This window comes from Triticum urartu, chromosome 3, assembly GCF_003073215.2.
Source record: "Triticum urartu cultivar G1812 chromosome 3, Tu2.1, whole genome shotgun sequence".
Taxonomy (NCBI): domain Eukaryota; kingdom Viridiplantae; phylum Streptophyta; class Magnoliopsida; order Poales; family Poaceae; genus Triticum; species Triticum urartu.
The window spans coordinates 20,132,168-20,185,684 of NC_053024.1; the positions used below are offsets into that span (position 1 = coordinate 20,132,168).

The window sequence follows — 53,517 nt, forward strand, 5'->3', positions numbered from 1 at the left end:
CTCTAGTCACCATCACCAAGTTAGTAGAACTTCGTGATGAACTATGATATTTAAGGGATAACGGAAACGATTCCCAAGCTGTTCGTAATGCGGAAATTGACAAAGGTAGAAATCGAGAAAAACATCAAGTGTTGATGGTAGACAAGACCACTAGTTTCAAGAAAAGGGCAGAGGGAAGAAGGGGAACTTCAAGAAGAACAGCAAGCAAGCTGTTGCTCAAGTGAAGAAGCCCAAGTCTGGTCCTAAGCCTGAGACTAAGTGTTTCTACTGCAAAGGGACTGGTCACTGGAAGCGGAACTACCCCAAGTGATTGGCAGATAAGAAGGATGGCAAAGTGAACATAAGTATATTTGATATACATGTTATTGATGTGTACTTTACTAGTGTTTATAGCAACCCCTTAGTATTTGATACTGGTTCAGTTGCTAAGAGTAGTAACTCGAAACAGGAGTTGCAGAATAAACAAAGACTAGTTAAGGGTGAAGTGACGATGTGTGTTGGAAGTAGTTCCAAGATTGATATGATCATCATCACACACTCCCCTATACTTTCAGGATTAGTGTTGAACCTAAATAAGTGTTATTTGGTTTTTTTGCGTTGAGCATGAATATGATTTGATCATGTTTATTGCAATACGGTTATTCATTAAAATCAGAGAATAATCGTTGTTCTGTTTACATGAATAAAACCTTCGATGGTCATACACCCAATGAAGCAAGTTCATTGGATCTCGATCATAGTGATACACATATTCATAATATTGAAACCAAAAGATGCAAAGTTAATAATGATAGCGCAACTTATTTGTGGCACTGCCGTTTAGGTCATATTGGAGTAAAGTGCATGAAGAAACTCCATGCTGATGGGCTTTTGGAATCACTTGATTATGAATCACTTGATGCTTGCGAACCATGCCTTATGGGCAAGATGACTAAAACGCCGTTCTCCGGAACAATGAAGCAAGCAACAGATTTGTTGGAAATCATACATACTGATGTATGTGGTCCGATGAATATTAAGGCTTGCACCAGGTATCATTATTTTCTGACCTTCACAGATGATTTGAGCAGATATGGGTATATCTACTTGATGAAACATAAGTCTGAAACATTTGAAAAGTTCAAAGAATTTCAGAGTGAAGTGGAAAATCATCGTGACAAGAAAATAAGGTTTCTACGATCTGATCGCGGAGACAAATATTTGAGTTACGAGTTTGGTCTTCAATTAAAACAATGTGAAATAGTTTCACAAATTCATGCCACCTGGAACACCACAGCATAATGGTGTGTCCGAACGTCATAACCGTACTTTATTGGGTATAGTACAATCTATGATGTTTCTTACCGATTTACCACTATCATTTTGGGGTCATGCATTAGAGACAGCTGCATTCACGTTAAATAGGGCACCATCAAAATCCGTTGAGACGATGCCTTATGAACTATGGTTTGGCAAGAAACCAAAGTTGTCGTTTCTGAAAGTTTGGGGCTGCGATGCTTATGTGAAAAAGCTTCAACCTGGTAAGCTCGAACCCAAATCAGAGAAATGTGTCTTCGTAGGATATCCAAAGGAGACTATTGGATACACCTTCTATCACAGATCCGAAGGCAAGACTTTTGTTGCTAAGTTCGGAAACTTTATGGAGAAGGAGTTTCTCTCGAAAGAAGTGAGTGGGAGGAAAGTAGAACTTGACGAGGTAACTGTACCTGCTCCCTTATTGGAAAGTAGTGCATCACAGAAAATTGTTTCTGTGACACCTACACCAATTAGTGAGGAAGCTAATGATAATGATCATGAAACTTCAGAACAAGATACTACTGAACCTCGTAGATCAACCAGAGTAAGATCCGCGCCAGAGTGGTACGGTAATCCAGTACTGGAAGTCATGCTACTAGATCATGATGAACCTACAAACTATGAAGAAGCGATGGTAAGCCCAGATTACGCAAAATGGCTTGAAGCCATGAAATCTGAGATGGGATCCATGTATGAGAACAAAGTGTGGACTTTGGTTGACTTGCCCAATGATCGGCAAGCAATTGAGAATAAATGGATCTTCAAGAACAAGACTGATGCCGACGGTAATATTACTGTCTACAAAGCTCGACTTGTCGCAAAAGGGTTTCGGCAAGTTCAAGGGATTGACTACGATGAGACCTTCTCACCCGTAGCGATGCTTAAGTCTGTCCGAATCATGTTAGCAATTGCCGCATTTTATGAAATCTGGCAAATGGATAAAGAAAACTGCATTCCTTAATGGATTTATTAAAGAAGAGTTGTATATGATGCAACCAGAAGGTTTTATCAATCCTAAAGGTGCTAACAAAATATGCAAGCTCCAGCGATCCATCTATGGACTGGTATAAGCATCTCGGAGTTGGAATATACGCTTTGATAAGTTGATCAAAGCATATAGTTTTATACAGACTTGCGGTAAAGCCTGTATTTGCTAGAAAGTGAGTGGGAGCACTACAACATTTCTGATAAGTATATGTGAATGACATATTGTTGATCGGAAATAATGTAGAATTACTCTGCAAAGCATAAAGGAGTGTTTGAAAGGAGTTTTTCAAAGAAAGACCTCGGTGAAGCTGCTTACATATTGAGTATCAAGATCTATAGAGATAGATCAAGACGCTTGATAAGTTTTTTCAATGAGTACATACCTTGACAAGATTTTGAAGTAGTTCAAAATGGAACAGTCAAAGAAAGAGTTCTTGCCTGTGTTACAAGGTGTGAAATTGAGTAAGACTCAAAACCTGATCACGGCAGAAGATAGAAAGAGAATGAAAGTCATTCCCTATGCCTTGGCCATAGGTTCTATAAAGTATGCCATGCTATGTACCAGATCTATTGTATACCCTAAACTGTGTTAAGCAAGGGAGTACGATAGTGATCTAAGAGTAGATCACTGGACAGCGGTCAAAATTATCCTTAGTGGAATAAGGAAATATTTCTCAATTATGGAGGTGACAAAAAGGTTCGTCGTAAAAAGTTACGTCGATGCAAGTTTTGACACAGATCTGGATGACTCAAAGTCTCGATCTAGATACATATTGAAAGTGGGAGCAATAAGCTAGAGTAGCTCCATGCAGAGCATTGTTGACATAGAAATTCGCAAAATACTTACGGATCTGAATGTGACAGACCCGTTGACTAAAATTATCTCACAAGCAAAACATAATCACACCTTGGTACTCTTTGGGTGTTAATCACATAGCGATGTGAACTGGATTACTGACTCTAGTAAACCCTTTGGGTGTTGATCACATATCGATGTGAACTATGGGTGTTAATCACATGGTGATGTGAACTATTGCTGTTAAATCACATGGCGACGTGAACTAGATTATTGACTCTAGTGCAAGTGGGAGACTGAAGGAAATATGCCCTAGAGGCAATAATAAAGTTATTATTTATTTCCTTATATCATGATAAAAGTTTATTATTCATGCTAGAATTGTATTAACTGGAAACATAATACATGTGTGATTACATAGACAAACAGAGTGTCACTAGTATGCCTCTACTTGACTAGCTCGTTAACCAAAGATGGTTATGTTTCCTAACCATGGACAAAGAGTTGTCATTTGATTAACGGGATCACATCATTAGTTGAATGATCTGATTGACATGACCCATTCCATTAGCTTAGCACCCGATCGTTTAGTATGTTGCTATTGCTTTCTTCATGACTTATACATGTTCCTATGACTATGAGATTATGCAACTCCCGTTTGCCAGAGGAACACTTTGTGTGCTACCAAACGTCACAACGTAACTGGGTGATTATAAAGGAGCTCTACAGGTGTCTCCAAAGGTACATGTTGGGTTGGCGTATTTCGAGATTAGGATTTGTCACTCCGATTGTCGGAGAGGTATCTCTGGGCCCTCTCGGTAATGCACATCACTTAAGCCTTGCAAGCATTGCAACTAATGAGTTAGTTGCGGGATGATGTATTACAGAACGAGTAAAGAGACTTGCCGGTAACGAGATTGAACTAGGTATAGGATACCGACGATCGAATCTCGGGCAAGTAACATACCGATCACAAAGGGAACAACGTAAGTTGTTATGCGGTCTGACCGATAAAAGATCTTCGTAGAATATGTAGGAACCAATATGGGCATCCAGGTCCCGCTATTGGTTATTGACCGAAGACGTGTCTCGGTCATGTCTACATTGTTCTCGAACCCGTAGGGTCCGCACGCTTAAGGTTTCGATGACAGTTATATTATGAGTTTATGCGTTTTGATGTACCGAAGGTTGTTCGGAGTCCCGGATGTGATCACGGACATGACGAGGAGTCTTGAAATGGTCGAGAGATAAAGATTGATATATTGGAAGCCTATGTTTGGATATCGGAAGTGTTCCGGGTGAAATCGGGATTTTACCGGATTACCGGGAGGTTGCCGGAACCCCCCCCCCGGGAGGTATATGGGCCTTAGTGGGCCTTAGTGGAAGAGAGGAGAGGTGGCCAGAGATGGGCCGCGCGCTCCTCCCCCCCCCCTTGGTCCGAATAGGACAAGGAGAGGGGGCCGGCCCCCCTTCCTCCTCTCTCTCCTCCCTTTCCCCCTCCGTGAATCTATTCCAACTAGGAAAGGGGGGAGTCCTACTCCCGGAGGGAGTAGGACATCCTCCTGGCGCGCCTCCCTCGCCGGCCGCCCCCCCTTTGAGCCTTTATATACGGAGGCAAGGGGCACCCCTAGAGACATAAGTTGATCCACGTGATCATATTCTTAGCCGTGTGCGGTGCCCCCTTCCACCATAGTCCTCGATAATATTGTAGCGGTGCCTAGGCGAAGCCCTGCGACAGTAGTACATCAAGATCGTCACCACGCCGTCGTGCTGATGGAACTCTTCCCCGACACTTTGCTGGATCGGAGTCCGGGGATCGTCATCAGCTGAACGTGTGCTAGAACTCGGAGGTGCCGTAGTTTCGGTGCTTGATCGGTCGAGCCGTGAAGACGTACGACTACATCAACCAAATTAACGCTTCTGTTGTCAATCTACAATGGTACGTAGATCACACTCTCCCCTCTCGTTGCTATGCATCACCATGATCTTGCGTGTGCGTAGGAAATTTTTTGAAATTACTACGTTCCCCAACACTTTGGGTGTGCCAAACGTCACAACGTAACTGGGTGGCTATAAAGGTACACTACAGGTATCTCCGAAAGTGTCTGTTGGGTTGGCACGAATCGAGACTGGGATTTGTCACTCCGTGTAAACGGAGAGGTATCTCTGGGCCCACTCGGCAGGACATCATCATAATGTGCACAATGTGATCAAGGAGTTGATCACGGGATGATGTGTTACAGAACGAGTAAAGAGACTTGCCGGTAACGAGATTGAACAAGGTATCGGGATACCGACGATCGAATCTCGGGCAAGTATCGTACCTCTAGACAAAGGGAATTGTATACGGGATTGATTAAGTCCTTGACATCGTGGTTCATCCGATGAGATCATCGTGGAGCATGTGGGAGCCAACATGGGTATCCAGATCCCGCTGTTGGTTATTGACCGGAGAGGTGTCTCGGTCATGTCTGCATGTTTCCCGAACCCGTAGGGTCTACACACTTAAGGTTCGATGATGCTAGGGTTATAGGGAAAGTATGTACGCGGTTACCGAATGTTGTTCGGAGTCCCGGATGAGATCCCGGACGTCACGAGGAGTTCCGGAATGGTCCGGAGGTAAAGATTTATATATGGGAAGTCATGTTTTGGTCGCCGAAAAAGTTTCGGGTTTATCGGTAATGTACCGGGACCACCGGGAGGGTCCCGGTGGTCCACCAAGTGGGGCCACCAGCCCCGGAGGGCTGCATGGGCCAAGTGTGGGAGGGGACCAGCCCCAGGTGGGCTGGTGCGCCCCCCCCCACCAAGGCCCAAGGCGCAATGGAGAGTGGAAGGGGGCAAACCCTAGGCTCAGATGGGCCTAAGGCCCACCTAGTGGTGCGCCCCCCTCTCTCCCCCCTTGGCCGCCCCCCTAGATGGGATCTAGGGCTGGCCGCCACCCCTAGGGGTGGAAACCTAGATGGGGGCGCAGCCCCTCCCCTCCCCCTATATATACTTGAGGTTTTGGGCTGCCATAGACACGATTCAATCTCCTTCTTGGCGCAGCCCTACCCCTCTCCCTCCTCGTCTCTTGCGGTGCTTGGCGAAGCCCTGCTGGAGTACCACGCTCCTCCCCCACCACCACGCCGTCGTGCTGCTACTAGATGGAGTCTTCCCCAACCTGTCCTTCTCCCCTTGCTGGAATCAAGGTGTAGGAGACGTCACCGGGCTGTACGTGTGTTGAACACGGAGGTGCCGTCCGTTCGGCACTAGGATCATCGGTGATTTGGATCACGACGAGTACGACTCCATCAACCCCGTTCACTTGAACGCTTCCGCTTAGCGATCTACAAGGGTATGTAGATGCACTCTCCTTCCCGTCGTTGCTAGATTACTCCATAGATTGATCTTGGTGATGCGTAGAAAATTTTGAATTTCTGCTACGTTCCCCCAACAGGAGTTTCTTCATGTGCTTTACACCAATATGACCTAAACGGCAGTACCACATATAAATTGCACTATCATTATTAACTTTGCATCTTTTGGCTTCAATATTATGAATATGTGTATCACTACGATCGAGATTCAATAAACCAGTCACCTTGGGTGTATGACCTCAGAAGGTTTTATTCATGTAAACAGAATAACAATTATTCTTTGACTTAAATGAATAACTGTATTGCAGTAAACATGATCCAATCATATTATGCTCAACGCAAACACCAAATAACATTTATTTTAGGTTCAACACTAATCCCGAAGGTAAAGGGAGTGTGCGATGGTGATCTTATCAACCTTGGAATCACTTCCAACTCACATCATCACATCGCCCTTAACTAGTCTCTGTTTATTTTGCAACTCTCGTTTCGAGTTACTACTCTTAGCAACTGTACCAGTATCAAATATTGAGGGGTTGCTATAAACACTAGTAAAGTACACATCAATAACATGTATATCAAATATACTTTTGTTCACTTTGCCATCCTTCTTATCCGCCAAGTATCTAGGGCAGTTCCACTTCCAGTGACCATTTCCTTTGTAGTAGAAGCACTCAGTTCCAAGCTTGGGTCTAGCTTTGGGCTTCTTCATGGGAGCAGCAACTTGCTTGCTATTCTTCTTTGAAGTTCCTCTTTCTTTCCCTTTGCCCTTTTGTTGAAACTAGTGGTCTTGTTGACCATCAACACTTGATGCTATTTCTTGATTTCTACCTTCGCCGATTTTAGCATCGCGAAGAGCTTGGAAATTACTTTCGTCATCCCTTGCATATTATAGTTCATCACTAAGTTCTAGTAACTTTGGTGATAGTGACTGGAGAACTTTGTCAATTACTTTCTTATCTGGAAGATTAACTCCCACTTGATTCAAGAAATTGTAGTCCCCAGACAATATGAGCACATGCTCACTGGTTGAGCTATTCTCCTCCATCTTGCAGGCAAAGTAATGTTAGAGGTCTCCTACCTCTCGACACGGGCATGAGTATGAAATACCAATTTCCACTCTTAGAACATCTTATATGTTCTGTGGCGTTCAAAACGTTTTTGAAGTCCCGGTTCTAAGCAGTAAAGCATGTTGCACTAAACTATCAAGTAGTCATCATACCGAGCTTTGCCAAACGTTCATAACGTGTGCATCTGCTCCTGCAATAGGTCTGTCACCTAGCGGTGCATCAAGGACGTAATACTTCTGTGCAGAAATGAGGATAATCCTCAGATCACGGAGCTAGTCTGCATCATTGCTACTAACATCTTTCAACATAGTTTTCTCTAGGAACATATCATAAATAAAACGGGGAAGCTATACACGAGCAATTGATCTACAACATAGATATGCAAATACTATCAGGACTAAGTTCATGATAAATTTAAGTTCAAATAATCCTATTACTTAAGAACTCCCACTTAGATAGACATCTCTCTAATCATCTAAGTGATCACGTGATCCATATCAACTAAACCATGTCCGATCACCATGTGAGATTGAGTAGTTTTCAATGGTGAACATCACTATGTTGATCATATCTACTATATGATTCACGCTCGAACTTTCGGTCTCAGTGTTCCGAGGTGTCGGTGGGAAACGACACCTATGGGGTCACTGGGATCCCTTCTACGGTTGGCGGGTGCGGGGTTGTGCAAAGAGCGGGTCTGGCGGTCAGCACACAAATCGTTTACCCAGGTTCGGGCCGCGGAGACGCGTAAAACCCTAGTCCTGCTTTGATGTATATTTGGGTGTTCTTGTGTTCTTGAACTAGCTGCGGTGGCTCTCTAGTCCAAAAGATCTGAATCCCCTCCAGTACGCCTCGGGCCTCCTTTTATAGACAAAAAGGGGTCGCCACAGTGGCACACAGGAGGTGGAAAGGTGTACAGGGGCTGAGTCTATCTCCTGGCATCATCGGACGAACGCATTTAATGCGCTGCCGACGTACCCCTCTTGCTTTATTGGGGACGGCAAAGAAGCTCGTCCCAGCTGTCGTCGCCTCACCTGGCTCCGACGCGTGTCCAAGCTGACGAGGCGTTGTAGCGCCACGTTGGCTGGCTGCTGGGTGGCGCGGTGGTGGAGCCTTCACGAAGATCTGCATGCCACCACGCAGGTGCTTGCTGAGTTGGTGTAGAGGCCACGCGCTGCCACGCAGATGCCTGCCCAGCTGGTCGAGCTGGAAGCTGTATGGGAGCGGCGGTGGAGTCTTGGCAGACGCGGGCCTGGCTGCGGCCCCACATGCGTCCTCGGCAAGGGTCTTGCCGAGGGCCCGGCAAGGGTCTTGCTGCGGCACTGCAGTCGTCCCCGGCAAGGATCTTGTCGGGGTCTCGTGGATTTCCTTGGCAAGGATCTCGCCAAGGATCGTCGTCTTCTGGTTCCCATCTGATCTTGTGTATCTATGATCTCTACAAAGATCTGCATACCACCACGGAGGTGCCTCCCGAGCCTTGGTTCCAATATGGTTGATGGTGTTGGAACCCCTTGGGCTCAAGGGTGGCGCGCTCTGCTGGCGTCAAGCAAGTTGCCTTGGCAAGGATCTTGCCGAGGTTGCGGAAGCCACCCCGGCAAGGGTCTTGCTGGGGGAGTCCACCTCGCCCTCTTGCTCTCTTTGCGCCTCTGGTCTTGGCGTTGCTTTGGTCGTTTTGTGCTCCGGCTTCCCTCCTCTGCCCTGCTTAGTGTGGCCATGGGCGCGGCCCTGACTGCCCATGCACAAGTAAAGGGGTGCAAAAGGAGAGCCCCTACTTTTGTACACCGACACGAGGCCATATCTGCATATATGCTAGGCTCGTCAAGTTTAACCCGAGTATTTTGCATGTGCAAAACTGGCTTGCACCCATTGTATGTGAACGTAGAGCTTATCACATCCGATCATCACATGGTGTCTCAGCACGAAGAACTGTCGCAACGGTGCATACTTAGGGAGAACACGTGTACCTTGAAGTTTAGTGAGAGATCATCTTATAATGCTATCGCCGAACTAAGCAAAATAAGATGCATAAAGGATAAACATCACATGCAATCAAATATAAGTGATATGATATGGCCATCATCATCCTGTGCATTTGATCTCCATCTCCAAAGCACCGTCATGATCACCATCGTCACCGGCTTGACACATTGATCTCCATCGAAGCATCGTTGTCGTCTCGCCAACTATTGCTTCTACGACTATCGCTGCCGCTTAGTGATAAAGTAAAGCAGTTACATGGCGATTGCATTTCATACAATAAAGCGACAACCATATGGCTCCTGCCAGTTGCCGATAACTCTATTACAAAACATGATCATCTCATACAATAAAATTTAGCATCTTGTCTTGACCATATCACATCACAACATGCCCTGCAAAAACAAGTTAGACGTCCTCTACTTTGTTGTTGCAAGTTTTACGTGGCTGCTACGGGCTGAGCAAGAACCATTCGTACCTACGCATCAAAAACCACAATGCGGTATAGTGATTGCTTTTTGATCTTCAGAAAGAACCATGTTCATTGAATCTGATTCAACTAAAGTTGGAGAAACTGACACCCACCAGCCATCTGTGTGCGAAGCACGTCGGTAGAACCAGTCTCGTGTAAGCGTACGCGTAATGTCGGTCTGAGTCGCTTCATCCAACAATACCGTTGAATCAAGAATCAACTAGTGACGGCAAGCAATATGTATATACCCACGCCCACAACTCCTTTGTGTTCTACTCGTACATATAACATCTACGCATTGACCTGGATCGGATGCCACTGTTGGGGATCGGATCCAGCAAGACGGGCGGAGTAGTAGATGAGTTCCAGCAGCAGGATGGCGTGGTGACGGTGTTGGTGAACAACAATCTCCGCAGGGCTTCGCCTAAGCACTACAAAACTTATGACGGAGGATAAACTAGAGGGGACGGGGTTGCCGGCACACGGCTTGGTGTTTCTTGATGTGTCTTGGGTGCTAGCCCTACCCCTCTATTTATATGTTGAGCCTTGGGGTCGAAACTTGGAGTAAAAGCCTACACAAAGTCGGTTTCACCCGAAAGGCAAGAGTCCTTCTCGGACTCCAGGACCAGACGCCAGGGATCCCGGCGTCTGGACCCATACGCCAGGGACCCTGGCATCTGGCCCCTGGACTCCGCAAAACTTCCTTTTGCTCTTTCCAAAAACCTTGTGGGCTTTCCCCTTTGGTCCAAATAAAGTGTTCTCATACCCAAACATTTCGGGAAGCATCCGGAACCCCTTCCGGTGAATTCCGGAACCCTTCCGGAGACCAAACACTATTATTGCATATATCAATCTTTATCTCCAGACCATTCCGGAGTTCCTCGTCATGTTCGTGATCTCATCCGGGACTCCGAACAACATTCGGTCACCAACATACATAATTCATATAGTACTATATCATCAACGAACGTTAAGCGTGCTGACCCTACGGGTTCGAGAACTATGTAGACATGACCGAGACACCCCTCTGGCCAATAACCAATAGCGGAACCTAGATGCCCATATTGGCTCCTACATATTCTACGAAGATCTTTATCGGTCGAACCGCATAACAACATATGTTGTTCCCTTTGTCATCGGTATGTTATTTGCCCAAGATTCGATCGTCGGTATCTCAATATCTAGTTCAATCTCGTTACCGGCAAGTCTCTTTACTTGTTTCGTAATGCTACATCCCGCAACTAACTCATTAGTCACATTGCTTTCAAGGCTCATAGTGATGTGCATTACCGAGAGGGCCCAGAGATACCTCTCCGACAATCGGAGTGACAAATCCTAATCTTGATTCATGCCAACTCAACAAACACCATCGGAGACACCTGTAGAGCACCTTTATAATTAGTTAATCACCCAGTTACGTTGTGACGTTTGGTAGCACACAAAGTGTTCCTCCGGTATTCGGGAGTTGCATGATCTCATAGTCATAGGAACATGTATAGTTATGGAGAAAGCAACAGCAACAAACTAAACGACCATCGTGCTAAACTAGCGGATGTGTCAAGTCAATCACATCATTCTCTAATGATGTGATCCCATTAATCAAATGACAATTCATGTCTATGGTTAGGAAACATAACCATCATTGATTCAACGAGCTAGTCAAGTAGAGGCAAACTAGTGACACTCTGTTTGTCTATGTATTCACACATGTACTAAGTTTCCGGTTAATACAATTCTAGCATGAATAATAAACATTTATCATGATATAAGGAAACATAAATAACAACTTTATTATTGCCTCTAGGGCATATTTCCTTCACCATGTACGTTCATATTGCAAATATGCTGGCACGGCAACACAATATGGGCATTGGATAGACGAAAAATGCTCATGTTGCAAATATGCGGGCACTAGCTAACACATTATGAACATTGGATAGAAGAAAATTGATGAACGAATCAGACAACATATTGAAGCTAGGGGTTGTGGTTAGGCAAAGGATGATTTTTTTTTTGGAAATGGAGGAGGACCCCCGGCCTTAGGCAAAGGATGATGTGCAGTGCTCCTCTAGATCGAGTCAACTTAAGGAAAAAAGCTAAGTTCCGGTACATCACAATGGACGCACCAATAATTTGAACCAGTTTCCAATTACTGGACCATATAATGTTTTCAATGCCAAGATTTTTTGATATTTCGAAAATGTTGACACGGGCACCTTAAAATAAAACTCTAACAGACATTGAAAGTGCGATAGATAACATGTCTATATTTTGCAGGTACACATGGCCAGGCCAGGCATATCTTTAGAGGTACTTACCGGTGAAGGAAAATGCCATCACCATTGATCCGGCTGCATCTCTACCTTGGCATTTCTAGGCTTCTTGCAATGCCAACCTGGCCTTTAAAGTAAGGGTGCCCTCAAAGACAGCCCCACAAAGCTTAACAAAAACATAAACTGTGCAGGGCACACCCCGATTCCCAGTTTGGAAGAGATGATAGGATTCATTTGGAACCATGTTTCCCAAATGTTCAGATAATAAAACAACAAATGTTGGATGTACATTTATACGGAAACAACGAGGGGGTGAAGTTTTATCATGTTTTCTGAACCCAAGAGAAGATTTGAATACAATTTGAGTTCATTGTTCAGCTTTCTTGAACGGTTTCCTTGTCCATCAAGGCTGTGATCAACCACGGCAAGATTTTGCCTAGTGCAAGTTTGAAACCCATGGAGCAAGAGTATTCCTTGCTACTATCGGTGGGGCACTGCACGCACACACCCAAGACGAGTATTCCTTGCTACTATCAGCGTTGAATATGTAGAAAACGATGGGAAGCGTTCTACCCTCTCATGAGAGGGCCGCGTGGTATTTATTGATAGAGATGGGGCATATCTCATGATCGCATACATGTCTTGGAGTACAAGGGATTAGGAGATAGAGATGAAGTAGTTTAAGTAGATACTAATCTATCTCTAGTCTAACCAGAACTCCAGCTAACCATATATGTGTGCCTAGGGCAGGGCCACATGAGATATATTTCAACACACCCCCTTAATCACAACTTGACCAAGTTGAGATTACGCCTGAATTTCTCAAAGCTTTGTGTGGGCAATGCCTTGGTGAAGCCATCTGCAATCTGATCTCCAGAATGAATAAAACGGACATCCAACTGTTTGTTAGCAACTCGTTCTCTTACAAAGTGGAAGTCTATCTCAATATGCTTTGTTCTGGCATGAAAAACTGGATTGGCAGAGAGATAAGTAGCACCAAGATTATCACACCATAAACAAGGAGCTTGCACCTGTATTACCCCAAGTTCCTTCAGCATTGACTGAAGCCAGATAATTTCTGCAGTAGCATTTGCCAGAGCCTTATATTCAGCCTCTGTACTAGACCTAGAGACAATTGCTTGTTTCTTAGCACACCATGATATCAGGTTGGGACCAAAGAATATGGCAAAGCCACCTGTGGACCTCCTGTCATCTATACTTCCAGCCCAGTCACCGTCAGTGAATGCACTGACAAGAGTGGACTGAGACCTGCTGAATGTTAGTCCAACATTAACTGTATATTTTACATATCTCAGGATACATTTAGCAGCAGTCCAATGCAAGGTGGTAGGTGCATGTAGAAACTAACAGACTTTGTTCACAGCAAAGCATAAATCTGGTCTAGTAAGGGTGAGGTATTGGAGTGCACCAATCATGCTTCTGTACTGAGTGCTATCTTCCAAACTTAGAGGCTCACCTTCATACAGGGATAACTTTTCTGAGCTAGATAATGGAGTTGGTGAAGGCTTGCAGTTCTGCATCTCAACTCTTTTCAAAAGATCAGTTGCATACTTTTCTTGAGATAAGACTATACCATCTTTGTTTTTCATGACTTCAATGCCCAAGAAGAAATTCAGGTCTCCTAGGTCCTTCAAAGCAAATTCTGAGCCAAGGTCCTTTAGGAGTGTTGTCACTGCTTCATCAGATGAGCTAGTAACAATGATATCATCAACATATATGAGCATGTACATTGTTATATTGGATTTATTGAAAATAAACAATGAAGTGTCAGACTTGCAAGGAACAAAACCAATCCTTTGCAATTTCATGCTCAGACGAGAATACCAGGCTCTTGGGGCCTGCTTCAGGCCATACATAGCCTTATCTGCACACATGGAAAGGTGCATCCTTGTTTTCAAACCCAGGTGGTTGTCTCATGTAAACCTCCTCTTCCAGAACGCCGTGCAAAAACGCATTCTGTACGTCCAATTGCCTTAGGCTCCATCTCCTAGATACTCCAACAGACAAAACCAATCTAATAGTAGCAGCTTTAACAACTGGGCTAAAAGTATTCTCATAGTCAATACCATACCTCTGTTTAAAACCCTTTGCTACTAACCTAGCCTTATAGCGATCAATAGATCCATCTGCCTTCTTTTTATTTTATAAACCCATTTGCAATCTATCAAATTTTTACCTTGACCACGTGGAACGAGATGCCAAGTCTTGTTTTTCTTCAAAGCCATGTATTCCTCCTCCATGGCCTTGTGCCACTTAGCATCCCCCAATGCCTCTTCAACAGACTGTGGTTCTCCTGTAGAACAAGCTAATCTAAACTTCAAAATTCTTTTGTAATTCATAGGCTGCAATTTTCCTGTTTGTAACCGTGTGCCCACACGTGTGGAACGAGGTGGCACAGCTGATAGTGTAGGCGTCCCGTCCACAGAAGATCCCGCCACAGGATCTCCATGCAGCGACTGGGTAGACGCGCCTGCGCAGTTTGACGAGGCAGGCGAAGGCGAAGACGCGGCAGTATCTGTCGCGGGCCCCACGTCCCTTGCGGGAGACAGCCGGTGCGTGGCCGCCTGCGGGCCAGCACCAGGCGGCTGGTTGGGTGCCTGCTGGACCATCCCACGGCCCGAGCCGCAGGTGGCTGGCGTGGCTTGGGCCACACCCACCCTGCAGGGCGTGTCGGATCCCGAGGGCGAGCCCACCTCGGTCTGCCGCCGTTGCAGCGTATCTGCATGGGATCTGCCGCCTGTGGATCCCGAGGCTGCCGACGCAGGAGAATCGACCTCGTGTTCTGCGCGGCTGGCATCTTCTGCCACATGAAATAAGGGTCTGTTTTGGACAATTTCAACACCATTTTCTTCCGAATAAATTCCTGTGTCATCTGCACCATCATCATGAGACTAAAAAAGGTTATGAGGGTTAGTCACATGATTATCAGAATTGTTTTCATCACCCCCTTGATCTAAGCCAGAAAGATGACTAGGGAGAAGAAGGATTTCCTTTCGCAATAGAGCGCCGGCATTAGGGTGTAGATGTTTGAAGGGAAAAACGGTCTCATCGAACACAACATCACGAGAAATATATACCCGGCCTATGGACACATCAAGACACTTGACACCCTTGTGTTGGGGACTGTAACCAATGAACACGCATTGCTTGGAGCGAAAGGAAAGTTTGCGGGCATTGTATGGTCGAAGATTAGGCCAACATGCGCAGCCAAACACTCGTAAGGAGGCATAGTTAGGTTTGACGTGCAATAGTTTTTCCGTAGGAGTTTGGTAGTTGATGACACGGCTAGGTAGAAGATTAATGAGATAGGTGGCTGTGAGGAATGCTTCATCCCAAAACTTGAGTGGCATAGACGCATTTGCGAGAAGTGAGAGGCCAACCTCAACGATGTGCCGGTGTTTGCGTTCGGCGGAGCCATTTTGTTGGTGTGCGTGCGGGCAAGAGACGTGATGGGAAATTCCCAATTTTTGGAAGAATGAGTTGAGTTTCTCATACTCACCACCCCAGTCCGATTGGACTGAAATAATCTTTCGGTCAAACTTACGTTCAACGAGTGCTTGAAAATTTTGAAAAACTTGAAACACATCGGATTTATTTTTGATAAGACAGATCCAAGTAAACTTATTATAATCATCAATAAAGCTTACATAGTATTTGTGTCTACCAACAGAGATGGGTGCTTGCCCCCATACATCAGAGAAAATGATCTCTAATGGTTGAGATAAAACACTTGTTGACACGGGGTAAGGCAATTGATGACTTTTTGCTCTCTGACAAGAATCACACATTGTTTCTAAGCTATACTCACCAACAAAAGGGAGTTTATTTTTCCTAAGCACTCGTTGAACAATAGTAAAGGACGGATGACCTAATCGATCGTGCCACCTTGCCGAAGATAGCTTTGTGACACCAAGAACTTGTTTATTTGACGACCTAAAGCGAGGAATCAACGGATAGAGACCACCAATGCATCTACCTTTGTAGAGCACCCTCCTCGTTGCCTGATCCTTTATCAAAAAGAAAAAGGGGTGAAACTCAAGGAATACATGATTGTCTAAGGCAATACGATGTACGGAAAGAAGATTTTTGTTTGCATGAGGAGAGTAAAGGATCTTGCGTAGATGAATAGAACGACTAGGGGTTTTGAATTCTGAATAACCAATGTGATCTATCCTCATACCCGAACCATTCGCACCATGGATTTGTTCCTGTCCACGGAACTTCTCCCGCACCGTGAGCTTCTCCAGGTCGCCGGTGAGATGATCGGTTGCCCCACTATCGACGTACCAATTTGTATCGATGCCGTATTGAGCAGCAGCTGCAACCTTTTCTTCTAGTGCATCATCATCAAAACGGTACCAACAGTCCTTGGCACTGTGCCCGAACTTACCACAAATCTGGCATTGGATTGGGTCGTTGTTCCTGGCGTTGTTGCCAGGTGCAGGGCCGCCTGGACCTCCGGGACCTCCTGGGCCTCCTTGGCCGGGACGGGAACCCTTGTTGTTGGAGTAGAAAGGGCGCCCGTTGCCTTGCCGTTTCTTGTAGCCGCCACCGCCGTTGTTCCGCTTCTTGTACCCGCCGCCGTTTTGCTTCTGTGGCGGAGGAGGAGGGCCACCACGACGAGCAGCAAGGTTGGCAGAAGACTTGAAGCCACCGGTGCCTCCAACCCCACCTGTGAAGAGCTCGACGCGCTGGTCGAAGTTGCAGACCGCCGAGTAGAGGAAGTCGACGGTGACCGGCTCGGTGCGGGCGTCCAGAGCCGAGACTACAAAGTTGTAGTCAAGGTCTAGCCCCGCAATGATGAAGGAGAGGAGTTCGTCCTCTTCCAGTGGCCTCCCAGCAGCGGCGAGTTCGTCCGCCAGTGATCGCATCCGGCCAAAGTAGACCGAAGCATATTGCGTTCCCTTCTGAGCATTGGCTAAAGCTATGCGGATGTTATTGATGCGGGAACGAGATTGTGAGGCAAACATATTACCCAGGGAAGTCCACATCGCGTGCGCCGTCTTGATGGAGACGACAGAGACGAGCACATCTCTCGTCAGGTTGCTGAGGATGTGCCCGAGAACCTGCTGGTCCTGCCGAACCCATGCTTCATATGCCAGGTTGGGGATGTCCTGCTCCTTGCCATCCTTGTCGTTGGCAGTGATCAGCTTCTCCGGTGCAGGGATGGAGCCGTCGAGGTAGCCATATAGGCCAGCGCCAAGGAAGTGGGGAAGGATCTGAGCCCTCCAGAGGAGATAGTTCTCCCTGGTTAACTTCTCCGGAACCTGAGGACCGAGGCTGGAGAGGGTAGAGATGGAGGAGGAGGACGCCATGGATTTGTTTTGGTGTAGATCGGTTTGTCTCAGAACGAAGGGGAAGAGGTCGCTCTGAATACCATGTAGAAAACGATGGGAAGCATTCTACCCTCTCGTGAGAGGGCCGCGTGGTATTTATTGATAGAGATGGGGCATATCCCATGATCGCATACATGTCTTGGAGTACAAGGGATTAGGAGATAGAGATGAAGTAGTTTAAGTAGATACTAATTTATCTCTAGTCTAACCAGAACTCCAACTAACCATATATGTGCGCCTAGGACAGGGCCACATGAGATATATTTCAACATAATAGTGCCAAACAGTAATGTCACTGTTCAGGGCTGAATTTATCTTTTTTAAAGCTCACATCTCGTAATGTGTTTCAACTTAAAATTTTGCGTGGCAATAAAACATCACCCTCTTAACATCCCGTATTTTTTCAGATTTTTTCGATACTTTTAAATATGGTTTCCATGATACTTTAAAATATGGCAATAAAACATCACCCTCTTAACTTAAAAAGACTTATATTTGTGAACGGATGGAGTATAGCAGAAAGAACTGCATGCAGGGTGGAGCACTACACTCATGACTACATACATGACAATCTCATGATCTAGGCATGTGGCTCGTATATATGTAGTCCATAAAAAAGTGGCTTCCTTCCACAATTAACAAATAGTACTAAGGCAACAAGTACATGGAAGCTTATGTAGTGTTGCACTTGGTGGATTTACTTAGCTACCTGCAATTTCTATAAGATGTTGGAGTGAAACAAAAAAGGCCATGTGTGTTCCTATGTGAGCAGTGCGATCGAGTACTCTGTAGCCAGGAATTGGTCAGGAAAATGATGAAGTGTAATTCCTATTGGACCAGCTGATAGAGAGCCCTCTGGATCGGAATCCTAGTGCACACGGCGCTAGGATCGTAAATCCTACATAGTGTCATACATGCAGGCGACGAATGTCCGGCCCCCTAGCGTGCTATAAAAGTGCAGCACCGGTATATCAATCTGGCAGCTCGTTGACAAACTCCTCCAGCTTCCCCACGTCCAGCTTCACCTTTGGCAAGGATGAAAGCCATCGCTACCACCACAAGCAACATTCCGCCAAGAACGGCAGGAATATGTAGCTGGGAAGGCTATTTATTGGCTTCTGTTCTCCCTTAGAACATGGAAAAAGCATGGAAATGATTTTTGGTTTTAATTTTTGAAACATGGAAAAAGCAGTAACTTAATCCTTTCGGGCTCTTTATTTGTACCTATTCAGTGCGAAATAATGGATGCATCTGTGGGTGAGACGTGACCTAGATTAGCTAACAGTAAATATCTTGAACCACAAATCGTGTTATCGGAATGGTTGAGGATTAGCTAGCTATTCGCGTCTAGCACAAAAAGCTTCCTTTCATTCTTCGTAACGGAGTTCCACTCTAATCAAAAGGTTATCTTGAAGCAACAATGTGCATATGCAAGTGATGCACTACAAGAAAATGTAGTATTAGCGACCACACCTATTGTTACCAAGCATTTTGGTGCCTATAGATATACTAATTGCAACCAGTTTAGTACAAACTCGGTTACTATAGTCAGCTGTCACGAATGGATACTATTCAATCATGTGAGTACTTATAGCAACCAGGGAGGAAATTGAAAAAAAGCCAATCGGCTCCGCTCCAGGGCATCCATCCATCCCCACGCTCGAAGAAAACAGAGGTGAGGCAGAGCTCTTTCCTGGCGGCGGCCGACGGCAAGGCGACTCGCCCCAAATCCCCAAATCAAATCGTCCCTGGCGGCGGCCGACGGCCACGGCGGGTCCTTGCGGAGGGGGCGGCAGAAGGCGGAGGGCCCGTTCCTTCCGGCGGAGGGGGCGGCGGAAGGCGGAGGGCGCGTTCCTTGCGGCAGCGGCGGCCGTGTCCCTTCCGGCGGTGGTGGCAGCGCGGCTGCGTGGGGGAGGGGACGCAGGAGCGGCCGTGATAGCAGACAGGCGCCCGCCGCGTGGTCAACGTACCTAGGCTGCTGCAACAGGCGCCTAGGGTTCCTTCTTCCCCAACCAGCTCTGAAGGAGACGCCCAAGCTCGCGAGATCTCGCTCTCACAGGCTTCAACCCGTAAGAATGATCTCCCCTTTGTCCTTGCCTCCTTCCCAGTGTCTCTCCATTAATTTGCTTGGAGTACTTGATGGCTAAATCATGCACTTCAAGTGTTTGTGGAAATGTGGAAGTAAAATATACATGTAGCATTTACTTTGTAATTTGAAAACTGGCTTGGCCTATGATGTAGAGTTCGGTTTTGTGATTTGAATATAATGTTTATAGCATTAGGACTTATAGTATAATGTTTTCCAAGGATATACTGTTCTATGAAGGCTGTCTTTGTATAATGTTGTAGTAGAATGTTTGAAGACTGTCCTTGTATACAATTCTAGTACAACATTATACAGTTCCTTGGACTGTTGCTGCTGTGATATTATATTCTAGTACAACATTATACAGTTCCTTGTATATTGTAGGTAATGTGGTTATGTTGTTATATTTTACATTTCTAGTACTATTTTGGTTCACTTGTAGAGTGCTTGTGCAGGAAAAGATAGAGTATGGATAAGAGTTGGATGAGGTTGCCTGATAGGTTTTCAAGCGATTACGTTTCAGGGGTGAATGCATTCATTGATTTTGCTTGTCAACATAACAACGGCAATGATAAGATGCGTTGCCCTTGTGAAACTTGTATGAATATAAGTCAGCAGAGTGTTAGTCAAGTTCGAACCCATTTGTTATTGTATGGTATACAAACTTCGTACACAAAATGGGTATTCCATGGAGAACAAGTTAGCAATGATGAAGACCAAGTTGATGAGTCACTTGAAGATGAGGAAGATGTTGATGATTTTGATGGATTTGATATGGTCCAAGATCTGCTAGGAGATATCCATAGAGCCACGGTTGGGGTTGACGAGCAAGATAACCATAATCCTGCTGGAGGTAGCATTCCGGAGCCCAATGAGTCATCAACCAGATTTGACGGCTTGCTCAGAAGTGCACAACGTGAGCTGTACCCGGGCTGCAAAGGTCACTCGGTGCTATCCTTTGTTTTAAAGCTGGTACACCTCAAAGATCTTAACCATTGGAGCAACAAATCTTTTGACATGTTACTCAAGCTTCAGAAGGAGGCTTTGCCAGCCGGTAACTCGCTTCCAGCCACGTACTACGAAGCAAAGAAGATGCTGAGAGATCTAGGGCTAGGTTATGAAAGTATTGATGCTTGCAAAAATGATTGTGTTCTATTCTGGAAGGAGCATGAGGACAAGGACGAGTGCCCAGTTTGCAAGGAATCGAGGTGGAAGACACAAAAGGGCAAGGGGAAGCGAGTACCTCAGAAAGTGTTGCGCTACTTTCCCTTAATCCCTAGATTACAACGGCTGTTCATGAACAAGGAAATAGCTTCAGATTTGCGTTATCATAGGGATAAGAGAGTTGTCGAACCAAATGTGTTGAGGGGTCCTCCGGATGGTGATGCTTGGAAACATATGGATAAGAAATATCCCTGGTTGGATGAAGACCCTCGCCATTTGCGGCTCGGGGTTGGCACCGATGGTTTCAATCCATTTGGAATTATGAGTAGCTCATATAGTGTGTGGCCTGTCATTGTAGTTGTGTATAACTTGCCTCCATGGAGAAGCATGAAAGAGCCCTTCCTGCTCATGACATTATTGATCCCTGGGAAGAAGTCACCAGGAAGGGACATTGATGTGTATTTGAGGCCACTGGTAGAAGAACTAAAGCAATTATTTAATCCAGGAGTTGTTACTTTCGACGCTGTTGAAGGAGGTACTTTCAATATGCGTGCAGTATTGCTATGGACTATTCACGACCTTCCAGCACTAGCTTCAGTATTTGGGTATTCTACAATGGGCTACAAGGCATGCCCTGTTTGCCTAGATGGAACCTATTCGCAACCACTTCGAAGCAAAATTGGTTTCTTAGGTCATAGGAGGTACTTGCCTATTCGCCATAGGTGGCGCAAAAGTAAGGCCTTCAATGGTAAGAATGAGAAAGCATTGCCACCAAAACAACTATCTGGGAAAGGCATTTTTGAATTGCTGCAGAAGTTAGATCATCTCCAGGGCTTCAAATACGGAAAACATCCTGGAAATAAGAAAAGGAAGGCATCTTCAAAGGACATGCCAGGGAAAAATTTCACAAAGATGAGCATCTTGTTTGAGCTACCATATTGGAAGGATCTGAAATTGCCACACAATCTTGATGTCATGCACATTGAAAAGAACATTTGTGAGAGCTTATTTGGGACTTTATTAAACATAGATGGCAAGTCCAAGGACACACTTAAGGCCCACAAGGACTTAAAAGACATGAATATCAGAGCAGATCTACACTTGAATGATACGGGAAGTAGCATAGAAAAGCATCATGCATGGTACACATTAACCAGAGATGAGAAACTTGAGTTTCTGCAATTCCTAGAATCTATTTGCTTCCCAGATGGATTTGCTGCAAATATATCAAAAGGTATAAGTAAAGATGGGAAAATAACTGGGCTGAAGACACACGACTACCATATTCTTCTTCAGAGAATACTCCCAATTGGAATGCGAGGATTTCTGCACAAAGATATCTGTGATGCACTTCTGCAGCTTGGTAGTTTTTTCCGCCAATTATGCTCCAAGACATTGAAGCTGGATATCTTGGATAAGTTGGAACAACAAATAGTAATTGTATTGTGCAAACTAGAAATGATTCTCCCACCTACATTCTTTGATATTAGCGTGCACTTAGCAGTGCATCTACCACAGCAAGCAAGGCTTGGAGGTCCTGTACAATACAGATGGATGTTCTTCATTGAAAGGTAGCATGTTCTTCATCACATTAGTCCTTCCACCCTTCTACAGTTCTATTAGTGTGTAGAAATGTGTTGTAATAAGAAAATTTGGGCTGCAGGTTCCTTGGTACTTTGAAAGGCATGGTGAGCAATAGGGCACACCCAGAGGGTTCAATTGCTGAAGCTTATGTTATGAAGGAGTGCTCAACATTCTGCTCCATGTATCTACATGGAATTGAGACAAGGTTCAATAGACAAGAGCGGAATTTTGATGGGGAGAGACAACCACTTGATCGTTTCTCAGTATTCTCAACTAGTTTCCGTGCTTTTGGCCATAGGGATGACCTTATGTTAACACAAGATCAGTATGATTCTCTGTCTTGGTATGTGCTAAATAATTGTGAGGAACTACAAGAATACCTATAGTAAGTATACATGTTATAAACTTTAAGTTATAATTATACATCCTCAACTAGTTAGAAACTCATCCCTCGACATTTCTTTCTAGTGAGCATGAGGATGCCCTACTGGCTGAAGGTGCGGATAATATTGAAAATAGGCAACGTGAACAGTTTGGTTCATGGCTGCGCCAAAGAGTAAGTCCATGCTATTACTTGAGTTAACTTGCAATGGCTTCGCCAATCATGCTACACCAATCCAGGCAATGGCTTCCATGAGTTAACTTGCATTACTTGTGGAATTTAGGTGATCAATCTGCGCAACCAAGGAGCATCCCTAGTGTCTGACTGTTTGTATGCATTGGCAATTGGACCGCATAAGAGAGTACACAAATTCTCAGGATGCATTGTTGGTGGTGTTAGATTCTTGACAAAGGAGCGTGAAGATGGTCGTAAAAGTCAGAATAGTGGTGTGTGCACAGAGGGCCAACATAAGGGGCAAAATATCACATATTATGGTATTCTTAAAAATATATATGTCCTGGATTACCCCAATGATCGACATGTTGCTTTATTTGAGTGTGAATGGTATGATTTAGAGAGTAACAAGCCTGTGAGGATCGATGACGACTTTGTTAGTGTTAATATAGGAAGCAAGTGGTACCAAGATGACTCCTTTGTACTGGCTAGTCAAGTGAGCCAAGTCTTCTATGTACGTGATACAAAATTGAAGGGAGATTGGCTAGTTGTGCAGAAGGCTCCGCATCGCCATCTTTTCGATCCAGAGGTTTGGAATCAAGTCAATGAAGATGATGCTAGCGAAGATATTGCATTTCAAGAGGAGGAAGCTACCAATGTTTCCATCGATGAAACTTTTGAAGGCAATGTCTCATGTCGACATGATGTTGCACCAGAAATTGTTACTGATCCAAAAGATTTGGCATCTTTGAAGGAGAGCCATGTCTCTCAGGATAATTTTGAAGAGGAACCAGAGTAGTAGAATAATATGTGTTGTATCGGGTTACATGTCTCCTATTTCAGGTTATGTTAGACTACATGTGTCCCGTTTCAGGTTATATTAGAATAATGGTGTCATGTTTCAGTGTATATCAGACTATATGTATCCTGTTTCAGGTTATTTCGGATTACTATTGATACTTATGATTTATTTCTGTTGCCACAACATATCTAATTACTATGTAACTCGTGGTTTGTTTCTGTTGACGTAGCAAATCTGATTTCCCTATCTTTCTAATATAAACAATCTGGGTATTGTTCCATTCTTTTAATTCTATGGCAGATGGGACCTGGACGAACAGTTCGCCCACCAAGGAATGCCCCACAATCTCAAGGTCAACATTCTGGGAGTACCTCAGCATCAAAATCCAGGAAGGTGCGTGGGATAAATAAGGGAAAGGGCTTGGAGCGTTTGATCAAAAGGGCAGGTCATCCACTAAACTTGACCATCTCCGAAGAGAGAAGACCTATTGGAGAAAATAATGAACTACTTTCCAGAGAGATTGGACTTCTTACACGGTACCATGCACCTATCCAACGTGTCGGGTGGCATAGTCTTACTGAGGATGATAAGGAGCCGTTGTATGAACTTCTAAAGGTATGTAAGATTATCAAACTTTCGAACTTAGAATATGTGTAGTTTTAACTTTGAGTTCTTTCTTCGTAGCTTAAGTTCAATCTTGATTTCACCCAAGATCATATCAAAGGCTGTGTGGATCTGCTATTCTCTTCAAGCTACAAAAGTTTCCGTCACAAGTGTTATGAACATTATGTAAAATCTGGTGATGATGCTAGAAGCAATCCATATCCTCCCCTTATTGATAATAGAGTTGGAGACTGGATTTGGCTCTGTGATCATTTTGAAACAGAAGAATTTAAGGTATGGTAGTCTTTGAATGGATGTCAACAGTTTTGCATCTATCTTTATCACTCAACCATTCGTTATTTGTTTACAAAATACTACCATATGCAGAAACGGTCCACAATTGGGAAGGCTAACCGCTCAAACCTACCTTATGTTCACAAGAAGGGAACAAAGTCATTTGTAGCGGTTCAACATGAATTAGTAAGTCACTATTACTTATCTTTATCTTGTGTCACAATTGTGGTGAAAGCAGAATATCGAAACTTGTAGCTATCTTATATTCATGTCTTTTGACTTTGAATCTTGTATTATCAGAATTGTGGCGATATCAGACTATACAAGGAGTGTTACTCTAGTGATAAGAAGGGATGGGCATCAGAAGATGCCAGGAATAAACATGTAAGTACCATGTAACAAATTAATTCCTGTTGAGAGAGATTAAGCAATGAGAATACTTAGATACAAATGAGAACTAGAGAGCAAGAAATGGGAGAAATGACCACTAAAACAGAGAAAAATAATAGCTAGAGCTTTAACCGTGCTTGAAACTGTTTCACCATGTGCATGACATAGGTACAAACTTTGAAGTGCCCTGTTTTCTCATGACCTGTAGTAGATGATGCACTATTATTAGGGAGATGTGCATGAAATCTCCCTGACTCAGCAAAGTAAAATACTTAGTATTTCTGTTTAACTTATGCTGGTCACATTTTCTAAAACTCAAACCATAAAGAAATTCAAAAAGGTCATTCAACTCAAACCATAAAGAAGTTCCAGGTGTAAATATTTCTGTCAGCTGAGCTATGCCTTTCTTTGCATAATTTTCTGCAAACAGCATACTGAAAAAATTAATGGAACTGTTTCCTAATTCTACGAACATGAAAACAATTAAATGAGCAATAGTAGGGTAGAAATACTTGCCTGTTTAATCCTTGAGTAGATATATATTGTTAGATACTCCAAACATATGTACGTCAGTTTAGAGTTTCATTCATATACGTGTTTGAGTTTTAGGCCGTTTGGTCCTAGAAGTACCAGTGCGTATGAGTCGTGGAGTCTTTGTAATCAGCTATATAAAGGAGAAAAGCTACAGGGAAGCCGTGGCGGAGGGGGAAAAAGATCAATCTGGCGTGTGTGCATGTCGCAAATTTCGAGCTAGTTTTAGCTGTAGGCCATCGTGTGTTTTGCTTCTAAACAAATTAGCTTCCGGACGTATTTCGGTCGCTTCGTCCTCGTTGTTCCCGGGCGTGCTGCATCGTCAAGATCGAAGCTGCGCCAACAGATATAACATCTTCCCGTAAAAAATAAATAGATATAACATCTTTCACATCCCCTGGACTGCAATATTTTGTGTCAGAAAGAAAGAGATCAGGATGCCAGATAGGTGACAACATATTACAACAATAGAATCTACTGGTATTATGATAATACTGGGATGGATTGTAAATCACCAGAGAGAAAAAGAGGCACTTATCGTGCAACCCAAGAGGTAACTCATCTAAAAACATGTTGCCCATCCAAAACCGGTGCCTGATTCTCCTCCACAGGCTGTTGGGCTTGATGGCCGGACCGGGAATATATGATTTCAATTGCCTGGCAGAGAAGGAACATGATCAAGGTGCTCTGATTTAGGTATTATAGGTTCAAAGTTGTTAGTGTTGCATTATACTAATAGTGAATTTGGGTACTTTTAAATACATCATTATGTTGCTGCAATTAAGAATGTAAATGCCTTTCATTTCTTGTATTATTAATGCAGGAAGAAATGTTGCAGAAGCAAAAGGAACCCATAGAGGAGGGTGAAGTACCTTTAACAGAGCAACAGATTTGCGAGCATGTGCTTGGTAAGGCATATGGTTACATCAGAGGTCGGGGTCATGGACCAAAACCAAATAGAAGGGCTTACTCAAGCGCATCAAGCTCAACTCAGCATGTAGTGGAAGAATTGGCCTCTACAAAGGAGATTGTTGCTACACAACAAACTCAAATTGAGGCTCAACAATCTCAACTTGAAGCTCAACAGAAGAAGATCGATTGGCTACAAAGTGTCGTGTCTAACTTGGTTGGCATTTCACCTCCTATGGACGGCACTACTGCAACAGGGCTAGGTTTCACAACTGAGCGGCCAATGCCATCTGACGGAATAGGTATGCAACACATCAATCTCAACTATTTTTGTCATTTTTATTCACTGAAAATATATGTAGCATATTGCTTTTGTTAAAGCATTCCAATTTCTGACACAGGTTCGCTGATGTCTAACACTGTACAAAGGATGTCAAGTTTTCCAAGATCATTTGCAAGGTAATGTTATTTTTCCCATGCTCTGGTACTTTAGATGATGCCTCCTACACCTGCAGCTTGCTTAGATATAACAGTGTACTTGGTATCAAGATCTTCTAATCACGATAGTTCTTGCTAATAATTCTGTAACGGAAAATGAAGATACTCATCATGAATATATGGACTTACAAATTCCAATGTATAGCTAGTAATACATGTATACATTTTCAACAGTCATTTGAGGCCAGGATATAGACCTACTCCAACTTCTTCTTCTGATGGAAATGGTATGGTCAGTTTGCCTCTGCTTCAAACAATCAAAATACTATGTGATTTGGCAAATTTCTTCATGATCTTAATCTTGATGGTCCAAATTTGTGAATCACAGGCTCTCTGGTGTCGGATGGAGGGTCTAGGTATTCATGATCAGTGCTACCTTCATTTTATGTTGGTTAGTTGCCTTTGTCTACCATCCTTTTCATTTTTCTACTGACATACAGAAAGCAATTATAGATTTGGTGGAAAACCAGTAGCTAACGGCAAGTTGATGATTTTTGAGGATCCTTTATAGATTTCTTGTGTTCTCGGTCGTGGCTGATTGTAGATTTTTGTGGTGAAACTTTGGCTGCTGACATGATGGTATTGTGGTTTAGAGACACCACGCCATTATGTCTAGCGTTAAAATGGATACTTTCTTTTTGCGGGTAGAAACAAACAGATTCTACCCAAGTGATCAGTGTATGTGTTAACCTTTAGATTGACTGGATTAAGACTTGAGTCCAGTAGGAAAGTGAAACAAATACGAGTAGATAACAGAAAATATCTAACGAATGATCTTCAGTGGTGCCATCTCTGACGATTTGGCTGATATTTTTAGGGTTGTGCCACTAGATGAAACTTTGGCTGCAGAAATGGTGGCGTTGTAACCTGAAGAAAATAGCTACATATTTCTATGCCTGTTATCATCCACAAATGAGCTTTCATAACTGAGACTGATAGTAGAATTAAAAGTAGGTAGGTGACGCACTTTCCTGTGTATGTGTGTAGTTTTTCTTCCTGTCGATGTTGTTGAGCTTCTGAGCTATGGCAAAGCTGATCAAGTGACTGGCAATTTGGTTTCTCCAGCTTAGTTTGTTGGCATGCTTGCAGTCTTTCTGATGTTTCTCATGTCTGATGTTGTTAATGAGATAACATGTGCTCTGGCCACCATTATATAGGAGATGACCTTGGAGGAGCAGCGGAAAGCAATACTCGAGCTAAAGACCGATAAGAGAAAACTATTGCCTCTGCATTTCTTGCACATCTAGTAGACTATGTTGGATCTAAAGAAAATTCAGTGTACAAATGCTAAATGTAATGTTTGGATCATATTGGGGTTTACTGATTGGATCATATGTTCAGATCAGTACTAAAGATGGTACTGTACTTTGCAAATGCTAGAGTGGTATTTCCTACTTGCGAAACAAAATTCAGATTAGCATGTAATGTTTGGATCTTAAGTGTACAAATGTTGATTATGAACTTCTTATTGTCAAATGTCTAAAATTCTGAGATTTCTTGCATACTGTTAATGTCAGCGTGTGACAATATATTGTACCTATGATATAGTTGCTTTCTCATGCCTATAGTTACCAAGGTTTACAATCTTTTGATTACAAAAGATGTCTAGTCTCCAACATGTAGCTGGTCTCTACATTCTTTTAGTCACCAAGCCTTGGCTGGTCACTTGATATCTCTAGCCACTAACCATGTACATGGTGGCTGTACATTTTTAGCAACCAAGTCGTCCATGGTCTCTAGATATCATTAGTCACCAAGTCTCCCTTGGTCGCTAGATGCCATTAGTCACCAGATTTGGTTGGTAGCTATTGGTATGACATTTAGTGACCAGGGTTCTCAATGTTGGTCGCCACTGCGAAGCGACCAAGTAGTGTTGGTACCAGTAGACCACCAGCGACCAATTTTGTACTTTTAGCAACCGATCACCTTGGTGGCTAAAACTCATATCTCTAGTAGTGATGATTCAGGTTTTATCAACTAAAACAGAACCTCGGTAAATAAAACATTAGGGACATTATGGTACTAGCAATTATCGTGAAGATATATACTGATCTAAAATGCATTTTTTTTCAACCATGCAGGAGAATTGCATGTGATCAGCATAGAATTGTTATGCTATCCGTGTCAAGATGAAAGAAACAATTATTGTGTCATGCACTACACTAGCAGGTCCTGATGTCATAGTGCACTACACTACGCCATATGACCACTGGATAGAAGAAGAATGCACGGCGAATTCCAAGCTAGGGGGTGGTCAGGCAAATAACAATGTGCAGTGCCCTTTCTTTAGTTTTCATTCAAAGATCAATTGGTCGGAAAACCTCTGTATTGGACCATATATAGTTCCCAGTATCAAGAAGATGGGACGCATTGATGTTAAATTGTTAATGGATATATCACGATGGGATGCATCAGAAACCTGAACCGGTTGTTATATATGTTAGAAGGGAGAGAGGGATTTAATGGAATAATTGATTGTATTGCTTGAGCCTCGTGGGCATATATATAGGAGTACAATGATCGTCTTGGAGTACAAGACAAGGCAGGACCAAATCCTAGCCTATCCTATACTTCCTAATAATCATATACTCAACATCCGCCCACAATCACAACGGTAGCGACGCATAAGGTGAGACTAAAGAAGAATCCAAAGGTAAGCCGACAGACACCCCCCACAGTCGTAACGATCGACGCATCTCGGAAGTCGTGGCTGGAGTGGCAACCGACGAGGTTGCTCAAGCAAGGTGGTAGCCCCTTCAGGCCGTAGCGCAGCGGCCCGCAGTCCACTCTGCCGTCACTGCGTGTCGACCTCCCATGGTATGCGCCGCACCGTCTTCCTCGGCGCGGGAATGCCACCGTCCGCGCCGGTCTTCGTCATGCTGTCGAGTTCCTCGCCTACTTCGAGCACCGCCGCTGCGCTCCTAACCAAGCCTCCGCTGCCGCCACAGCTATTCTTCGGCCGCCGCCGCCGTCGTCCGTCCACCCCCTTCATCTTCGTCCAGCACCAGCCCGTCGTCAGCATCGCCGTCATCTACCCCGACCACTTCGTCTACTCCGACCACCGTTGGTGACATCGGCCCCGCCCCGATGGACGCTGCAATCGTCATCGAGTTCTTCTCTACTGGCCCCTCCGACTTCTCCGACATGGCGTGCAGGTCCCCGTCTATGCATGCCTGGTGCTGGCAACACCGATGCGTGCCTTCATCCACGATATGTCCCCGGGCTTCGTCTTTATCCGTCTACACATGCACGGTGCTTGCAACACCGATGCGATGACGGTCGGCAGGGCGGTCGTACAGGCACGGTGTAGATTGACGGGCCGGCGCGCGCGGGACGGCTGTGATGGGCCACCGCATGGCATGAGGCCGCCGAGTCGGGGTGATGCAGGAGTCCCGGTCAGAGCAGGGCGGCGACAGCCGGCGTAGATCGACGGGCAAGCCGACGCGCGAACGGCGGATGAATACACCTCTCAACTTAGTTTTCAACTTTCTTGAACAGAGGTTTCTGTCCTGCCAAGGTATCCGTACTTGTTGCGGTATGCTCCAATCTCCTACAAGGTTGTGACCAACCATGGCAAAAAAAGGGTGCTCATTTCTCCTCTAAGTGGAGTAGGAATCATCGGTGGGCATGTCAACTGCATTTCTCCTCAAATAAATGTAAAACATAGCTTATGGAACCTATTAAATTTCCAGCAAGTCACACATGTTGATGTTGTCATGCATTCTTCATGTGAAGAGTAAGTGTATTCCTTCCTCAAGTAAAAAATAGTAGCAAGTCAGTAGGCTTTATGCCTTTTTTGGTTCATAGGATAGGAATTTTATAGGAATAGGAAAGTCATGGGAAGTGAGATGACATGCATGTCAATTCTTCTTATAAAGAAAGAGATGCCATTTGGTGCATAGAATAGGATTTTTTTTTCCATTGAGTCTAGGCTAATATTTTTTTCCCTCCAAAACGTGAAAGATTGATTCATATCCTACATAGGAATAGGAATCCATTCCTACAAACCAAAGGGCTTCAAAGGAATTTTTTCTTTGCAAATCCTATCCTAAAGAATTCCTACAAAAATCCTACAAACCAAAGGAGGCCTTAGCTTTAATTGGAAGCATGTGATCATGGACTTAGTAGTGGACTATGAGATGTTGGAGTGAAACAAACAAGACATGCGTGTCCTATATGAGTTGTGTGAAAGAGTTGATCCATATACTGCCCTGGATGTCCTCGCCCTAGCGGTCATCAAGCAGCACAGCTGCCACTGCCGCCACAAGCAACAAGCATTCGCCGGTAAAAGTGGTTCATCTGTGTAGAATTTGTACCACTTTCCTAGATAGAATGATGTGTCCTTGTGTTCTCCCTTAAAAAAGAACTGACTTTGTGTTGCTTTTTTCTCTAAGTATGGAACAATATTGTAATTCTGAATAATTCTTTTGTGTTTATTGAATAAGAGTGGAAGCCTTAATTCCTTTCATATTTATTCCTAAAAAATATGCTTTCTTCCTTTTGTTTTGAATTGCTCATTTATTTATTTATTATTTGGTTATCCTTAAAGATGGGGAATGGGATTTAATATTCATAAACATGGCAAGCACAAACTATTTTGGTTTTTAGAATAACAAAACCACCAATTCTCGAGGCATTGTAAAATAAAAGGGATTCATGCTGACATACCAGAAATTGGCGTGTCTATCAGAACGCCTTCCATGAAATTTTAGACGTGTTCATTCTTTTTTTTTTAGAACGACGACGTGTTCATTCATGCCAATGTGAAATGTGGCAAAATACATTGGTTAAATTTATATGTAATTTTACGTCAAACGTCGTTAGCGGAACACTACCGGTCGACGCCAGTGCTAGATATCCATTGTATAAACTGTGAAACAACTAATGTGATGTGCACTACACGAGCATCTATCTATGTGTATTTTTAGGAATGTGTACACTACGTGGGCTGTGGAGCTTCCACTATCCACCTACCTGTGCCATGTACGTTCGTATTGCAAATATGCTAACAGTAGCTTAGCTAACACGGTATGAACATTGGGTAGAAGAAATAATGCTCAACGAATTGGAGAACGGTTTCAAGCGTTAAGGGAAGGAGGCATAGTTCCGGGACTGTATTTTTCAGGTACACATGGCCAGGCAAATCTTTGAAGGTACTTAGAAAACAATATGAACATTTACAGTAACAAATTTATATATTGTGAAAATATATGCAATAATGAATCCAACTGTACTAACTTGGTGGTGTATATGTTAATATAATTTTCTACAATCTTGTTGGAAGTATATAAAGTTTGACTTTTAGACAAACCTAATGTGCGGATTGAATAAAAACGGAAGTACTACCGCTGAAGGATCATTTAGCCAGCTGCATCATTACACTTGGAATTTCTAGGCCTAATCTTGCAATGGTCGCCTGGCCTTTAAAATAAGGGTACCTTAACAACAAACCCACAGAGCTTAACAAAAACATAAACTGTGCAGGACACACCTCAATTCCCAGTTTGGAAGAGATGGTTTCATTTGAACCCACGTTTCCCAAATGTTCATGTTCAGATAATAAAACAACAAATGTTGGATGTACATTTATACGGAAACAGCGGGAGGTGAAGTTTTATCATGTTTTCTCAAGCCAAGAAAAGATTTGAATACAATCCTCAGCTCGGTGTTCAGCTTTCTTGAGCGGTCTCGGTCTTCCCGAGGTGCTCATACTGGCTGCAGTCTGCTCCTATGTCCTTCAAGGCTGTGATCAACCTTGGCAAGATTTTGCCCAATGCAAGTTTGAAGCCCATGGAGCAAGAGTACTCCTTGTTAGTATCAGTGGGGCAGGCATCGTCATTCAGCGTGCCGACCACAGCTCCTTGCAAGTAGGCCTCACAAGCTTTGAGAATGTAGTGGCCGCGCTTGCAGAAGTGACTTTTCACAAAATCCTCGAAATTCTGCAGCAACAGTACATGTAACAATCGGAACATCAAAGGATTAAATCAAGTTTTGGCAAAGGTTCTCGATGGTATTGCAATTAAGATAGAAAAACGTCATGAGATGTGATTATATGCCTACATGTGAGAACTAGGCTGTAATGGAGTTAAATTTTAAATCAAAAGGTTGCCATGAAGCAAGACTCTGCTGATGCAGGTGATGGTTCGGGTTTTATATCAACTAAAAACAGAACCTCAGTAATTAAAACCTTAGGAACATTATGGTACTCACAATAATCATGAAAAATACTAGTCTTGCTATTAAGAAAAGATAAATGTATATTGGCTCATGACAGAGAAGTAGAAAGGTTTAACATGGTGCTAAGAAAATGTAGTCTTGTTACTAAGAAAAGATTACCCCGGCTGAATTATTAACTACTTAATGACAGTATGACACCAATGCAATGGTTATCAAGAGGGGGAGGGGGAGTGTATTACCATAGGAGGCCGCCTCAAGATATACAACATGGATTTCACGCTTAGCAGATATGTGTTTTCGTTGTATGGCAGTGCATTCTTCTCCCCTTCAACAGTACCGACTTGCTTCTCATATCCAGCTTCATTGAAATAGGGCTTTTCATTGAGAACTAGTCCCTGAAGTGAGACTAGTACTTGGAGAATACTAGATGAGGATGGATCCCATACTTCATTCCCTCTGCCAGTCCAAGTATTTAAGAGGCTTAAACAAACCTTCCCATCCACATAAAGGTTTGGATTTACACGCAAGCCGCCAGAATGATAGTATGCCGACTGCAGATTTGGTAACAGATGTTAGAGATTGGAAAGTTGAAGGCAGTATCACCAAGCTCCATGGGCTCACTTAAAACGTAAACTGAAAGCAGCTGCGGTAACAAAAATAGTTTAATTGTGGTAATTACCGGAGGAGCTTGTGGAAACTCAGGTGGAAGGTAGAAGTCAAAGAAGAACAGACCATCTTGGTATGGTGTGCCACTTGCTCCAATAATCACAGCTCTCATGAGATCCATACGATCCTCAAATACCCTGACATAAATATAATCTACAATTGCAGTAAAAAGAATTATCAGAAAACCATAAAATACTTGTCTAAACTCTTTTTATGGTTCAACCGTGGTACCAGATGAAGACAAAACAGACCTGGTAGATTCTTCTCAAGTATGCCCCATTCTTGCTGAACTTTTTTGACCCACTTTCTTCCACCGGTACCCTGGAACATTGTTTGGCTATTTGTAAGCAAGAGAAGAAATACTAACAAAATATTACAGCAGAAACAAACTTACCAAAAAAAAGAATGCCCTTAAAAACAAATGTTTGTTCAAGATGCGACACAAAAGCGTAACACATGTATGGATGTGACACAAAAGAACTTACATGTGCTATGTTTTCAAGGTAGTGATGGTCCGGAGGGCACTGCAGAACATCAAAGTGTTTCAAGCAATCAGAATCTGCAGGCTCGTCAGCCATAACTACATCTACGGACTTCTCAGCATTAGAGTCATTTGTTGTCACAGTGGTGCTCTCCGATGCTGCCATGCGGTTCTCATCCTCGTTTTTATCAATGTCATCACCAGATTCTGAAACCTCGTTAGACTGCTGAGATTCAACTTCATCCATAGCATCTGAGTTTGACCCATCTAAATGCTTTTTACCTCGGGCGAAGATCTCACTCGCCAGTCGCGTAACAAAGCCAAAAGCAACAGAGAGTGGACCACTTCCAACAGAAGTTTCATCTTGGGAATTGAATGACCCATTTTCCATTTCAATGCTATTCTGGACTGCATTTTGCAGATCATCCTGAAACAGAAAGCAGCAATCAATAAAGGGAACAAAAAGAAGGTAAAAGGTGCTACGGAGAGGAATGACTGGACCCAAAAAAATGGCATCCTAGCAGCAGATAATACATTTGCAGGATCATCAGGCAAGTCCATTTCATTGTCATCAACTGTCTCCCAGCTACCAGCATCGGAAGGAGCTCCATCATCTATTGAGCCACCGTCATCTTCTCGGCCAACAACATATATCTCATGAGGCCCAACCTGAAATAACAATACGAGACCATTAGCAAAATATGCAGGTCATGAATGGAGCAGGTTAGCTTTCTGCAAGTCTCAGGTAAAACGGTAAGAGGAACATGATTACAAAAGGTTAAGCTGGACAATCCTCAGTGGAAGGGCGTGGCAAAAGTTAAAAATCAAACTAGTCAGCAGCTGATATGTGATAACAATAAACTCCTAATGGTGGTTCTTTCACATAAATAATGGCACTTCCTGCGTCAAGAGCACAGATGTAATACCTTTGACACCGACCCATCACCCCAAGTGACTTCAATCTCACCATCTTGGAAGCCCACTATATTTCCAACCCATGAGAGGTGGGTAACTTCTGAACTAGACTCCTTCTGTGAAAGTTGTTCCTCTGCAGCAACATCAGGGGGCACTGCATTTGAAGCAGCCGATGCTTCTTCAGAATCTACATTCTTGTCCAGCTCCATCGTGTTTCCACCATTGGATGATTCCATAGGATGTGAAACAGATGGCAAGCGAACAACAACATCTCCATAGCAATAATCATAATCCGGGTGGCCGTCAAGTTCATATGCACTAACAACTTCAGTGCACTCAATTTCCCTAGGCTCCTCTGAGTGCAACGAAGACTTAAACCATGATACAGACACGGTCCGGTCCTTTGCATTAACACTTCTAACAAGACCCACACGCCTTGTTTCAGAAGGCTGGTCAACATCATCAGAGACCTTTTCCACAGCATACTGCTCTGGGAAGAATTCATGATCATTTGGAGTCTGGATCGGGATCAGAGACGTGGAACTTACTCCACATTCTTTTCTCCCATCTTGCCACAGTACATCAACCTTTGTATATGTATCTGCAATAAGCAGGGCACTTTCAAAGCTCTCATCTCTTCTTTTTGCTCTTTTATCCTTTCTGACAAAAACTTTTCTGATCTTCTTTCTGTAAGTAGCATGGTCATGCACTCCCTCCTTTGGAAGGGTTGATACACTAGTGCCAGATTCTGAATCTTTGGCTACGCATGAATTATCTCCATCTGACATATTTGATCGATCTGCAAGAGAATCACCATGTTTCTCCAGGGGATTTACATCTGTTTTAGTATTTTGAGCCTGTTCAGCCTGAACATCAACGGCAGATTCAGGAACATCAGCCTGCTCAGAATTGAGCTCTTTCATTTTTGAACACTCCATTAAAGTGTCATTGGCACATGATGATGTGTGTGGTTGAGGATGACACCATTCAGCCAATTGCCAGCTTGCATATGAAAAGCAAGACAGAAGAGTCAGATCCTTTGGGTTCTGCTCCTCAGGGGGGACAGAATCTTGATTTGTACCACAGTGTGCAGACGCAATCCAATAGACTATGACAGCAGCAGTTTCCACCTTTGTGACAGTAGCTTCAAGACGACTTGCTTTCCACATCCCATGAAGCCATCTGGATGTTTTGTACACAGATGAAGACACTGCCTTCACACGCTGTCCTGGATAAAAGGGGCAGGCTGTATCTGGGTGCATTGGCCCTGAGGCAAGCCTTAGGCGCATAGGATCTGCCCTTGAAACCTTGCAGACAGAACCATCATCAAACAACACACTAACATTATCAAACACTTCATCAACCCGACCAAGCCATAGCCCGGAGACAACATAATCACCCACATTAAATTCCCTGATGCGTCTCAAATCCTTTGCAGATACACCCTTAATCATCTCTCCATGAGCACCTTGCAAATCAACCACAAGACTGACATCCGCAACAAGCCCCATCTGACCAGTTGGATCTGAGGAAGAAGCAACCATATCCCCATGGAGGAAAGTTCTGTCAACAACCACCACACTGTCAATATCTTCCGTCATCTCTGTTCCATCGATCCATAACACCCTAACCTTGTTATCAGGCAGAGAGCTCTGACTGTCAACATCATCTCCATGACTTGCATTATTGGCATTATCACCGTCAGGACCAACATTTTCAGTTTTATGAGCGCTTTTACGCTCATTCTCCTCAGCATCAGATTCATCGTCAGTGATGCTACCTTCAGAATCATATTCGCCAGCTACTTCCATCACCAAACCACGGGCATCTTTGTTTGATTTCAAGCTGACGACATCTTCTCTGTAAACAAATACGTCTGCTACTTCTTCAGGCTCGCCAGCATCATCAGATGTCTCATTTTCCTGGTTCTTCTCAGCAATACATTCAGGGACATTTAGTAGGTTCTCCATGCTTGAAGGAAGCTATACAGGCAGATTCCCAGGAACTGTGAAGCCTTGCGTTTAACTGAAACACAGAGAACAAGTTCCAAGTTAACAACAGGAGGACAAAAGAAGTTGGTCGAAAACAACATTAGCAATTCAGACAACGTGTTTAGCTCAATTAACATTAAACCAACAAAACAAATGCAGACTAGCACTTTTCTCTTATAACTCTTAAGACTACAACGTCAAAAAAGATGCAAATAAAGGCACAACTAACTCATACTGAAAGAAGAACAAGATTTCACTAATCACAGGGGATAAGGATCCTCTGTTAGGGTAAGAAAATCCATGTGATGTGCAAATTTCTGGATCTAGCTATAGAAGGATTCAACTGAAACAGCAACGGAAAGAATTTGAATTTGTGACTAACATGTTGAGTAATAAATAATATGGTACGTTATAATGGCATTGAATAAGCAAACCAGGAAAACAACACATTTGTCGGTGCATCCGAATGGCATATTTGTCGCTATGCGCAGTTTGTACACAATCTTTTTTTATTCGCCAACGCAATACATCACAAACTGCTATAAAGCAATGCGTGCGCTTGGTGCGAGCTCCTCGAGTTAGTAATGCCAGTAGCATATACAAAATATATATACCTTCAAGTATGGTTCAAAGGGAGCCCACTTAAACAGCAACTGGGTTCACCTGAAACAGCAACAGGGAGAATTTGAAATTAAGTGTGGACTAACATGTTGAGTAATAAATAATATGGTACATTAACATGGTATTGAATAAGGAAAACAGGAAAACGACACATTCGTCAGCGCATCCTAATGGCATATTTGTCGCTATGCGCACCTTACGCAATCTTTTTGATTTGCAAGCGCATTACATTACAAACTGCTCTAAAGCAAAATGTACACTTGGTGCAAGCTCCTCGAGGAAGTAATGCCAGTAGCATACACGAACTATATATACCCTAAAGTTTGGTATAACGGAAACCCACTTAAACAGCAACTGGATTCAACTGAAACAGCAACGGGGAGAACTTGAAATTAAGTATTGACTAACATGCCGAGTAATAAATAATATGGTATTGAATAAGGAAAACAGGAAAACAACACGTTCGTCATCGCATCCTAATGGCGCATTTGTCGCTACGCGCATCTTACGCAATCTTCTGATTCGCCGACGCATTACATTACGAAGTGCTACTAATTGAAGTGTACACTTGGCGCAAGCTCCTCAAGGAAGTAATGATAGTAGCATATACGAAATATATACCTTTAGGTTTCGTACAAAGGAAACCCACTTAAGCAGCAACTGGATTCACCTGAAACGGCAGATTTGAAATTAAGTATTGACTGACATGCTTAGTAACAAATAATATGGCATATTAATATGGTACTGAATAAGGGAAACAGGAAAACGACACGTTCGTCGGCGCATCCGAATGTCATATTTGTCGCTACGCGCATCTTACGCAATCTTCTGATTCGCGCTGACGCATTACACTACAAATTGCTATAACTTGAAGCGTACACTTGGCGCAAACTCCTCATCAAGTAAGTAAATAACACTAGCACATTCGAAATCTACGCCGCCAAGTTCGGTACAGAGGAAGGATAGCCCACTTAATAAACTTCGACGAGGAATACTTCAGGGGTTGTGAGCACGCCACTCATACACCCCAGTCGTGCTGTTGGTGCTCTGCTACTATATATACTTATATATACTAACCTAATGTGATCTCTGTTTTTTCTCAATCCAATCCTAGTAGGAGTATATATTTTTTAAATTCCCTGGACAGCGGAGCAGAAATCGCATGGCCTGTCCCCTCTACTTCTCATTGGAGTCTCGATTACCACGTCAACACGGAGAAAAACATCCCATAATAACCAGAGAAGGAGGCCGACTACGAGTCGAGTTCAACGGAATACGCCGGAACCGATGGCTGGCGTGGCGGGGGGACGCAACCGCCCTCCCTCTTCTGCGAACCAATCTAGAGACCACGGGGACCGGCCCGCCCGCCGATCGATCCATCCATCGGCGTCGACGGCCCAAATCCAGCAGCGCGCGACGCACGTCGCGAGCGAATCGGGGGCACGGGCGGCGGGGACGCGGGACGCCGGGCACGCGGGAGACGGCCCCGGAACCGGCGCCGCGGGATCAGGGGCGGAGAATCGAGGGCGTCGTGCGTGGAGGGGGCGGAGGTTTGGACGGGACGGGACGGGGCGGCGCTGACCTGGGGCGGAGCGGAGCGGACCGCCGGCCGCGGGATCGCGCGGCGGCGGCGGCGGCGGCGGCGATGCGGCGTCGCGCGCGAGCGTGCCCTAGGGTGGGGGCGGGGTGTGGGCGATGGGTTGCGGGCGGAGTGGAGGATGTGGGGGGCGAGAGAGGGGTGAAGAGGCGAGGAGCGAGCGAGAGAGAGACGCGGTTGGGGGCGGTGGGGAGGGGCAAAATGAGGGAGGCACGGTTGGGTTTCGGGCTGCGGTCGCGGTTGCGCACGCCACGATGAGGAGAACGGTTGGGCTCGCTCATAACACATACGCAAGCACTTGTATACACACACGCATACACTCTTCTCTATAAGCGCATACACGCACATCTTACCCCGCTGTTTGAGCGGTTGCCGCTGTGCGCTTTCCTCACAAAAGTCTACGGCGACGCCTGCTTCTTTCTTTCTTTTCCTTGGATATATATTTCACATATTTTTCTCTCACACAATCTCTAGAAAGCTTCTTAGGTATTCCATACATTTCTCACGCAATGCATTTAGGGTTTTTTTTAAAGGGACGCGGTATGAAGGACTCCTCATCCGGTTGGTCGTTCCCACAAGACGAAGTTTGTGGGAACCGGAGATTTATAAAGCTGCAGGATTCATTTCTCTTTCTGCAAAGGGAGTTGAAGGTTGAAATTTATACTCAAAGGTGGGGAGGGTGAAAAGCGGACAGTGGAGATGAAAACACGTAAACAAAAGTGTGGGATTTAGTTGGACATTTTAGATTTTTTTTCTTTAGATATGATGTGAGAGTCTTGATAGTAAGTTGAGTTTCATTTGCTTTCGGTGTGCTATCACATGTGGATATTTCTACTCGCGCCTTGCTTGCCTATGAATCATGGTTATCATGAAAAGCGGTGTGGCCATGTCTTGGATGAAACATGTTTAAAGGGACATAGTTTTAGTATTCTTGTTGAAGTATTTCGTAACATTTGTATTGGCCAATCTTTTAGATTTCATGGGAACTTATGAACGTTGTTTTGATGTGGTGTGTGCCATGGCATGTCGTTGTTGAGCGGCGCCGCTTACGGCACCCACGTTGACATTAGCATATTCTTTTCCCCTTGGCTATTACTGATGTTTTCCCTCACGGTGTGGGGAAAACTCCCTCTTAAAAAAGATTGCAAGGAAAACTGAAGTCACTTAGTTCCTATATTTCATGTGTTTTTCTGAAAGTTTTGTCGATGCAAATTCAAGGCTGGACTTAAAGGTTTTGTTTTTCGCATAACATTGTCTATGCATGTTATTCCATCCCCTCCATCGTGGCGTTGTTTTGATGGATCATGGGTTTGTCACCCCGTTAAATATGGAGAGATGAACTTTGCCAAAGTCCGAGGTTAAAACTACTTTGGTTGAGGATTCAAGTTGGAAGTGGGGACTTTACTTTTTTCCAACAGGTGTTGATAGTGGAAACTGGGTCCGGCTCCCTGCTGGGAACCCTGCATGGATTTTCCTGCAGAGCCAACAAATGTTGACGCGCGTCCTGGTAGGTCCCACCTCTGAAAATATATATATTTTTCGCATCTGCTGCTAGGACGCCGTCCATTGGTTGACCTCGCTTGCACGTCCATTGGCTGACCTCGCTTGTGCGTCCATAGGCTTGTTGCCGTCCGTGTTGTTCTCCTCGAGCAGCACACTCCATTTTTCTGTTCCAACAATGGCAGCTAGAGCTGGTGCACCTTGTCGTGCTAAAACTTGTGTGCGGGCCTTGTGGCGGAGGAGGCGAGAGAGAGCTGAAGAGACGAGGAGCGAGAGAGAGAGGAGACGGGGCGGAGGGGGGAAATGAGAGCGACATGGTTGAGGTTGCAGTTCTGCAGGCCATGATGATGAGACAGGTTGGAGTTGTGTTTCGCGTGCGGCTCGGCCTCACCCCTCTCTCTCTCTCTCTCTCTCCCTCTCGGTGGGACATGGCACGTGTCGTGCCAGGTCGCTGTTGAGCGATGCCGCTCACAACACCCACGGTGACTTTTGCTCCTTCTTCCTTTCCCTCGGCCAGTTGTACACACATTTTTCTCTCGCACAATATCTAAAAAGAACTTCTATATCAATGCATTTAGGGTTTCTCTTAAAGGAACGCGGTTCGAACGCCGGCGCTTGCATACACACGCGTTTGTGATTTATGTCCGTTTGAGTTTGAGTTTAGATGCAGGCTTTTCATTTCGTGCACGGATATTTATGTAAGTGTGTTCCTTCTATTGCTTGACGGATCTTGGGTTCCACGGGTGGTTAGTCGTTTGAAGAGACGAAGTTTGTGAAAGTTTTTTTTTTTGCATATGTTGTTGAATATTGAAAATTGTACTCAAAGGTAGGGAGTGGGTCCAAAAGTGGCCAATGGAGATGAAAACTGTAAACAAAAGTGTGGGATTTTGTTGGATATTTTGGATTTTTCTTTATGTTCGATGTGAGAGTCTTGAGAGTAGGTTGAGTTTCATTTGCTTCCGGTGTGCTCTCACATGTGGATATTTCCACTCGCGCCTTGCTTGCCTACGAGTCATAGTTATCATGAAAAACGACATGGCCATGTCTTGGAAGGGACATAGTTTTATTCTCTTTAAAGTATTTTGTAACATTTGTATTATGCCAAACTTCTAAATTTCATTGGAACTTATGAACGTTGTTTTGGATGCGGTGTGTGCCATGTCATGTCGTTGTTGAGCGGCGTTGCTTACAGCACCCATGTGACATCAACATCTTTTCCTCCTTGGGTACTACCTTTTCCCCCTTCACAATGTGTAGGGAAAACTCCATCTTAAAAAAACTGCCAAGGAAAACTGAAGTCACCGAGTTCCTACATAGATGTGTTTTTTGAAAGTCTTGTCGATGCAAATTCAGGGCTAGACTTGAAGTTTTTGTTTTCCGCATAACATTGTCTATGCATGTTATTCCACCTCCTTCGTCGTGACTTTGTTTTGACAGATCACAGGTTCGTCGTCCCGTTAAATATGGAGAGATGAACTTTGCCAAAGTTCGGGGTTAAACCTACTTTGGTTGAGGATTCAAGTTGGAAGTGAGGACTTTCCTTTTTCCCACAGGTGTTGATAGTGGAAACCGGGTTCGGCTCCCTGCTCGGAACCCTGCACGGATTTCCCCGCAGGGCCAAGAAGTGCGACACGCGCCCTGATAGGTCCCACCTCTCAATATATTGGTTGACCTCCCTTGCGTGTCCGTCGGCTTGTTGCCGTCCGTGCCCTTTTCCTCGAGCAGCACACTCCGTGTTTCCATTCCGACAATGGCACCTAGAGCTGGTGCGCCTTACCATACTAAACATTCTGCACGGGCATGAGTAGAGGGTGGTGAGATCGCCGAGGAGCACCGGCGACTGGCCGACGATCGAAGCCCCTCCTCCCCTCCAAGCGGGGCGAGCGTGCGACGAAACCCTCAACATCACACAATGACACAAAAGAGCCCCCTTTATCTGTAGAAGATGTCACAAGTTTGGTTGGAGCGTGTTCTTTGCTTGACGGAAGCAAAAAGGAACAACACCTGGGGCATATATATTCTCACCCCGTAGAAGGATCGTGAAAGCTGGCGGTCATCTCATGCGTCCTCCAGCTGAACTTTGTGCCTTGCTTGGCGCCAATGCCATGTGTGTTCTCACACGACACGAGCAGATGGTTAAACGACAGCAGGATGCAGCTGGTTCACCACAAGTACACAGAGATTACCACCTTTTTTTTCCCCGGAGAGAATCTCTAGATGATGCAGCGTTGTTAAAGCAAAGAATAAATGAATCAAAAATCAAAATAATTATCAGAGCCAGGTTTCGATCCTGGGACCTGTGGGTTATGGGCCCACCACGCTTCCGCTGCGCCACTCTGATTTGTCTGTGCTGTTGAAGCAATCCTGTCCTACTTAACGTCTGACGACCAACGGCAAAAACATGTATTGACGCCCCAGGAAGAAAATCCTGACAGTAAAAATACTTTATTCCTCAAATAATGGCCATATCGTGCTTACAAGGAGGTGAGAAATAAAATCAGGGATTTCAGCATCCCCTGAACCATGCTTCAGAGATGCATTAGCAAAAAAGAAAAGCTCGCTTTGTTGCAAGCCAAGACAAATTAAGCAGCAAACCAAAGTGACACACTCCTGACAGATGATTGATACCGATATGCAAGCGTACACGCGGACGGCGACGGCACGGCAAGCAGGGGCACAAGGCACATGTGTATGATCTCATGAAAACGCAAAGCACAAAAGTTGTCTCAGTTATTAACAACCAAACCACTCCGCTCCAGGGAGCACAGGAAAAAAAATGACACAACACACCATCACCCCCTGTATTCTCGGCACCTCACAAGACCAGACGATGCGTGGGAAGGAAACAATGGCAGTAGGGTTCTTCCTGGAGCACACGAACGAATCACATCACAGACAAAAGAAAAAAAAAACACAGGCTAGAAAGCGCCGCCACCACGGCCTGCGGAAAACAGCGACCGACCATAGCGATGTTTATTTCGATAGGCGGCCATGCTAACTGATGAATGGGGATGAGCCTGAGCGCCTACTGCTGCGCCAGTTTCCAGACACGGACGCACGCGTCCTCGCCGGCGGTCACCAGAGTGTCGTTGTCGGAGAAGGAGATCCCGTGGACTCCGCCGAGGTGGGCTCCCTTGATGGTGATGCGGCTGGCCGCTGGCTTGTCTACGTCATATATGATCGCGCAGGTGTCCAGCGACCCCGTGGCCACGAAACGGCTGTCGGGTGACCAGGCCAGGCAGTTTATCCGAGCTGTGTGGAACAGCATGTTCTTCAGCTTCACCTGTCGAAGGAAACAGTATTAGATGGCTGGCAAGTTCAGCTGGTAACAGTATTTTAGGTAAAGCAGTACTGGACATTCCTTGACTGAAATCCTATCCTTGCATCAAGTCTAGCATATATATTTCCAGTAACCTGATGGTTAACAAACCGTGTAAATGGTAGTAGTAGTAAGGTACTTCAGATTGCATTTACCATTTCAGAGTAGTCAAGAACACAGGGTTATGGTGATGAATTAAGAGATAATATCACATTATTAATACCAAATTCACGAGCTTTATTTACCCCAAGAAATATCAACAGAGGCTTCTGTAAAAAGGCAAAACAAAGCAAGTCTCGAGTAATTTCTAGTTGAAAGCAGGTTCAATCACCCAAAAGACACTACAAGCTAGGTGCAAAATGGTATCCTCAGCACAGAGACGAAACGGTTAACACATGGTCAACTGACAGAAAGGGTATTTTCAGAACCAGGACAACAAATTGGGGTATATATGGAGCGAGAAATACTGCAAGGACGTATCCAGAAATGGACAACTTTTTGGGGACAAACAGGACTTTTTTCTAAATTTAAATGCCACATAGAGTGATGTCTAACAAGTTCTGACCTAATAACAGGAAGTCTAGCATCCACTATTTGGCAATTAGAAAATGTTAAAAGTTGACAGTACCTCTCTAGTTGCCCGATCCCATGCAACAGCTTCCCTGTTGGAATCAGCAGAACAAAACATGGAAACATCCGGCGAATAATGTATGGTAGTAATAGGACCCCGGTGTTTTTCAAGTACCGCTTCTTCTGTAACAGTATCACCACTGATGGAATAGATCCGCAGTTTCCCGTCTTGAGCACCAATGATAGCTTCAGTGCCATCAGGAGAAACAGCAGACGAAGTGATAGTGTAACTAACTTTTGTTGTGGAAGTGACGTTTGACTTGTTTAGCAATACGATCGCAGAATCTGTGGTAACCAGTGCAAATTCAGGTTGCTGAAGTGCAATGTTTAAAGCATTTGGCTGGCCCCCTACATCAGCTGACTCGGCGTCTCCACACTGATCTCCATTAACAGGAATTCTGAAGACCTGTTTTCAAGGAGGAAAACATAAGTTCATCATCATAACCGAGCCTAACCATTGTCCAAACAGAAAAGGCACTGAAAAGCTTAAACCCAGTAGACGATTTCATCAACTGATAAAATAATACTCCCTCTGTACACAAATGTAAGATATTCTGCAAAAACGTCTTACATTTATGTACAGAGGCAGTACTATACAAGCCATATACCAACAGAACAAGTCTGTGCATTATAAGTTTTTGGGCATCTCAGGATTCGGGAATAAAAACTATGCATGAAGGTAAAAACACAATCTTCATAGGCATTACTGAACTTGCATTTTCAATCTACCAATTCCCAAGTGACATGAAATTACAATCCCAGGGCAGGTTCAAATCCCCCCCCCCCCCCCCCCCAGACAGATCTATTACCAACAATGAGATACATATGTATTAGAAGCATATCACAACATTGCTGACCGAATATAGGCTTCAAATGCAAGACATGGTTCTTTTGGTAAGCCTATCATGTCCTTAGGCTAAGCATACAAACAATGATTATCACTCTGTTCTTAAACCTATGCATACCATTAAGAGAAAATATTCCCCAAAATACAAATTACATTTATCCTGACATATATTCTGATAACACTAAGCATATGGACCACCTTGGGTTTTCTTAGTTCTTACCTTGTTATCATACCCTGAAGTGATCAGCTCCTCTTCTGTGGCAACAAAGCATTTGATCTGGGTGTTGTTCTTACGAATCAACCTGCCACCATATCCGACACCCTGTATCCATTTTAGGATAACCCCATCATAGCTTGTAGATAGCATAGTTCTTGGGTTACTTTGAGGAAAAAGTGCCAGAGCACTAACAGTCTTCAAATGTCCTGCAAACGATACTGGCTCTTTGTCTGGATTGGTTGCGGAGAAGACATTAAATGTCCCACCAAGAGAGATTGTGACAAGATTATCATTCTGCCAGAGGCAGCCCACAAGCATGTCATCGACACCACCAATACCAGTACAAACCAAAGTTCTGTTCAATGTTCCACTTGCATCCTCATTGATATCCCATACTTTCGCAGTTTTATCAGCAGAAACTGTTAGAACCTAAAGGTACGAGCAACAAACAGAGTGACATTAGGATTAGACCTGAAGGTACGAGCAACAAAGATACCGCCATTAAGAATAGGTACACATATCAAACATAATTACTTAGAGCGAGACAAACTGATTGATGGATAGCAAAGATATATTGCTACCGCTGAAGCACTATGCTAGTTAAAAATTGGATTGGAGTTTCAGCTGTAGACAATGATGCATGCACATCCTAGGTACATGATATATAATTCCAGGATTTGAAGATATTCTACCAACAAACAACAATATAGATAGCACATGTTTTATGATTAATGGCATTATGTTATGTAAACTGAATCTGTGGTTGGCTCTGCAATCATGCCTAACAAAGGAACTCATCATTTCAACAATAGACCAAACCCAAAATTGATGGACCATAAACTGGAGACATTAAGTACGGATGATACAGTAAGTGATATCAGGGAGCAACTCATATCAAACTTACTTGTTTACTGTCAGGACTCCAGCTAACAGCATATATGCTCCCAGTGTGACTGCCTTCACTGGATAGCTCTCCAATCTTATCTCCAGTTTTGCCATCATATATTAAACCCTTCTTATCTGAACTCACAGTGATAAACTTGGTTCCATCAGGTGAATACCGGATACAGTTAACAAAGTTGGTGTGATCCCTGAAATTCAAAGAAACAGGAAGATGTGAAATATATGTGTAGGGGTGCATGACAGTAAATAAATTACAAGATGAAGCATCGGTCCATAAAAATTGACAAGCAAAAGAAGTATTTGTGAAATATGCAGCCAACATGATTCCTACATAGCCTGCGATGAGTGGAAATCATTACACCATGCACGTGAGGACTAGGGAGCAATATGGAGATTCTAAGTACTAAAAATCTCATTTATGTATATACAGAGACAAACAGAAGGTTAATACGTGAACACATAATGTGTATCAAGTATAAATATCTGATTTATGTGCAATAAACCAGAAAGCTAAAGCAAACAAACGTTGCGAGCCGAAAAACTATGAAAACACACTTTCCAGTCAGTGTTAAAGTAATGAAATATGAATGTCAGCAATCACAGCTGACCTTATGGAATGTTTGAATTTGAATGGTGGTCCTTCATAGTAGTTTGCCAGAAAATCTTCACCACATGTCACAATGCGGAATGGTCGGGTTGGCTTGAAATCGCAACTCAAAACTCTCTTTGAGTGCCCATCAAAGTCACCGACAGTGCTGCCAGAGTCCCACCTACGCATTTCAGAGAACTTAGCATAAGATTGCATACCAGGAGTGAAATAACACATAAGAGTTTCATGATAGGATGAACTTGAATGACCACCGCCTTCCATGATAACATATGGCTGGTATGCCCACATGATGCTAACAAAATGAGTATGATCACCATTCGTTACTGAAGTCAAACACAAAGAAAATGGCATGTCTGTTATTCTAATCAACATCTTCCGCCCAAAAAGAAGAGGGAAGAGGATATCCCCATTTCCTCCATCACAAGTCACCCCAATTACAGGAAGGGGGGAAATCCTCGCAGAATGCATTCCAGAATTGACTTCTTAGGGGCAGATCATGACAACAAATTATGTTACCTGCCTTATGATCATTGTAATTACAGGGGATCTATAACCCCAATGTCAATGGCACGTTATCCTTCTAATCTGCGACTCCACCATGTGATGTCTATCATAAATCACTCTCATATACTAGCATTAGCTAGATGTGCACATCCTAATTGACAGATCGATGATAAAAAAAATTGCGCATGCCTAATCCCCAAATCCTTCCAGACCGAGATCGATGCGGAAGGGAAGAGAGCGGGCAGGTGCGCGCGCGCGATCCGCTTACATGAAGGCGCGGACGAGGGACTTGCCCTTGCCGTCCCCGGAGACGACGATGCGCATGCCGTCGGGGGACCATCGCAGGTCGTCGACGCGGCCGGTGATGGGGCGGAACTCGGCCTTGAGGGCGCGGTCGCCGTTGCGGCCCCAGACGCGGACGCAGCCGGAGGCGTCGGCGGAGGCGACCCACTCGCCGTTGGGGGAGAAGCGGGCGACGGTGGTCGGGTAGGCGTGCTCCGTGTAGGCCCAGGCGTCGAGCGGCGCGTCGAGGCGGCGGAAGATGACGCTGCGGCCGGAGCAGTAGGCGATAGTCTCCGTCTTGGCGTCCCCCGCCAGCAGGATCCCGCGCCCGCGCTCCGTCGCCGGCGAGCACGCGTACGTCTCCTGCAGCTGCGCCATTTTTGGGCTTGGTTGATTGATCTGGGAGGGAGGGAGGAGAGGGGGGCCCGGCCGCGAGTGGGACGGGAGTGGACGGTGGTTATGCGGTTACGGAACGCGATGGGGCTCGTCTGGGTACGAATGCTTGGGTTCCGTAAGGATTTCTGCTATGCGGTTGACGTGTGGGGTCTGCCGTAGACGGGTCCACGGGTCAGTCAGAGCAAGGAATAGGTCGAGCCGGGGGAAGGATGATAAATTGGAGGTAACCGTATATCAACCAAGAGCATGTGTAATAAACACTAAACAAATAATCACGGTGAACTGAGTGTGCGTTGGAAGGGCATCGACCCTCAAATTACCCGGGTACATGCTAGGAAGCTGGAGGTTGTGGATTTATGTTTAATTTGTGGCACTGAAAAAGAGGACACGTTTTATGCTTTGTGTCGATGTCCCAATGCTAGAAATCTTTGGCTTGCAATGGCTGATATTTGGCCTATTCCCGATCTTAAAGACATGATGAACACGGGCCCGGAATGGCTTCTCCATGCCCTGTGCAAATTGCCTGATGAGCAGCGCCTGCACCTGGTTATGCTCTTATGGAGAATTTGATATGTTCGGAATGAGGTAGTACATGATAAACCAGCACCGCCAGTTCAGGTTTCTGTATGCTTTCTTAGAAGCTATGTTCAGTCCATTTTGACAATCGCCAAAGAGCCAGAGAAAGACCCCTTGAAGGGAAAATCTGCTATGCTGGATTGTTCTTTTTCTGTTGCACCTGCGGCTACGTCTGAACTGGTAATTCCACCAGCTATGTTGCTGAGACCTGAAGAAGGACGATTGAAACTCAATACAGATGGCTCCTTTGTTTCAGCGGACGGTACTGCTGGCAGCGGCATGATCTTGCGTGATCACAACGGTAATATAGTCCTCAGTGCTTGTCATCATCTGTACCATTGCCTCAATGCTTTAGAGTCTGAACTTGCAGCCATCAGAGAGGGTCTGTCACTTGCTTTACAATGGAGCGAGCTACCTATAGATATTGAGTCTGATTGCTTGGAGGCTATCAATCTGTTGAAGAAGGGAGAAATGGATAGATCTGCGAACAGTTTCATGGTTCATGAAATCAAAATACTCATGGATCAACGAAATTCTTGTATTACTCACATTTATCGTAGTCAAAACAATGTAAGCCATTTGTTGGCATCTTTTGGTAGAACTACGGGTCGTACCATGGTGTGGCTTGGATCTGGACCTGATGAGGTCGTTAAACTGTGTAATTCCGCTAGTAGCTCGGCTACGTGAGTAATACAAGTAATTTCCTGCAAAAAAATTACCCGGGTACATCGGGACAGGCACGGGCGTGTTTTATCATTCAATACGGTCATGTATCGATCTGCTCTATGATTTCAATATATTTTCTCTCGTAAATCAAAGACAAAGTGAGGGTTATGGGTGCCCGAACCGCTGCCAAGTCTTCGTTTGACTAATTTGTCCCATCTAAAACCTTTCTTCCTCGTCAGGGTGCTTTCCCGCCTGACGCCAGCTGCCCCACATTTATGTCGCTGGTAGAGCGGCCGCCCACATTGACGCCGGCCCAGAGCGGACGCGACCTCTCATTGCCGGTATTGAAGCGAAACGTCAATCGAGAGAGCGCCGACCGCTGCACGACTAGCTAAACACGCCTTCTCGCCGCATTCAAGCGGTTTCCTATCTGCATTGAACCCGCGCGTGTGCCAAGGAAAACCTACTTCGGCCACACGTCCGTTCGCAAGCCGACCGGCATTAAACACAGTGTTGATTGGCTCCTCTCGTCTGCCCACTATTTAAACGAGGCCAGACGCCGGGTAAGAACTGCACCACACCTCAGCTCCACATCTCCTCCTTGCACCAGACTCTCAACACTTTCAATGGCATCTGACGAGCAGAAAGAGGAGTTCTCCGCCATAAAAACTAGTTGGGTGGCCCATCGAGCCAGCCGGATACGAGCAAGGCAACTCGCTACTCCACCTCCCCCGCCACCCCAAGCCGTCAGTATCATGGGTGTGGTTGCAGGCGGGGAAGCGCAGGAGCAAGTCATCACTCTAAGCTGGTGCTTGGGGTAGCAACTCGCTGCTCCAAGCCAGCTGATGTTATGTTAGCCAATCTAAGCCTGTGCGACTCATATAGTTGTTGTCGGGCCATATTACCCATCATGTCATGCATTGATTTGTCCAGGAAACAGCCCATGGAGCCATATTTTTTAGACATGGCGACATGTGGTCACTTAAGTTGCTCGTTGTTGTGTATTGTCAAAAAGCAAGTTGCTCATTGTTGTATATTGTCAAGAAACAAGTTTCTCATTGTTGTATCAACTGTATTGATTCTGGTTTGCATAAAGTTATTACTTGATTTGTGCATATTGCTAACAGCCGACAAAAGATGGTGATGGTTGCCCATGGCAAACTTGTGCATATATCGGTCGTTGAAGGAGTTGTTTCAAGCTCGTCTGTAGTTTCGTAACTTGGATATAATATTCCGCCTCCACAAAATGCACATAAAAAGCATCATCGTTTCTCTATAAGTTGTTTTTGAATATATTTTTTGCGGATGAATAATGATTTTGACGGTGAAAGTTTTTGTCTGGCTTTCTTTCGTTGGACCTAGCGACAATTGAGGTGATGTTTCAGTGATCTTCAGCTTCTACGTAGCTCGATGCATGAGCACGGGATTAGTTCACAGCTTATCCTCGCTACTAACGCGCACAACGCACACAACTTAGGTTTTCTGCTACCTCCTGCAGCACAGCCGCCGGGTTGCCTCGTCTCATGTGGCTTTAGGGCCATGCCTAGAGGCTAGAGGCGCGGTGGATCCCGATCCTTGCTAGCGAAATGGCTCCTTTTTAGGTGTTTTTTGAGTTTTCGTAGGATTTATGTCCTGCTCAGGAAGACGAGACGGTGACAACTCTCTGAAGATGCAATAAGGTTCTCCCCGTCTAGCCCCGCCCTGATATGCTTCTAGCATCGTCGTAGGGCATGTGGAGGTTTGTCTCTGGCGGATCTCGTGAGATTCGGTCGATTTTTGTCTTCGGTGGATCTGATCCTTGTTTATCTATTTTCGTGTGTCTACAAGTAGGATCCTTTCGATCTACGCTTCTCTTCATTGGCGGCGGTTGCTGTTCCGGTGTGCGGGTCCCTGGGCCCTTAGCCTGACGACTTCCAGACTATCTAGTACAACAAGGTTTTGCTCGGCTCCGATGATGGAAGGGCGATGAGGACGGCGTGCCTTCGGCTCGCTCCGGTGCTTGTAATCGTAGCTAGGTAGGCTACCGACTTAGATGCAATTTTTACTTCTGATGTTTGTTGTACTTCCTTGATAGTTAATGAATAGATCGAAAGTTTTTTCCAAAAAAAAAACTTATATTCAGCTTTGTTAGTTATACTAATTACAATCAAGATACTAGTTTATGACTCACTAGCTGCGTTTGTTTTCTTCCGTCTGTCACATATTTTTTCAAGCTCAGTGCTTATGTGTGACGCTGGTTAGGATTAACTTAGGTTTGTGACCCCACATGTCAGTGACCTAAGTCATCTGACGTTATGTCAGCCAATTTGAGGTTGTGCTAGTGCTACTCATATAGTATTTGTCGGGCCATATTACCCATCATATCATGCATTGATTTGTCCAGGAAACAGCACATGAAGCCATATTTTTCAGGCATGGCGACATGTGGTCACTTAAGTTGCTCGTTGTTGTATATTGTCAAGAAACAAGTTGCTCATTGTTGTATATTGTCAAGAAACAAGTTGCTCATTGTTGTATCAACTGTATCGATTCTGGTTTGCATAAAGTTATTGCTTGATTTGTGCATATTGCTAATAGCCGACAAACAATGGTGATGGTTGCCCATGGCAAACTTGTGCATATATGGGTCGTTGAAGGAGTTGTTTTAAACTTGTTGTATGTAGTTTCATAACTTGGATATAATATTCCGCCTCCATAAAATGCACATAAAAGCATAATCGTTTCTCAATAACTTGTTTTTGAATATATATATATATATATATATATATATATATATATATATATATATATATATATATATATATATATATATATATATATATATATATATAGAGTCGCGCTATTCGTCACCCTGGGTGAGTAATAGTTATTCTTCACTTCCTCTCTATTTTGACGTCAATGCACCGTATTTTTAGGTTTCGTAAATTTTGTCCTATTTCATACGTAAAAAAAGAACGTAAGAAAATATATACTTGCCGAAAAAATATTTTATGTTATGTAAAGTTACGAACATAAAAACATACATAAAAATGCGATATTTTTGGTCTTATAACCCAATTTTTTTGTTTTCTTATGCCAAATTTTATGTAGTGATTCAATATGAATGTAAATATTTGTATTCCAAACGTAATTTGTTTATGAAGCGATCGTAAGATTACCTCGGATGAAGAATAACTTATTCTGCACCCTGGGTGATGAATAGCAACACTATATATATAGGTAAAACTGTGTCTACCATAGCTTGCCACAGAACTAGTTAAGGTTCACTAAACTCGGTTTAAAAGTTATCAAAAAATATGAAATAAATATGGGAGCATCTCTCTAATGTAATAATATGATCCAACGGAGGGATTATCAAAATATGCATCTATGTGTCCTCGGCAAAAATAATAAGCATTTCAGCTCACTGCGACATAAATATATACTGAACTATTTGTTCTTTTTGTCCAGGACACATACAGTTGTATTTTTCTAATCCCTCCGTTGGATCTTGTTATATTATAGGTGTGTTGGTTCAGTATTTTTTTAAGAATTTTTGAGAACTTTTGCACCGTTGAAACTCTTAACTAGTTCTGTGGCAAACACTTGTAGAAAATCCTACTCCTATATATATATATA

At 44.1% G+C, this 53,517-nt stretch overlaps 2 protein-coding genes and 1 long non-coding RNA gene across 5 annotated transcripts; 1 reads left to right on the forward strand and 2 right to left on the reverse strand.

The window, feature by feature from the left end:
* Window positions 1-24,764: 24,764 nt before the first annotated feature.
* LOC125547719 lies at window positions 24,765-26,645 on the forward strand. The gene is made up of 3 exons (XR_007300734.1): window positions 24,765-24,859; window positions 24,974-25,057; window positions 26,418-26,645. It is a non-coding gene; the product is annotated as an uncharacterized LOC125547719 (long non-coding RNA).
* A 5,812-nt stretch (window positions 26,646-32,457) lies between these two features.
* On the reverse strand, window positions 32,458-39,608 carry LOC125542455 (probable ubiquitin-conjugating enzyme E2 23). Of its 3 annotated transcripts, XM_048705502.1 has the most exons (11): window positions 39,435-39,608; window positions 38,474-38,522; window positions 37,846-37,894; window positions 35,252-37,265; window positions 34,860-34,994; window positions 34,608-34,752; window positions 34,330-34,532; window positions 34,096-34,165; window positions 33,858-33,997; window positions 33,418-33,729; window positions 32,458-32,940 (listed from the first exon to the last, which is right to left on the reverse strand). In XM_048705502.1, exons 4-11 carry the CDS (start codon window positions 37,208-37,210, stop codon window positions 32,671-32,673), a joined length of 3,234 nt encoding a protein of 1,077 aa, XP_048561459.1. In that variant the 5' UTR covers window positions 37,211-37,265; window positions 37,846-37,894; window positions 38,474-38,522; window positions 39,435-39,608; the 3' UTR covers window positions 32,458-32,670. The 3 variants fall into 3 exon arrangements, with proteins under 3 accessions (XP_048561459.1, XP_048561457.1, XP_048561458.1); XM_048705500.1 differs by having other exon boundaries at window positions 34,330-34,752; XM_048705501.1 differs by lacking the exon at window positions 38,474-38,522 and having other exon boundaries at window positions 34,330-34,752.
* Window positions 39,609-43,641: 4,033 nt separating this feature from the next.
* LOC125542456 (actin-interacting protein 1-2) lies at window positions 43,642-48,714 on the reverse strand. Its single transcript, XM_048705503.1, has 6 exons — window positions 48,248-48,714; window positions 47,474-47,635; window positions 46,867-47,053; window positions 45,966-46,391; window positions 44,897-45,304; window positions 43,642-44,232 (listed from the first exon to the last, which is right to left on the reverse strand). Exons 1-6 carry the CDS (start codon window positions 48,637-48,639, stop codon window positions 43,975-43,977), a joined length of 1,833 nt encoding a protein of 610 aa, XP_048561460.1. The 5' UTR covers window positions 48,640-48,714; the 3' UTR covers window positions 43,642-43,974.
* Between the last annotated feature and the right edge of the window lie 4,803 nt (window positions 48,715-53,517).

What these genes read in the sequence shown, in the direction of transcription:
- LOC125542455 (XM_048705501.1), bottom strand. Translation starts at nt 37,210, where the DNA reads ATGGAGAACCTACTAAATGTCCCTGAATGTATTGCTGAGAAGAACCAG. An exon ending in TGCCTGATGATCCTGCAAAT is followed by an intron (nt 34,753 to 34,859) that starts GTATTATCTGCT and finishes TTTCTGTTTCAG; the next exon opens with GATGATCTGCAAAATGCAGT. An exon ending in TCTTGAGGCGGCCTCCTATG is followed by an intron (nt 32,941 to 33,417) that starts GTAATACACTCC and finishes CTGTTGCTGCAG; the next exon opens with AATTTCGAGGATTTTGTGAA.
- LOC125542456 (XM_048705503.1), bottom strand. Translation starts at nt 48,639, where the DNA reads ATGGCGCAGCTGCAGGAGACGTACGCGTGCTCGCCGGCGACGGAGCGC. An exon ending in AAATTCAAACATTCCATAAG is followed by an intron (nt 47,054 to 47,473) that starts GTCAGCTGTGAT and finishes TTTGAATTTCAG; the next exon opens with GGATCACACCAACTTTGTTA. An exon ending in CTTCAGGGTATGATAACAAG is followed by an intron (nt 45,305 to 45,965) that starts GTAAGAACTAAG and finishes CCTTGAAAACAG; the next exon opens with GTCTTCAGAATTCCTGTTAA.